The sequence below is a fragment of the Stylophora pistillata genome, chromosome 5 (genome assembly GCF_964205215.1).
Source record: "Stylophora pistillata chromosome 5, jaStyPist1.2, whole genome shotgun sequence".
In the NCBI taxonomy this organism is placed as follows: Eukaryota; Metazoa; Cnidaria; class Anthozoa; order Scleractinia; family Pocilloporidae; genus Stylophora; species Stylophora pistillata.
In genome coordinates, this window is record NC_142523.1 from 10,377,877 (window position 1) to 10,438,889 (window position 61,013).

The following is a 61,013-nucleotide window of genomic DNA, read 5'->3' on the forward strand; positions in this document are numbered from 1 at the left end:
TAACCTAGAACTCTGAGCTCCCCGTCCTGTTCTTGATACAATACAGCTCCAAGTCCCTCTTGTGAGGCGTCTGTGTGAAGTACAAATGGCTTCGTAAAGTCGGGAAATGCCATCACTGGAGGAGAAGTTAGTCGGTCGACCAGCATGTCAAGCCGCTTCTGATGTTCCTCTGTCCATGTTACCTTATGATTATTAGCCAATAGATCAGGGCCAGCCATTAGATCGTACAGGGGCTTAGCTATGCGTGAGAAATCCTGGATGTATTGCCTGTAGTAACTCAGGAACCCCAGCAGTTTACGCACATCACCCACTGTTGCTGGTTTTTGTTTCGCCAAGTTGTGTACGGCGGCCGTGTCCTCTGGGTCTAGAGAGTAGCCATCGCCGGAAACAACCCGCCCCAAATATCTAACTTGTCGTTGGAAGAGCTTGCACTTTGATGGCTTTAACTTTATCCCATGTTCCTGCAGTCGACGCAGGACTTGTTGGACATCCTGAACGTGTTGCTCAAAGGTCGTACTATACACCAAGACATCATCCAAGTAGGGGATACAGATGTTGTCACGTAAGCCATCTAGACATTCATTCATGCACCTTTGGAATGCCGCCGGTGCATTCATTAGCCCGAACGGTATTCTATTCCATTGATACAATCCCCAGGGGGTCACGAATGCAGTCAGGGGGCGGCTTTCTTCTGTCATAAAGCCTTGGTGGTAGGCCTTCCCTTGGTCCAGAACTGTAAACCATCTGTTGCCGCCTAGGCCATTTAAGATATCCTGTATACGGGGAATCGGCTGTCGTTCTGGATATGTTTTCTTGTTCAATTCTCGATAATCAATACAAAGTCGCAGACTTCCATCCTTTTTGCGAACACAGACCATGGGTGAGGAGTAAGCCGAACGGGACTTGCAGATCCAATTTCGATTAATCAAGTCTTCTAAGTACTCTTTCACTTCCCCATAGAGTGGCTTGGGGATGGAGATATAGTTCTTCTGTACTGGCTCATTGTCCTTTAACTGGATATCCAGCACCAAGTTCTCCACGCAGCCAACATCATCGTCGTTTCTTGCAAAGGCTCCAGCTTCTTGCCGTAGCATTTCGTGAACGATCAATTGTTCATTGTCTTCTAGCTGACTCAAGTCAACTGGTGGCTCCCATCCATCTTGTTCCTGACCAGGATGCGAGGTAGCTTCAGGGTAAGAATCCTCGTCTCCTCGAGAGTACGAGTCGGGAGTGTTTGGAATTGGTAGAACTGACTTTACCAGGTGTATCCGGCCCAATTCTGTTCTGCGCTTTAACAAGATGTTTCTGTCTGTATTGTTTTGGACCACAACGGCCACGTGACTAGAGGTTCCCGGGGTTATTTTAGTAAGTTCCTCGCCCAATTCCAGTCCGTCTGGGAGCTCGCTGTCTTCCTTGGGCTCAAATATTACTGGCATCCCCTCTGGAACTGGTCCGAGGTGAGTTTGACACTTAACTGTCGTTGCCTCTCCTTTTGGCAGCATAACATCTCTCTTTCCGACTTTAACAGCTGCAGTACCGGTATCCTGTGTTCTTGACTGGATCAAATTGATCAGGGTACCTATGCGAGTATGATGAATTGAAGGGAATGACTGCTGAATGATGTTACTTGCCGCTTGGTGGTTTCCACCATATTGAGCGAGGATTTCTTCTATAACATTGAAGCCAATGATTGGGTACTCTTGTTCCTTTTGTCCCACCAGTACTGGAACTGTCAGCTCATGAGCAGTTGTATCGTCCCCAGCCAACTTAAACCCGATCTCAATCCAACCGTCAAATGGAATGTTTGTCCCATTCATCGCTTCCAAATTCAGCTCTTCTCCTGCTCCCAACAACTCTTCAACATTTCTTAACACCTCCAGCGGTAAGTGAGTTTGTTGCCACTTCCTTGACACAACACAAACCTGGGAACCTGTATCCCATAATGCCTCCACTTCCTTTCCCTGCATTAGGCATTTTACCACGCACCTCCGTCCCACGATTTTTGTCAGTCCGAGCTGCTGCCTTGGCGTCAGGTGGCAGGGAAACGTCGTGTTCAAATCATGGCCATCATCTCCGGCTGCTTTCTGTTTCTCAAGTTCCTGTATAGCCATGCAAACTGGTTTATGCACAGCTCTGTATTTTACTTGACATTCTTTTGAATAATATCTATTGGTCTTACAGGCTCCGCCGCGGTTAAGTGGTACATGGTCTGTGCTTTGTTTTCCACACTGCACGTAACGGGACTGGTTTTCTTGCCTGGTCACACCCTGTCCCATGGACGTGACCTCTGGCCGTTTCCCTGGAATTCTGCTGGAGAGCGTCGGCTGAATTGGGCATTACACTCGCGTACATAATGGCCACTCGCCCCACACCTGAAGCAATGGTTGCACGGCCATCCATTCCCACTTTGTTGGCAGGTCCTACACAGTGGGGGTTGTCTCATAGGCTGTTGTGTGAGGGGGGTTTGAACCCGGAGTGGGGCCCGAACTCTCTCTTTGACTGCGGCCACCTCTGCCTTGAGCTCCCTTAGTTCTTTCATGAGACCTTCCTCCACCCCATTATTCTTTGTCTCCTGCTTGTCCCCTCCCTTTTGAACAGTATTTACCTTGGGGGTTAGCTGTGAACCGAATTTCTGTGATCGCTCCAGTTCGTCACTGAAACACACATTTAATTTCTCGAATAGTTCTTCATCGCTTATAAATTTCTTTTCCAAGTAGGGCTTCATTTCGATCTTGATATTCTCATTTTGCAGGCCAAGGGAAAAACTATGGACAAACATGCCATGTACTAAGGTAGGATCATATTTCAGGTCCGAGTCAGTTTCTTGAGATGCAAACAAGATCTTCTGTTTCAAATCGAGAAGGCGGATCAAGAATTCTTGAGGTTTTTCCTTTGGCTGTTGGACAGTTGAGCTCAACTGATGATATAGTTCGGTTGCTGTTCTCTCCTGATAATGAGAACGCATAATTCTCCTCAATTTGGCCAGTGTTAAATCTACCTTACCCTCCAAATAACTTCTTAGGCTTAACGCCGGATTTATCGCTTTTATCACAGCCTCTTTGATTTCATCCTCTGTATAGTCGTTCTTTAACCCATTCTCAATTTGATGTACTAGCGAGGAAAAACTCAAACGATCCTTCTGCGACGCGTCGCCAGTCTGGCCCGAAATCTTGAAGTCGCGTTTGAATTTTGAAATTGACACCGCGGGATTTTGCTCTATTTTGACGGTCGCCTTACTATTTTCAGAAGCTTTCGGCGGTTCCGTTTTCTGTTCCGGTACAAATTTTCCCTGCATACTTAGAGATGACGACAACACTTTGAGCTTCTCATTATCTAATTCTTCCGTTTCGAGGTATTTATTTAGAGCTCGGATAAAAACCAACCTTCCCTTGCTCTCAGGCGGTACAGTAATGTTCAGCCCACTACAAACTTCTTTAAGCCTTTCCTCGCTCAAGGAACACAACGCGGCCTGAATTTCGATCTGCAGACTCTCGGTGTCCATCATACTTCCAAGAAATAATCTTTCATACTCACCAATAGTGCAATCAGCCGTTCACAAAAGAAATGCGACACTTTACGTCAAGATCAGTCCGCCGTCGACAGCAATCGACCACAACCAACTCGCGCTCGACGAATCAATCAAGCGTGCCAATTACTTTGTCCTTCACAACCCAAGGCAGTTCTTCGTCGATGATAAGCCTCTTCGGTCCAGTCCTGGCAGGGTCGCCAATGTTACACACTCAAATCAACCAGATAATGAAACACAAGGTTATATTTATTCCCAAAACTTCGAGCACATGCGTTTTCTCAATTTTACCCGACACCCTTTTGGGTTCATGAACTCGACAAAACATGTCACGCACTCTACATTAGCCATTCACACTCGTGGGTGGGGAGAGGAACTGTGAGAGCACAATGTGTCGTGTCCTCGAACATAACAAAATTGCCTCTCTGTGGGCAACTTGTAAACAGGTACCCTTCTACTACAGTACATGAATTCTTCTCCCCTTATTTCCATAAGACTTCTTATAATACTTCATTATTCCAGCATATTTCAAGGATCTAAAACCAGAAAGCCCCCCCTTTAAAATGTTTCACCTCTCTTTCTAGTCCGCACTCCTTTCCTTGGGTCCAGTAGCCCTACTAACACCTTTCAAAGTACCCCTACCTCTCTGTTATGTACCCCTACCTCTGTAGTTCACTTGGTGATACAGGCTTTTTCCGTTTTCTTCGCCTTCGCACACTCCCATCGCTAGTTCCTTCTCCAAAGGAGCCCACTTCTTCAGAATCATTTTGGCAGACCTCACTAAAAACATAAACAAGTTCCGAATCGTACGCTGACAAACTCTGTCCTTCTTTCGTTTTAGCTCCTGCACCTCCAAAGACAACTACATCACCATCGCAAAGGACAGCAGAACTACGCTTTGTTTTGTTTACTAGCAGCCCGTTCAGTCCTTGACAATTAATCCTGAACCTTCCATCGTTGAAATGAATTTCAGCGTGAACACGACTAATCATTAAAGGACACATGGCACTGTCCATAACAACATCCGAGTTTTCACGACTGCGTCCGAGACGAGTGACAGTCGGTTTTAGCAAAATTTTTTTCGGTTGCAGAGATGGATCATAGGATTTCCCTTCGACTTTCTGCAAACATAGCATTTTTCTACTCTGATTTCAGCATGCAAAAGCCTCTAATAACAGTTCAAGATTCTTGCAGTGTTCTTGGAGAACTGCAAGGGGCGATTTTGATAAACAGACAACTACGACACGAATGTCGGAAATCAATCGGGCAAGATCGGACAAGCTCGGATAAAAATTCTCGCCGGTAAAATCAGGAACGAGAATGGGAAATGGGGAATGAGGAATGGAAATGAAAGTGATGTTTTGCCTTTACGCGGACCTCACTCGCACTCACATTCCTCGCCGGATCGAAACACGCGAGCCACGCCGATCAGCATACTAAGTTTTGAGCTGGTAATGAAATTTAGATGCTTCGGAATCCAGATAGATTCCGTCGCAGCCGTTTTTTTGGATGTCACGCAACGCTCACCCGAAAGTTCTTTTGGGGGAGCGTTGCGTGACATGAAAAAAAACGGCTGCGAGGGAGACTAGAATCCAGACTGATCAACGAGTGTATCCTTCAAGTAGGGCAATCCGTCCCCTGATTCTGTCTTTATTCAGAATTTGAAAGCTTGAAGTAAAAAGTGATAGATAATTATGGTAGAGAAGATTTGTACCAAAGGCAGGGTTGTTATGAGCTGGTATTCGAAACATTTTACCGTCAATTTTAAAAAGAAGGCGCTGGCTATTCTTTTTTTTTTTTTCGGTGTAAGTTTACTGTTTATTGAGTGTACATCATGTTTTTTCCTCTGTGGTACTTATATTTTAACTATAGTCCTCTACCTTTGCTGGTTTTGGCTAACATATGGTATCCTATCCTAATCCATCAGTTTTTGAAAGCTTAAAATGTGCTGATCAACCAATCCACTTTCATGCTAGCTCCCCCCTTTGCTTTTGAAATCACCATTTTCTACCTTAGTCTTGTTCAAGCCTTGAGCACTTGTCAGAAGTGCTGTTCATGTACTAACAAGATTACTTTGATTGTCACAATTGATTGTCACAATGATTGTCAGTGAAAACAAGAGAACGAGCTGAAGTGGATTCTCCGATTAAAAGAAAAATTCAAATTTGTTGATTATACACCTATTTGAATAATAACAGTTTACAATAAAGTTTATTGAAACTTAATAAGAAAGAAAGCTTAATAAGAAAATTACAAGTTACAAATGAATCTAATTAATTTAATTAATCTGATTATTATTGATCTAATAATTTGGATATATCAACAAAGTTGAAATGGTAAATTGGCCACCGTAACGATTACAAAAGCTGACGTTTCGAGCGCTAGCCCTTCGTCGGAGCGAAGGGCTCCGACGAAGGGCTAACGCTCGAAACGTCAGCTTTTGTAATCGTTACGGTGGCCAATTAATATTTACCATTTCAACTTTGTTGATATATCCAAATTATTTCGTTACTCCCACCCACGCAGCCCCAAACAGTTTCTTTCGAAACTATCAGCCTTTATTACTGATCTAATTTAAACTTTCATGTTCATGAAGATCGTTCACGACCGCAAATAGCAGGAGCTAGTCGAGGCGGGCGAAAATTGGAGGTACAGCAGTGGTGATAGAGTAGAAATAAAGCTTAAACATAAATTAATAACATTTCAAGAAAAAGACAGCCACTTAAAACTCGTATATACAACTGCATCATTAAACATAAGCAAATAGTAACACTACAATGTAGAATATAAATTATAAAGCCAGTTTATAATTAGTAATTTTTTTAAATAAAGGGGGTGATTCAACATAGTAATCGTATCCTCAGCCTCTAGGAACGAAAATAACATGTCCTTGAAGAGTTTTTTTAAAGCTCTCTTCGGGAGTTTACGAAGAGCATCACAAATGGAGTTCCAAAGTTTAGCTACGAAGCTAGCAAAAGAGCCCTGGCTTTGATTCAGTCTCGATGGATTAATATAAAAATTGCTGAAAGAAGAGAACCTTGTATCGTGATTATGCTTTCTAGTAGCTTTAATGAAAAGATTGCTAATGTTAGTAGGTACAGTTAGCCATGAGACGTCAAACATAATTGAGGAAACTGATTCAACGTATAACATATTTATGGGGAGGATTTTTGAGGAGATAAATAAAGGCAACGCATGTGCTCTGGGTTCAGAAAACTATATCAGCCGAAGAACACGTTTTTGTAGAACGAGGATTTTAATCACGCACGGTAAATGTGATTTAGCAGCTTGGCCCCAAACAGCCACGCCATAGGATAGGTAAGGGAGGATCAAAGAGCGATAAATAGTTAGAATTTCAAATTCCCCATGCACCCTAGACTTTCAAGTGGCGAAAGACCAGAGCCTTTATAGAGCTATGAAGTTAGAAGAAAGCGCAGATTACGTGGAAACTTGACGAGGCTTAACACTTTCTGTGAAACCAAATCAATAATCATACAGCATGTTCCATGGGTCAATGAAAATCCGCTCAATGACATGAATCAAGAGTGAGACTTGACAGAGGGGACGAGTTCAAAGGTGAGGTCTTCCTACTGAGGAGAAAGTTACAATTTATAGCATGACTGATTCATAACATACTTCATAACATCATTTATGATATGTTTGTGTCCCAAAGTGTCACTCCAGTATGTGACCCCTCTCCCCCACCCCCCTCCCAGCCCTCTCATGCCTATGGTGGAAAATTTTTTCTCACGAGTGAAAACGCGGAACATGTTGTTGGGTAGGTTGTTATCTACCCACGATGGTAGGTGTCCTTTCTTGATACATACAATGTAATGACAAAATTGAGAAGAAAAATTGTTAGATACTCCTTGACATAACACACTCTTAATGTTCCTCTTCAATGAAAATCTCTTGATCTACAACTCTCTAACAAAATAACAAAAAACAAAGATTGAAAACAAAATGCGACTACAATCAGGCTGGTGCTAAGTGCGATTCCCTCTGATAGGAGACTTGAAATCAGGCTGTTTTCTCCCTCACGTAAATGGCACCTGATAGAGAAAACAAAGTAAATGAGCATGCCAATATCAGAGTAAAGAACAATCACAATTATAGACAGGTCAGTGATAACTATACTAATAATAACTCATCCGTCGTCTTTTGGAAAAGTATATAGGTGGCCGTAACTTATTTAATGTCTTGAATGAATGGTTGCGTTCAATTACACACTACCTACTCTGACCTGCCCCCAATTCCTGTCTAAAACCAACCCGCAATAAAATTACCGTATCCGTCATGAAGTCTCTACAAATTTAACAACTTCAAAAAACAGTCGCTAGTTCGTGTCTTCCTCATTCCTTCCTCCGCACCGTGACAGATGTTTAAGTCAAGCGGTGAAAGCGATCACGTAAGGTTTAAATTTATTTGATTATATTTTATGAAAGAGTGCTGTTTATCATTTTTATTGAATGAAAAGTTTTAAATGGCAATGTAATACACCTTTGCGTTCGGTCAAAAGCTGTGTATGGATCTGCCGGATTATTGCTACTTAAAAATTTTGCGTGTTGCTGTTCTTCAATCGAGACGCTTTAAACCAGAAAGAATTCTTCAGATCGGTGTGTTAACATGAGCTTGAATACCTGTTAGGTTTTCCGAATCTATTTTCAAAATGTTTGATATAGATTTACAGCCATAAAAAATTATTCCGACAAAATCACACGGGAAAAAATAGTATTCTTAGGTGAAGCGCTACGACTGCTATCTGTGCCGATCGCTAGCTAGCATTGATTAAATTGACAGACTTACGTCGTTTGCTCGCCAAAGGAAGGAGCATCAAAGGTAGAACATATCAGGCTTAAGCTGTTGAAAATCAGACAAACCTCGTGCAAAATAGATTTGTTTATATCAGCAACACTTACAACTGAATTTAAATCTCAAACAACTTGCGCAAAATTTAATATTTTAAACTTTTGCGATGCGTAAATTATTGTAAATAAAGCTAAAGCTTAATAATTCCTTTGACTGTTGATTTTCAAGAATTGAATAACCTACTCTCGAACTTTCGATATATATGTGGAAATTTTATCCATGAGTGAGAAGAAGAAGGTTTTGGACGTCTATGAACGATGTCATTTCTTAAACTGACGAAGCGAGAATGAACAAGATGTCATTTCTTAAACTGACGAAGCGAGAATGAACAAGATTTCAGACGTCGTCGTCCTTGAGCAACTTCACTGCTTAAGTTTCATTTTCCTGCTAAAAACGACGTCGTCGTTCCAGACCCTCCGCGATTACTTGACGTCGTCGTCGTCCCTTTCGTCGTGATTGCTTAAGCTCTCTATTGACAGGTGGTGTACAACGCCATTGTAATGTAAAGGACATCTAAATTAACTTGTTGGCGGGAAAAAAAAAGATATCATTGTGCTATTATTCTGCTGTTAGCTGACTCTGATTAATGGACAATTTTTTTTAATAACTGCGCATTAACGATCGGAGCCCCCATTTTTAGGCCTCACGGAAAGGTACCCCACCCATGGAAACCGTAACCCCATGAAATTCTCAGACATGCGCAGATTACATTACCTTGTAGCACTGCGTGAGAAAAGGAACGCGGGCTCGTGCCGTGAGTTGTTTACGTCAAAGTTACAGATTTTTGTTAATTAATCTCCGGCCGACTCGCCGACGATGAGACCTAATAGCACGTAAAAGAGCACACGGCAGCCAGTTTTCTTGCAAAAGTCAGCCACCAGTCAAAAAGAAGCCGAGAAAATATGTGAATTATTCCGAAGAAATAGAAAAAAGCAGCATTGTAGTGCAAGTGTGCAGCTTTTAAAGTGAAGAAAAACTCGATCGACTCGAGAGAGAGTGTAAGGGTTTGAGGTCCGAAAACGCCAATCTAAAAAGAACAGTCAAAACCCTAAGAGGCAGTCTAGCCAAGTGTTTTTAAGGAGGGAATGGAAATGCAAACACTTGCAAATGTCTACGAATACTACTGCAGATTGTCTGAGCCACCAATTACGGTGACTGATTTTCATTCCCATTCTGAATTTTCGCCGGTTGCAACTTGCGCGATCGTAGTTGACACCACTTTTAAATGGTTTTAATCATAAACCGATAACACTCCCACCAAACAGAAGCCGAAAAAAAACCTCTTGAATGTTAAGATAAAGTAGTCGATATGGCCGCATGGTCAGTATAAAATGTACAGGCAACTTAATTTTTCGGTCAGCAAATCATAACGACACGTATCTTTAATTGTCATACAGTATCGAGAGTTTATTAACATACCTCATTGATAGGATTTCTAGTCGGATATTTTTACTTTGCATTCTTTGTTTCCATACTCTATCATGTGAAATCCGTGAGTTACATTTGACTAATTTCAATCGTTATCTCTTCATAATTTCAGTATTTGTAAAAGGAAGGAACATCCAATTGAAAAAGGACGTGTTGAGGCTCACTTACGTCTACTGAAAAAAAGAAAAACAAGTCAGCAACAAGTTAAGAGGGACAAGATCTGCTTCCTCAAAACTGAAAAAGAAATTGCAGGGGAACAATGAGTTTGTCAAAAAGGGATATTCTCTTGTGGAGACATTTGCACATGGTAACAATGGATACAACCAAAGAACTTTGATGTTTATGGCTTGTGTCAGATACATGCAACATGCATCTTTGTTATCTTATCAAAAGACACCTGTAGCATTACATCTGATTTTCAATATTTTGTTTGATTTTAGCCCCCCCACAAACTTTGTTGTCTCCCCAAGTACACTTTCTGACTGGAATGTTCTCTTAGGTGAAGCAGACAAACTAATTTTACACAAGTGCTTCTCAAACTCCAAGTATGATTTTCATCTCTGGAGCGATGACTCCCACAAAGGAGGAGAAGAGAGGCACATAGTGGGTGTTCACACCTGGTGCCCTAGAGAGAGCAAGCCCCGAGCTTATGTCCTAGCAAACAGCCTTACAGCAAGCGGGTCTGGAAAACACCAGTCTGATGTGGATTATCATGTTGTGAAAAATGAATATGACATCACCAATGTTTCAGGGTTGGTTGGGGACAATGCCTCTACCCAAATGGGAAAAGTAAATGGTCTCTTAACAAACAACACCAAAATTTTTGGAAAAGAAATGTTCTTTGTAGGATGCTACCCACATGTACTAAACATCATGCTGAGAAGAATGTGCCAGGCTGGGTTTGGAGCAAAGGGTGACATGAGTAAACCCCATGTTTTACAATTACTATATAAAATATCTTGGCTCCATCATGAGCATCCAAGCCAATACAAAGTTATGTATGTTTCTCTAGGTATTCTTAGTAAAGAGCCACCCCTTCCTCAGACATTCATTGACACAAGGTGGACATATTATCATGAGACTCTCCAGTGGTATCTTAAGTATGGAAAAGCTTATCTACAGCTTGCTGAGCGTCTCCTTCAAAGATTGCCAAAATCAGATAGCCACCACACTATTTGGCAAGATGTCATTAAGATGAGCTCAAGTCCTATCATTCAAGTTGAAATCAAGTTTTTGTTTGAATTCCTTGACAAGCTCATCATTCTATCTCTGAACGCATCCCAAGCTAGTGATGCAGAACTTGGTTTTTCCAGTGGTTACCTTGCACGGTTATGGCCAGCAACTATTTTGAAGCACCATGAAACTTTAAGAGAAATGTTGAAGTCTCCATCAGAACATTTTCCTGCAACATCACAACAGGTAAAGATGTCACTGAAAGACCCAGCAGCCATTGATCATTTTCACAAACAAGTGCAGAGGCCAATGTTACAAGAAGCACTTAAAGTAATCAAAGATCATGGAGCAGAGTGGTTAACTTTTCCTAAGTTGTTTGGAATGGGAGCTGATCAGAGATACCAAAGTCATTTCTGGCATTCGGTTTTAAAGCTTCTTGGAGTTCCAGTCAGATCTGAAAAACAAAAAGAAAAGTCAGAGAACATTCCCTTTCATGTTCATGGACAGAACATTCTCACATTGGTCTCTAAGGACAGAGTTGGATTAATTAAATGGGCCACTCTTTGGAAATTAAAGGAACCTCAATTGCTATGTGAGATCAAAGAAATGGCCTTATCACAACAGAGCTCACTCATAAGTAAAGAAGCCACTCCAAACCTGTTTGAGTTCTACGCCAAGCACATTTTCAGTCTTCCAGTTAACAGTGTTCTTGCAGAAAGACAGTTCAACCTTTCACAACTGTATCTTAATGATAACATGTCAGAGTTATCAAAACAGGCTTCAATCACATTTGTTGAGAACATTCTGCACAGTGGAAAAACCAACACCAGGACCACAGAGGCTGCACGTGAAGTTCATGAAGAAAGAATGAAAGAATATGCCCAAATGCTCACCACAGACCTTTTGCAAGAGGCAAGAAAGAACTTAAACAAGATTGGAGAAAACAGCACACATGGGCCACTTACAGCAAAGGATGTTTACCCTAAAGCTTGGATAGAAAAGAAAGTAAACAATGACTTACCGGATATGATTCAGTCACTAAAAGCTGATGGTCACAAACTTAAACTTCACTGGAAAGCTTCTGCCAAGGGAACATCTGCACTGGAGGGACAAAGGTCATTCAGCCCAACAGTAACTGAGGGAGTTACCAGTACACCTGATGGACAAGTTCCAAGACTCATGCAGCTAGCAGCGCTAAAGGTGTGGAACTATGGGGGGGAGCTACCAATTTATGATCTACCAAGAGAATGCCAGTTGTGTTTACAAAACATTCCAAATGTCCTCCAACCTCCAACTACTTGTCTTTCCAGGTCCCACATGACTGTACATATTACACCATTCCCTACACATGAAGAATAAAGTAGTCATAGGGGTGGCTCAATAATTTTTAAACATTTTAGATTTGTACATAAGAACTAATTTCACTGACCCACACTGCATGAAGTAAATGTATCTCAACATGAATGCATTTTTACTCACAGAGACACATCTAAAAATTAATAAATGTTTCAATGCAACATGTTAGAACTGACCTGATAAAAGCATGTTGTATATGCCACTTAAGTTAAGTGAACAGAGGTCAATATCAGTTTTAGTGTATGTAGCATGTTAGCTTTGCAATATTGTAACTGGTTTTGCAGGGTATAAGTAAAGTGCATGGAGCCAAAGCTGAGACATACATGTATTTAGTCATGTTGTATTGGATCTTGAATTAAATGAATTGAACATTACATTCAAAATGAACAGTAGGTAAATGAAGCTGTAATATATCTGATTTTAAATTGTTATGCATAACTGTAGCTTAGTAGAATATTAAACAAACATTGAAATGCTGTCACTTCACTACAGCAGTTTAAGACCATAATAAATGTAATATTTAATTACATGTAGATTATATCATTATAATGTTGCACATGTATAGTTAAACATATCATTAGCAGTAGGTAACTTTTAATGTGATAAGTACATGACTTGTGCATAGGTGTTCTTGTACATTAAGTGAATCATTTTGTACAGGAAGGGCAAAGCTAAGTAATGCAGCCAATGTTCTGTTACATACAGTTAGTGTACAATGCATAACAGTAATAAATTAGATTTAAACACTGGAAATGTTAAAAATGTGCCAAATTCTTTATCCTGTCTTTCCTTATTCCGTGTAAAAGATAAGTAGTACAAATCTGACCCGTAATGAATCCTCTCTCCCCTTTAAACGTTTTTCTTCCCCTATTAAATATCTACAACGATGCAATTTTTTTTCACATACAAGCAACTTGTCATAGCCTCTAAATCTGGAGCAACACAAATATGAATATGCAGTGTGGTCGAAAAAGATCAGTGTATTGGTCGATCCTGCACATTCAAAGCGCCCAAAAGAAATAAGCATTGATTTAACAATCGATATCAGTCAAACATCATCAATAGTACCAACGAGTACCCGAGAAGTGAGAGATAATTAAACTGCTCTTGGTTCCTGTTGACGAATAAACCGGAGTTCACTCTCGATCTCGGGTGGACGATATTGAATGTAAGCTAATCGACCCATTACCACGAACACCCCCAAGATAGGGTTAAGATAACCTAGTTTATAATCTTACCTCGAGCATCGTGCGCTTGCTTTACTCAGTCGATATATTTCATTCCTCCAATACACCTCGAGAACGCGTTAAAAAGATGAAAATACCTTTAATACGAACAATAGTGGACTCCAAACCTCAATTTGCCTTGAAACTACGATGCCAATTCTTGAACTTGTCCGTTTCGAAATTCCTAATAATAAACACCACGCGCAATGAATGACAAAACAGTACGAAAAAATAGCATTTCTACCACTAAGTCGATGAAAAGAAAAAAATAAAACGGTAGAATCCTTAACTCCGTTGCAGTCTTCGCGGTCTAAGTATTAAACTACCAGAGACTTTGTGTTTTGATAAGATATTCGACGGTAAAGTTTTAAAAGCGTAGAGGGGAGAAGTAAACACAACAAGGGCGTCATCTGCGCATGTCTGAAAATTCCTTGACTCACGTGCGTACGCTGTTCCGTGAGGCCTAATTTTTAATCGATAGTAACCCTAACTAGTTTCGCTTTGTAAACGCAGCCAGTTTAGAATAAAATAAAAAATTAAAAATTATCCGTAATCTTGAGCCACCAAGATATTACGTGCTAAGAAATCCTAACTAAATTGTCGAGCGAATAAAGGGATGTCGGGCTACTATTTTTCTGGTTAAGCCGACTGCGATTAATCGACAACTGTTTTTTATATGCGCACACTGCACTGACTATCAAAACCCCCTTTTTAAATGATTATTTAGTGCCTCTAACCAGTTTTGCTTTCAGTAATAACTTTGTGTCGATTCACGCCAGGTGCAGTTGCCTGTTCGAAGCCCTAATATGAATTTAGTATGAAGAAAAAAAGTTTTCAAATTTCAGAACGAAATGAATTTATTTCAAAAATCTAATCGCCATAACTTATTTACTGTCTTGAATGAATGGTTGCTTTCAATTACACACTACCTACTCTGACCTGCCCCCAATTCTTGTCTAAAACCAACCCGCAATAAAATTACCGTATCCGTCATGAAGTCTCTACAAATTTAACGACTTCAAAAAACAGTCGCTAGTTCGTGTCTTGTTCATTTCACAGGCGGTATTTTGACGTTTTATGCAGTAACTTTCAAAGACCAGAAAGCTGAAATGATTGGGCAGGAAATTAATTATTCTGAAACCATGGCGCGCGGCTGAGTGAAAAATATTCATATAATTTTAACTGGCAAGCTTACACGTAGATTTTTTTTTTCCACAGCATCTCAGCGGACCAGAATATCAAACTCTTTAATTGTAACTGGTAAATCACGCGCTTTTAACTAGTCCAGCCCTTTGGAATACTAGCAATACGGATCACAATCTTGTATTAAATTCTGTAACCTTTCGTGGTAAAGCGGAACGAAGAAAACTGGCTTTTGAAATATGAATAAGTTATTCATGGGCTTTTTCGGAGATTTAGGGTCTCGCTCGAGCCATTTGTTTGCATTCAGCGTCACCTACTTTGTGTCCATATTTTATCCCTCCCTACCCACCCTCGTTAACGAGCCTGTAAAGCTGAGGGGGTAGAGGAAATGTCCCTACCCCTCACAGGAAGGAAACTAATAGGGATCGTGAATAGTCTTCTCATTACGTCCTAAGGGTCATAATGGTTACCAAAACCACAAAATGCTTTTAATGGAAACTTTTCCCCACACCCTGAGTCATGATACGTGTCTGATAAAATGCTGAACGTGCAGTTTGGTAGATTATTAACAACCTAAGGTGACAGGTGTCCCTTCCTAGTAGATAAAATGTGCTACAGAAAAAAAAAACTTGGGTAAAAAAGTTTAAAAAATCATCTTGATAGAAATATCACACTTTTAATGTTCCTTATCTTCGTTGAAAATCTCTAATTTATACGCCCATCAACAAACGAATATAATTTCGACTACAATCACGCTGGTGCTAAGTGCGATTCCCTTTGAGAAAGAACTTGAAATCAGGCTGAAACCCTCCACGTAAATGGCACGTCATCTGATGGAGGAAAAAAGGGGAAATGAGTATACCAAAATAAAGAACAGTAACAATTATAGACAGTTCAGTCATTACTGTGCTAACAGTTAGTTATCCGTTATTAGTTATCCGTTATTAGTTATCCGTTATTAGTTATCCGTTATTAGTTATCCGTTATTAGTTATCCGTTATTAGTTATCCTTTATTAGTTATCCGTTATTAGTTATCCGTTATTAGTTATTTCTTTGTTACATCGTATATCGGTTCTCATTTATGAGGTCTCGACTATCATTATAATACCATTCCCCAAGGGAAGATTTCTAGTATGGCAGCCGAAAAGTCAATATTCACTATATAGCTTGACTCTATGATTGAACCTAAACAGTGAGAAAAACGATCAACAAACATTTATTCAGCACTTTCACCACGATAAACAAAAGTATCTGTTACTGGTCAAATACAGCTCGAGCCACGCCTCGTTTGATAACTTTTTACCATTTAATTCATTTTAAGACGTAGTTTGTAGTTCTCTCTTCAGGAACGAACATGTCATTTCTTTGTTACATCGTAAAGAGAATACAGGATTAGATCAAGATAACATCCTCTTCTTAGCTGACAAGTTTCTGTGATTATATAAACTGTTTGCTGATTAATGTATCCGTAGAGGATCTGGGGGAGGGGGTATGTGGGGGTCTGGAAATGAGAAATGTGGGTCCAGAGAGTTTAAGGCTTTGACTAAAATCAACATATTACTTCGTTAGTAAAATTTAATTTTGAGTAAATTGCTTTCCTCCTTGTTGTGATGAAGCACACTGCTATGTCACTGTTAGCTATCATTCACCCGGTTGATAAAATGAACTGAAAAGAAGTCCATACTCAGGCTTGTCCGTATTATCACTTCGTTGGTAAAACTACAGATTAAGTGAAAACGCTCTTTACCCTATTTCAGCCCTAAACACAGTTACTTTCCACTGGTACAACAAAGCCAGTCATAGCAGCTACTTTCCACTGGTACAACAAAGCCAGTCATAGCAGCTATTTCTAAATGAACAATCGCATCCGGAAGTCGCCGCTTTGCATTGGGGACAGCTGCTGACTGTAAAGTAAACACAGAAAACACTATGTGGAACAAATAGTTGAAATGGAGTTGAAACACTTCGCAAAGTGTTTATTTCTGTAATTGACTGACGAAGACTGACCAAACCACCGCCTGGCAACGTAATAACTGACTGACGACTGAATGACTGACTAACTGATTGACTGAAAGTCTGAATGACTGACCGACTGAATGACTGGCCGACTTACGGATGGACTGTCTGACTGACCGACTGACCTGATTGACTGACTTCTTGCCGAACTTCCCGGCTGTCTGACCGACTGACCGACCAACTGTCTGACTAAATAACTTACTATCTGACTGTCTGACTGACCAACTGACGGACTGTTTGACTGACTGAATGGTCGACTGACTGAATTTTAATCGACTGGCTGACTGATGACATTAAAATCGATTGACTGACTGACTCATTGATCAGCTGACTGACTGACAGACTGACTGACTAATTGACTGACCGACTGACTGACTGATTTGATGACAGAATCATCTACCGACCGACTGACTGACTGAAGGACTGACTGACTAATTGACAGACTGACCGTTTCATTGACTGGCCTAGTGACTGACTGGTTAATTGAATTTCTAATGGACTGAGAGACTGATGAACTGACTGACCGACTGACTGACTGTGACTGACTGACTGACTGACTGACCGACTGACTGACTGACTGACTGACCGACTGACTGACCAACTGACTGACCGACTGACTGACTGACTGACCGACTGACTGACTGACTGACCGATTGACTGACTGACTGACCGATTGACTGACTGACTGAGTGACTGACCGACTGACTGACTGACTGACTGATTGATTGACTTACTAATCGATTTCTTAATGAGGTGATTGATGATTGATTGATTGAGCCGTAAAATTCACAACAGCCACTCAGATCAAGCAGCAGAATAAAATTTTAAAACCATTCGAACAAATTTTCTGAGGCGGGAAAAGAAAGAGAACTATTCATGGTTGGTTCTAGTTTAGTTTTGCATCTAACTGGTAAATTTTTAATAAGGTTGCGCGAATTTTTTAGACAAATCACCAAGTTTATGAAAGTTATTGAAAACTAATGAAAACCTTAAGAATTCTTTCCAACTTACTGTTATCACGCTTCCAATTAGATTCGTTCAGTTGAATTTCATTTAACTCTGTACAAAATCACACAAAGGTGGGAGAGTAATGAATTAAGCATAATGATACATGTAATAGTGATAATGATAACAGTGACGATAATAATGACGATAATGATGACAATAGAAACAATTTTAAATCTCACTTCAGTGTTGTGCTTAGTCTTTGCTTGTTCCAGTTGGAAATCAAATATTGCTTGTTAAGAAGACAGTTACCTAGCTTTCACGCGTGCGAGCATAATATTAACGGAAAATGGCAACAGGTGAACCTCTAAGCGTCCACCTTCAGCCTTGTTACACCAAATTCAAAATATTTGTGTTAAAAAGTTAACGAGAATTTTTTCTTGCTAAATTCCTGGAGCGTTGAATGAATAATAATATGAAAACGGAAAAAATTCAGAGTTCATTCTTCTCCTTCGACGCCTTGCTTAAACTTACTTTGGAGGTTGTCCTAATTCACCTCCTGAAGGGCAAGGGTGGAGGATTTTGGGGAAGATCACAAGGGGAGTGTACAAGGTGGAGGGATATAGAAAAATTAACTGCCAGTCATCTGCCCAAGAGGGGATCACAAGAATAATACATATACATAGCCTTAAAGGGGAATCGGGTAAGCAACTAAAATCCTCCGACCCCTCTTAGGCGTTTAATGATGACCATCCATACGTATATCTCTTGGAACACAACTTCCCTTGAAAGGAGTTTTTCCCGCTACTCCGAGTTTTGCTCTACTTAAAATACTCAATTGACGAGAATAGACTCAATTCACATCAACGCACTGATTTACTTGAGATATCCCTTTCCGTTTGCTTCAGAAAGCTTCTTATTTCATCTTGAAAAACGAGAAGTCAAAAGTGGCATAGAAGGGTGATGATTTCCATCTCAAAAAATTTATGCAGGTCTGGTAACTGCGCAATATATGAAGAGATGAAGAGTGTAATACACGATTAGGAATTTTTTTGTGTGCCTAATCCTGTACAGAAAAAAAGGCGCACAGGTCCCTGCGATCTGGGGGCGCGCGCACGCGTGCGAAACGTCTCAACTAACAACAACAATAAAAAATGTAAGAGTCAAACTCTTTGATAATTGTTAGCATTATTTCCAAAACATTAAAAATCTCCTTCAAAATTTAAGCTAAGAGAACGGATTTTAGTAGTAATTCCTCCCCTACCCCCAACCAATTTTACCGCGCGCCAAAAAATTCTTAGCATATGTTAAGCAAAATATCGGTCCGAATAAAAACAGAGATGAGTGAAAATGCAAGATTAATTTGCTCTTTTCTGGGATTTTAAGATTATCCGAGAATATTTCTTAAAAACCCTCAGACCATGCCTAAATATTTAGGACTGCTTCACTTTTTTCAGACTATAAGTCTAACGACCACAAGGCGCCAACTCGGCCGACAATGCACGCTGGGTGACGAATTGATCTGAGATCTACCTATTTTCTACCTTGAAATCAGATATTCATACCTTCAGTTGCATGCAGAAATGGCACTCTGGCGGCCGAAGAAACGCTAACAAGAAGAACCAAGGCAAAGAAGAAGCCGTTCATCTTTTGTATAGAATAACTGTACCACTACAAGATCAAACGCGGGGTATTTTCTTACCAAAGTCGAGGTGAAGACTGAGCAGGCCTTTTTTGTTGGACTTTTAGAAATTTTTTGACAAAACGTTTGCATGAAAAGTAAAGTATTTGATTATGGTCGTGCTTATGTTCTAGTTTTGCAGATAACAACTAATCAACAATCATTTATTCTGTGCACAGCCAGCCATTTTTATTGATAAGTGCGTTTATTATCGATTTATAGTTGTGTTAGCAGTGTAAGAACAATACGCATCTTTAAAGGTATAGAAGTTGAATCAATTGGGCTTTTGTTCTGGTTTAGTAGACTGTAACCAATCCACTATTTTCTGTTATTTGTACAGTTCAGCGTGCAAAGTCCGCTATTTTTATTATCGATCAATTTGTCCAACCAGTTTTGTTGCTCATGTGTTCTTCTGCGTCTGTTTAATCCAGCTTTATAAGCCTTTTTGAAGATATGATACATTTTATTCACCTAGCTTTAGGTAGACTTAGCCCATTTAGAAAAAGGAAAAATTCTTCTGTAATTTTGATTCACCCAGATATTTCGCGCCCTACAACATGCTTGAGTGATCATTTACAAAGCCTTTGTAATGTAAAGGACATCTTAAATAGACAAGAAAGTTAATTGAAATTATTGGACAGGTGCTTTTGTTCTGGTTTAGCAGACTACAACTAATACACAACTACAGGAGCCACCACCCTGCCTCGATTTTTTAACATTATTAGATCTGTCTTTGTCTTGCTCCGGCTGTGTCCATGAATTATTTAGATCCTACCGTGTGACTGCAACTGCTCAGCCATGAAAGGTCTGTTACGAGCATTAAGATAGTATCGTTCCCAACACCTTTCATGTTACAGTTACAAGGAAGGACCTGGGTACAAGATCAACACTACCCAAACATACTCACGTACGATAGCTGCAGAACTGAAATGTCCTACCACTAAATCCCACTTGGTGGACCGAGTCCCCACTTTGGGATTTGAACTCTTTCTGATATAAATCTCTCTTTTGTTCCAATAATTTGGAATAGTTGGCAATCACGTGAGTGAAAGCGATCTATTATCTGATAATTGCTTAATGTTTTAAAAATAGAGGCATTGTAATGGACATCACGGGATGAACACGCCTCGCTGATTTGGATAACGTTAGGTTAATCTTCGCGTTTCTGCCGAAGATTGCGGAACTTGACAACTTTTCTTCTGTTTACTGAGAATTTGGAAGCTCGATTCGTCAGGGTCCTAAACTTCTAAAGCGGTAAGTTCCATTAATTTTTATAAGGTCTCAAAAAAAAAACCAAAGAACGCTAGGACGATTTTGGAAAAATACTTTCCATTGTTTAAAAGTGGTCCTTTATGTTTGTCTGTTCAAACTTCGAATATTAAAACTGACAAATTAATCCTTTCAAAAAATCTTATATCTCGTTCTTTGTCAATTTAAAGGGCAAAAGCTGATTTTTTCTCAAAAATAGACTGGAGTAAAGTAGAATTCGAGTTGTTTCGCTTTTAATCAAATATGCTAACTCTTCTCTCGTTGCAACTGACTGCGTTGCAAATATATAGAAGATTCCATTTTTCGATTCAGTCGAAAAACTATGTATTGCTTCCTCAACACGGTAGAACCCCACTATCGTTAACTCGAACAGGATCCGACTTCCCTTGGATTTGAAGTCGGTCAACGCAACAAATGTTACTTTTCCTTGGCTCAAATTTACCCTGATAACGTCGTTCGAAGTGTCAGATCATAGCTGATTGACACGTCCCATCCTGTAATCGCGATTTTTTTGAAAGTGGTAACGTGTATGTGAACGGGACACACCTTGATGAACTATCTAGTTTGAACGATCCTATTCAACAAACTTAATGTACGAAAATTGAGCACGATCGAATCGTATGTTCGAATTCATGATTCTTCATAAATTATCAAAAGGATGATTGAAATTTCAACACGAGTAAAGATAACTCGGACCTTCTCTAGCTTGAACCGTTTTTTCGTTTCTTTTGGGAGCTCGAATTACCACAGCTCTACTGCAGATTGGTAACTGGAACAGTAGGTAGACATATGTGTATGAAATCACGCGGTTATTTAATTTATTCATCATGACTATTGTAAGTTACATGCTATGCTGATTCGAGCAAAGAAATTGTAAACAAGATCTCACCAGTGCAAATTTATAACAAGAAATATCAAATTACCGCCTGATACATGATTATCAAATATGATAAATCGGATTAAAAAGTGATTCATGTAGTTTGAGGCCGACTATTATATCTGTTGGTTCTCAAAACATTGTTCACAGATTATCCATCGCTGATTATGGCCTTGATAGGGTCAGTGATGCAGAAATCGAAGAAAGGAACATTGAACCACTGTGTTATATGTGACGAGTGAAATTGCTCTTACAAACTTTTCTTCTCTTTAAGCGTTTTTAGAAAATTCAGTTGTCATCTTAGTAAATTATTCTATAACTTGACAATTTACAACATATGCTTTCTGATTTATATTTGCCTTTTTCAATTGTGGGTCTCACAGAGATTATAAGCTTAAAGTTGACCAAAGTTTTTTATCCAATATTGAAATACCAGGATATTCATTTTGCTCTCAGTTACCCAGTCTTTCAAATGCTGGAGGAGTTGGCTTATTTTAAGAAGGATCAATTATTCAAAACCAGACCTGATCTTACATTTTCAACTAATGATTTTGAGACACTTTGGGTAGAAATGCAAAATGGATCTCCATGTAACATGCTAATGTGGTGTGATTTACCGGCATCCACATGGTAACATGCAAGACTTTATGGTATTTCTTAACTCTACTATTGAAAAGATTAATAGGGAAAATAAATTCTGCATCATCTTAGGAGACTTCAATCTTGACCTGCTTAAACTAGATTCTCCCTCTGATACAGATAATTTCTTAAATACTTTGGCGTCCTTCAAATATCAATCACATATTTCACAACCAACTCGAATCATTGACCACTCCAAACTTTAATTGACAACATTTTCTTTAATTCTTGGAAACACCTCGCCTTAAGTGGGAATATTATTTATGATCTTACTAATCATTTACCTAGTTTCCTTATTATCCAAAAACTAACCTCTTTGCCTAATAAGGTTAAGACCTACAAAAGAGATTATTCTAATTTTGATAAATCTGCTATAATTCAAGATATCCATTCAGTTGATTGAGAAGGTGTGCTGCATGCCAGTGCTAATCCCGATCCTAATAATATATTTAATTCTTTCTACACCAGCATCTCTGATATAGTTGATGTTCATATCCCTCTTATACAACTCTCTATACGTGAATTGAGAATGAAATCTAAGCCATGGATAACCCCTGCTTTAGACGCTTTTAAGGGTCTCAATAAATATAAAAAACAAACTTTTTAAAAAATACATTTCAACTATTTATGTCTGCTTATTATCACACTAAATTCAAACTCTATACTGAGAAATAAAATTAATCACCTATGAAAAGTATCTAAAAAATATTATTATAATTACTATTTCTATACTAATATGACTGATTCTAAGAAAGTCTGGAAGGGGATAAGACAACTTATTAATCTTAAATCCAGATCTGGCTCTACTCCCACTAAATTACTTGTTGAAGATGTTGAAATTAATGCTTCAAAGTCTAATTGACATATGCTTTTAACAGCTTTTTTGCTAATATTGGACGTAGTCTGAAAAAGAAGATTCCTACTGTAAACAAATCGCCTCTTCAGTATCTTGCAGTTCCACCCAATGACAGTTTCTTTCTGTTTCCCACACCAACAGTTAAAATTGAAAGTGAAATTACTAGGCTAAATGTCTAAGTTTACAGGACCTTACAGCATACCAGTAGCCATTTTAAAAATTACCAAACAAGTTATATCTACACCTCTAGAAATTATATTTAATGTCTGCTTTTCCACTGGAATTGTCTCAGATCTATTTAAAATAGCTAAAGTTACCCCTGTTTTCAAAAAAGGTGAGCAAGCAAGTTTAAATAATTATCATCCCATTTCTACTCTCTCAATATTCAATAAACTGCTAGAAAAGCAAATGAACAAGAGATTATTAGATTTCTTGGACAAGAATAAATTAATTTATTGCGAGCAGTTTGGCTTCAGTGCAAATCACTCAACTGATCATGCTATTATATAAGTATCACTGACTTGTCATGCAATTGACTGCCAGGAATTTTCTTGTGGTATATTCTTGGATTTCAGTAAAGCTTTTGATACTGTAAATCATAATATCTTGATTGAAAAACTAGACTACTATATGGCATTCGTGAAGTAACCAAAGACTGGTTCATCTCTCATCTTGCCAACAGATATCAATATGTTTCCTTGGGGCAAACTAAGTCTGAACTGCAATATGTCTCTTGTGGTGTTCCTCAAGGTTCAGTTCTGCGCCCCTCATTATTTCTTATCGCTATCAATGATTTTAGTAACTGCTCTGAAATTCTAGATTTTCATGTATTTGCAGATGATGCCAATCTATTTTATAAACATAAAAATCTTAAGATCCTTGAATCAAAGTAAATAATGAACTAGTAAATATTCATGCTTAGTTAAGTGCTAAGAAACTTTCACTTAATATTGACAAGTCAAATTTTATCATCTTTCACCCTCCACAAACAAAGTTACCCTTTCATGTCAACCTCCGTCTTTAAATGGAATGAACTTAAACCAAGAGTCTTCAATAAAATATCTAGGTATTGTAATTGATTCTCATTTATCATGGAAAAGTCAACTAAGCTATATTGCTTTAAGATCAAGCGAAATATTGGGATTCTTTCTAAACTTCGTTATTATGTGAATTTAGACATTTTGATTAAACTATATTATGCTTTAATTAATACATCCCTCTTTAATCCATGGTTTAATCTCGTGGGGTAACACTAATATTCTTCGACTACCCAGCCTTTGTTTATCTTACAAAAGAGAGCAATGAGAGTGATAACTTTCTCTAATTTCCATGAGCATTAATTCTAGTCCAATATTTAAGTGCTTAAATATTGATAAACTGCCTGACCTTGTCTTCGTTAATACTGCAGCCTTTATGTATAAATTTTACAATAGACGCCTACCATTTGTGTTTGATACATTTTTCACTCAAGTAAACAAAAAACATAACTAAAAAACTAGAAGTGCCTCAAATTTATCCTACTGGCTATACTTAAAGTAAGAAAAAATTATGGAATATTTAATTTGAGGTTTAAGAGCCCCAAAGTATGGAGCTCGATAAGAAAAAATTTGAAAACCTTATCAATCTCAAACTTTAAGGAGTCAGTAAAATGCGATCTAGTTAAAGACTATTAGCTACTTAATATGTACTGATTAGCAATGAATTGTTTTCTGATTTACTGTAATCTAATCTCCTGTTAATTTCTGTAACCTTTTAAGTGCTTCTTTATTTTGTGGTTTATAATTATATAGCTGTTACTATTTGCCATAGACATTGTGCTCTTCTTATATATTAGTGTTTAGTATTCATAAATAACTCTAACTATTTTAGACTTCCTTCATATCTTATAAACTCCGTTTCTTTTTTCTTGTGTGTGTGTGTGCATTTGTGCTTCAATCTTCTTGCTGACCTGTATTTTAATTTTTATTTAATGCTGATGTTAACTAGCTGCCTGTCTCAGCTAGCCCCCGTCGTTATTCCAGGCTGCTAGTACTCCAATTTTATTTCTGATAATTTCTTTCAATTTTATAACTTTTTTGCTTAGAGTAAGTATGAATGTGAGTACAACCCTTGCGAAAAGATCTAGGAAATTCCTAGGAAATCCTAAGATTTTCCTAGGAATTTCCTAAGAATATTCCTAGGAAATTCCTAGGAATAAGGTGTGAAACTTCACAGTAAATTGGGACGAAGAATTCAAAGAATTCCTAAAAATTTCCTAGGAAATTCCTAGGAGTGAAAAAATTAAAATCCAAAAAAAATCCTAGGAAATTCCTAGGAATTTCTTAGGATACACATTTCACTTTTGTCTGACCAAGATTAGGTCCCTAAGGAAATTCCTAGGAAACTCCTAGGAATTTCTTAGGAAAATAGGAAAAATAGAATATAGACACTTTAACAACTGCCCCACAAAGTGGAGGTAGGGTGCCTGAGACATCCAGGAGCTTCCACTATTGGCAGCCAGCTCCTAGATGAAGACTGCTCCCATGGATGGCAAATCCAGGCGACCCAGCCATGAGCCCCCACACAGAAGGAGAAAAACAGGGAAAAATGCTAACGCTCAGAAAACCACTGACTAAAACACTAACAAAACTGAACAACGCCCCGTGGACCAAGAACAAAAGGAATATAGGTGCATGCCAGACCGCTGACTGCGCCGGGTAGTACTTGTGCTCCACGTTGTCAACTCCATTAAATTGCACTTAACTGCATAAAACATACAACACCATATGATAGGAATTGAATTGAATTTATTATATACAACTCAAATAAACATTATAATTAACAATACTTTTTGTTGTTACTATAGATTGTACATGTATATACAAAATTACTTGGAATGCAAAACAAACAGTAAAAGATCATTCAAAGGATTAATAAATTGACAACTTAGGATTCACACATATCAATTATCAGAAATCGTGCAAGGCTGATGCAATTTGAAAAGTTTGGATCAAAATATACATTTTTGGCAAAATCATTATTTTCCAGTGGAGCATGTTTTCATTCCGGCTGATAAAATGCGCGCACAAACATGTCAATGCTATTTTGGCATCTGAACTAATTAAGATTGTTATTCTTATGTGATATCATTTTAATTATTAATTAGTATAGTTTCAGAGCTGAGCAAAGAGTTTCCAGCAATCTGATTGCTCTAGCGGTTCCTTATTTAACAATTATTCGCGGAAGGCGAGGTGAATATCATCAAATAATCCCAGAGACGAAGTCGAGGGGATTATTCGACAATATTCACAGAACTTGAGGCGAATAATTGTTTTAGTATAATTTAAGAGCTGAACAACAGAGAAATTTCAAAAGTCATAACATTGTAGTAACATTTACATTTTATTTTAACATTTTATATAAACCGCGTGGGGCGGTTTATATAGCATCATATAAGGAACTGCTCGACAAATCAGATGGCTGGAACTCTTTGCTCAGCTCTGAAATCATACTAAGACGCTATATAAACCGCTCTGTGCGGTTTATATAAAATGTTAAAATAAAATGTTAATAAATGTTACTAAAATGTTATGACTTTTGAAAATTCTCTATTGTTCAGCTCTGAAATTATACTAAAACAATTATTCACCTCAGGCTCGGTGAATATTGTCGAATAATCCCCTCGACTTCGTCTTGGGGATTATTCGACGATATTCACCTCTCCCTCTGCGAATAATCGCTACATATAAACAGTGTCTTCTGATATAAAGTTGCAACGCTGGTGTCTCACATGCTTTCAATATCTTCTGAGACAGTTCCTATATAATTTGCGAAGGTTTTATATTGGATCTTTGTCGTATAAATAAACCAAAAGTGAAGTGAATTTTCACAAATGATCTAGGCATACAAAAAGACTATGGGCTATTAAAAGCTTTAAAGTGTACTCTAAAGCAGAAATGCTTTTTTCTAGGGGGATGGAAAAGGATTGGTCCGCTGTAACGTCGTCACCCCGCAAAATGGCACTTCGCTTTGTCACACGTGCAAAAGTTATGAAAAGCCTTTAACTCAAAATTACCTGGAACAAGCAAACTAAGTTCTTGCTTTGTAGCTTCACCTTTAGTACCTTTAAAATGACACAAATAAGAAGCATTTATTACCATTATATTCAGTATAAACTAATGAAACTTAGAAAAGCTACTTTTAAAGCTAAGATTAAAATTCTTACGTATTTATTCATGTTCTGCAATCAATCGATAGAAGTAGAAATGATACATATGACAACGATTAACCAAATAAAAGTGTAATACTTACTATGAACAGAAATAACTTTCGCCTTGAAAATCTGAGTGCCCTCTTTTACTTCGTATGGCGACAATTCCACGACATTATTCTATTCGTGTTGCGATTTCTTTTCCATAACGTATTATGTCTTTGTCTTTTAAGACGCTTATGCTATGACCTTCTTCGATCCATTCGACCAGAACCCACATAACGCTGCGAACGTTTTAAAACGTTTAGATCAGAGAAGAACACAGCAAGACTCAGCTGCAACGCACAAAACTTTCGAGTAAAGGACGTTGTAAAGCGGAATAGAACGTTGAAATGAGCGCCAAGCCTGGAAACTTCACCTTATTGGATTATACTTGGTCATGTGTCGGTCATGTGAAGATTTTGCTCATGAAAGACTGGGACTAGTGATCGTGTGATCCATTCAGCGCCATGGTCGCCATCTTATGAACGGTCATCGAAGTAGCGATAAATGACTTTTAAAGTTAGTGTTAACGCCTGCTAGTATGAACCATGGATGGGAATGAACATCAAATTTACAGATTAGTCAAACTTAACGGCTAAGAGAAGTATGAATGTACGGCTTGTAAACGTGTTCTCTCACGACAACAGACAATGGAAAATCACATGCGCTCTGTGCATCGTTACGTTGGATCGGGTAAGAAAATGTAATGTAATGCTTAAGCTTATATAGCGCATTTCACAATGTCTCAATGCACTTCAAGCTTCAATGATGCTTGTAAGTTTCAAAACCAGTACGAAAAAAACTATAGAATTGATAAGCAATTCTTTTATAAAAATGGCAATTAAGCTTAAGAAATTAGTTTCAAAATCCTCTCTTCCTCAACTGTTCCTTCTGAACCTACAACTATTCTTTTATTCCTCTAGCACTTTTTGAAGAGAAGCATCGCATTGATATTTCTTATTCTCAATGTTTTAGGTCTGACCTGAAAGCAAAGAGTGTCACTGAAATTTTGGAGAAGATTATGCTTCTAACTGGCAATTCCAGAAACCATGTTATAATAAGATTTCCAAACTTTAATGCTGTCTGTGGTTAGATATAAGAAAATATCACTTTTTAAGTCTCAATATGCCAGATTTGAAATTTCCCATCGCTTCAAATAAGACTTCCTTGTTATAATATTTAAGTAAAGATATGTTCTTAAGCTTTTTGTATAAAATATTCTAATCTGGCAAATAAATTGATACTTGATACTATCTATATTGAACTTAAGTTTACTTTAAATGGAAAGTATGTAGAATTCACCATATAATTGGAATAAATCAGGAGACAGTGCAAAATTATGTTGGCTGAATCTTACACATTGTGATAAACCATTTTTCAGGGATGCCTCAGGCTGATATAACTTTGTATTTCAGTGTGGTCAGAGTCGCTGTCCTTGCAGTATAGCACTGTTTTATTATCTGACTGGAGCACCAAACACATGGATTGAAAATCCCACTTGAATTGCATTTGATTTAGTTTTCTGCTTGTATTCTTTACTACAGTAAATTTTTATTTCAATGTATTGTGATATGCAATTGAAGGATAAAAAATTAATGTTTTATTGGAAATTGTATAAACTTCAAGAATATCTGCTTTAAAATTAATGAGTTGTAAATTATAATGCAAAATAAAAAAAAAATTGTGGTATATTGCAAGTAGTGACTTTTTGAAACATCTAAAATGGCACTTTTCTTTCAAAAGCTAAACTCACAAGTATAATTCTTAAAAATTAAGGTTTTATTTTAAAAAATAATTTTTCCTAGTAAATTCCTAAGAATTTCCCAAGGATCAAGAATCTATTTTTTTATGTAAATTCTACCTGTAATCATTCCTAGGAATTTCCTAGGAAATTCTTAGGAACCTAGTAATGTTTGTTCACACCTCTAGAGAGCTTAAATGTTTTTAGGAAAATTCCACTGACTCCTAAGAAATTCCTAGGAAATTCCTAGGAATCCTAGAAAGCTAGGAAACCATTTTGCAAGGGAAATAAAGATTATCCGTGAACTTGTGCAAATGACGTTTAGTTCAAATCTTTTTTTTTCTTTTTCGATTCAAACTCGAACATTTTAGTGATGACAAAGAAACCTGAAATGTTACAGCTTACTCTCGTAAACTGGCAAACCCATTTCATGAGAAGCTAATCTGGATTTGTTTGAAACAAGAATTAGTGGGATTTTTAACTTTTTTTGTCTCGCTCCAGCTCCTTTTTTGTACTTAGCATCACACGCGCTGTGTCCCTATTTCTTCCCTATCCACCTACGCTCGTACATTACTACAAATTTCTCTTTTGTGTTTCAATAAATTTGTATAGCTGGTAATCATGTGAGTTAAAGCGATCTATTGTATGAACCATCTTCTAATTACTTGACGTTGTGGAAATAGAAGCATTGTAGAGGACATCACGAGATGAACACGTCTCGCTGCTTTCGAAATATTTGGTTCTCTTTCGCGTTTCCGCCGATGATTTCAGAGCTGAACCACTTTTCTTCTGTTCATTACAAATTAGGAGCTTGCCTCATAAGCTTTTGAAACTTCTTGGCCTCGGTATATTTTATGAATTCTCATAAAGTGTTAAGAAATTCATCGAAGGGAACGTTTGAACAATTTTGACAACTTACCAATAATAATGGGGTAGTCCTCCTGCTCGTCTGTTCGATCCGAACTGCAAATGATAAAGCCAACAGATTTGTTGCTTTCTTAAAACTCTTAAGCATATTGTTCTTTACCAGCTGACCATACTGACTTTTTCAATTCATCCATCGTATATGTTGATCATCTGGTTGGATTTTGTAGTTTTTCTTTTGATGGAGAGGTTAGTCAATTGTTTCTATGTTTAACAGCTAGAGTAGAGGGTGTTTTGATTGGTCCTAAGCTGATGTTTGCACGCACGAAGGGACTCGACTAGTACTTACTACCGGTGCAATCTGTTATTTGTTACAATTGACGTTACGCTACTTAATCACGAGATAAAAGTGCTCTGCTCCCTAAAAAGAATCGTGGTTTGTTAAGTGACGGTTTAAAAACTGAGTAGCCCGGAAGGTTTTCTATGCTTTAAAAGAATGAAGTCTTCATGTGAGACTTGTGGTAATGAAACACTCTTTCCTTAAGTTCAGGGACACGAATGACGCGTGAGAAAACTTCAACGTTTGAGTTAAAGTTTTAAGAATTGTCTGAAGGAATTTGTGTGTTGATAGTCGCAAGCCTTAACAGCCGACTGCGCCTCTCTTTGAAAACGAAAGCGCAACGCGGAAGAACCACGTATCAAGAAATGGTCTATTGTTCCGGCTCAATTACATTAAGTAGTAAACAATAGTCCTTTTGTTCTTTGTAGCGTTGAGGGACTTTGGCCGAAGCAACGCGAAAAAGTTCGTGACTAATCGGAAAAAAAATTTTTGGCATCACAATTTAGCTATTTTGGAAGAGTAGGTAGCGCATGTTTGCACACGACAGGTAAATTGTCACTGGAGTACCCCAAGGGAAAATTAAACGCTGATTTAGCCGCTTCGGAATGATATCGCCAACACACATGATATGGCCAACACATCTACAAATTTTATGGTTTCATGATCCCTAAGTTAATTAATTTTGCTGATTTATTTGCTGCGTTCTCTGTGTCTTTCCTTCATAAGTAATCTTAAATATTCTTAAATTATCACGTCCTTAAATACCAACCCAAGCAAGAATGTTCCCTATTTCTGCATACTAGCTATTTTTAGAAGAAGGTTGGTCTTCGAAATCACTTCCACCTAGAAAATATTTTCTTGGCCTCTCAACTGTTGCGTTAATTGTTACTTGTAGATAACTTTTAAAATGTTGCCTAATTTGTCAGTCGTGCCACAATATCACTCCATGAGCTTGCTTTGTGTCTTCGTCGTTTTCCTTCAATACACGGCGCTAAGAATGGGCCGATACGGATTTTCCGAATCGATACGATACCGAGTAAGAAATTGACGTTTTCCTCCGATATCAATACTGTGACATCATTGAGTCAAATGGTCATTCAGGTGGTTTGATTGGTAAAAATATGGAGCTATCTTGCACTGTTAAAGTTATGCAGCGTTCAGTGCTTTATACAAGTGTCAATGAGACAGTTAAAAGTTTAAAACTGGATGAACGACTCGATACTCAATGCTTAATGCCCGACCCCTTGCAATTCCCGACCGCTGGCAATTCGCTACAATCTGTTACTCGTGTGCAATGTTTACAACTCATAACATTTTTAAAGTAAGAAATCGTGACTCGAAATTTAAAACCCTGGGTCATTTCTTTCTAGGAATTTCTTTTCAAGCGTTCAACCTCGCTGGCTTTTTATTTCAGCTGTGTTATATGCTGATCACCTGGTTGGATTTCGCGGTTTCACTTCTAGTGGATATTTAAGGTAAAAAATTTTTCTGTTTCTGTGCTTGTCAATTAGAGTGAAGGGCTTTTTAACCATTTAACTCCCATGAGTGACAAAGACAGAATTCTTCCCTACAATATCAATACGCTATCAGGCAGACACCTTACGGTCATTTAGGGGACTATTAGTTGATTCTATGACAAATTCTCCCTGCTAATGAGATCTTCGGAATGAAAGGATTAACTGACGTCTACACGGTTAAGAACAGCTTCTTCAATAGTTCTTATGCTGTACTGAAAATTCGCCCCAGGCCTCTTTTTCACTAAAATTTTCACGACTCTCGAACGAGTGATTTGGACTCTGATGGAAAGGCTTTTGTGCTGAAGCAAAAGCAATTCTTTTAAGGATTTAGAAAGCAGTTTTCCTGGTATCGTTGAGAGAACTGCTTCGGGACACTACTTAATATCGGCGCCAGTATAAACAGGCCTACATTGTACACTTAATGTATTGTCCCGAAGGAAACAGGTAGCTTTGTTTCCCCGAGGGTCCTGATGTTTCCCTCGACTTCATTTTGGGAAACATCAAGACTCCACGGAAAACAAAACTAACTAGTTTTCCAAGAGACGATATATTAAGTGCTTTGCTACATATTTAGACTTTCCCTTATAAAATCATATGACAAAAACATGCTGTTGTATTCGGCGCGCGAGCAACAACTGTGCATTTGTGTCTCGGTCGGGAAACATTTGTGTTTGGTCAGAGGCACTTTGACCAAGAATCAACCAATCACAGTGCTCGTTTTGTTGAGTGAAAGTCTAGGTATCTATTTGGCGTCTAAACATGACCTTAATATGTGACGTTATCTTTTTGTGAGAGAAAGGTTTCTCGCCAGTATCGGTTATTATTTACTGATTTTCAAAACAATTTCGCAAATTAGATATTAATGATAACGGTGTCGCTATAATCACTGATGCGGAAACGGAAGAAACGAACGATGAACCATTGTGTTTTATGTGACGACTTCAATTTCTCTTAAAAGCTTTTTCTTACCTTAGAATATTTTAAACTTTTGTTTGAATTGTTTCCAAGTTTGAATTTGAACATTCTAGGAAATGTGAATCGTATTGGATTGACGTCAATTGAAGAATGCTGATGCATTAAATGAATCAGTCGTAATGAGTTTCCAGTAATTACTAAGCTAATACTGCGTCTAAATGAACGCTGGGATTGGCCGAGCCAGCATCAGGTCGCTAAGGGGCATGTTGTTTCGCGCGGCCTCGACCTTTGTTGTTGTTGTACGAGATGCAGAGCCAGAAGGGCTTCTTAAATTCTCTTTAAAATTGTGTGTTTGCAAAGCGTTCTTCTTTTCACGATGGGTCGGAGGAAACCTTTGATCTGTGTGGGATTGTGAAAATGACCATATCGTATTACATTCCAATTTACTTTATCCCCCAATAAAGCCCTGGCGGTGAATTTTCTACAGTCCCCCTTCCCTCCCCTTCCCCCTGTTACACTCCGTCGGAGGTGATAGAGTATAAAGGGTGAGTACAAACTTACCAGTTAACAAATGCATACTACCATTTTCAGTTGAGTGAGAAGCGACGAAAGTTTGGCAAGCAAGTTTTGAGGTTAAAATCTTGTCTTTATTTTTGTTGTTTTTGAAATGTCGTTTCACTTTTTTTTGTTGTTTTTGAAATGTCGTTTGACTTCTTTTGCCGACCTTCCAAGAGAGTCTCAATGGGGCGGGGGAGGGGGGCTTCACGTTAACGGCTGACGGTTAAAAATAAACCATTTTGAGGGTTGACGGTTAATTTTTTGGAATGTCGTTTACAAAACGAACTAAACGCGCATAATTGGCCGTAATTTTTCATAATGAAGTGTTTGAAAAGAACTGTTAATTTGTAATATAAATGAGTAACGTTTTACGACACAGGAAGTCAGTTCTGTCGCTGACCAGGAGTTAAAAGACTTACATAAATGTATTTTTGTAATATATCAAAACTTTTATCTATAATCAACATAAATTTAGTTCAATTAAGGCAATCATTTAGTTCTTAATAAAGGATGTCTAAGACATTTAACGGCTAACATTGGCTTGCTTATTTGACGGTTGACGATAAAAATATTGAATTTTTGACGGTTGACGGTTAATATTTTGGCCATTTGACGGTTGACAGTTAACCCCACTGAGACTCTCTTCCAAGTTTGACAGTTGGCGATGTACAGCTCTTGAGATTTGGTTACCAAACGAAGAGATTTGCCCCACACAACTTTACTGTCAAATCCCCGTCCCCAAACTTTGTCCGTGTCTCACTCAACTTATAATCGTAGTAAATGTTTCGACAAGTTTAAAAGTTCTTAGTCCTTCAGTAGAAAAGATAAACAAACTGTTACAATTAACTGACTTAACTAATGGAGAGATTGCTTTTGAAAGGGTCTGATTGAATATGGCCGCTCCGATGGAATATACTGCAGAGCAATTGAATTACTACAGGATCTGTTACATTGTCACTGATGTACTAGCTGAAGGCCTTCGAATAATCTTCAAACAAGAATGGGACAATCGCTACAAGGCAACTCTGGGAGAATGGAAGGATCAGCCGAAAAATGGAATGGACTTTGAGAGCCATGAATCACCTGGAAACAGAAAAAGAAACGACCGTTTCTTGAAAACTATGGTCAATGGTGACAGAGCGGAATGGGATTGTACCATGCTGTTTTATGCCATTCTTTATTCCGATTCCATCTGCAGTCTCCTTCCAGCTATTCGGTCTAATGTGGATGTTCTCAGAAATTTTCGCAATGAAGAATTTGCGCATATGCCACGAGGCCACCTTTCCAGCAAAGATTTTCAAATTGCGATTTCAACGGTAACTACTGCATTTCTGTCGCTCGGTCTTCCCACTCTACAAATCCTTGAGGTCCAAACTCAGACAAGTTTCCCAACGGAAGAGTTGAGAAAAGTTCTGAAGAAAGTTAACGACCTTCAACAGGAGCTTCAAAATAAAGAGACAAAAATTCAAGAACAAAAAAAGGAACTTGTTGAAAAAGAAACAAGACTTGAAGAAAAAGACAAGGAACTTGAAAAAGCAGAGAATCAGCGGCAGACGCTTGAAGAACAGCTGCAAACCAAAGTCCCCCCATTTTGCATTCTCCCCCCTGAACCTGCACATGACGTCTCCCCTCGCGAATCTGATGTTGGTAAAATCATACAATATCTCAAAGCACTCAAAAGCTCCAACAATCACAGCTTAACCACCTTGTACTTATCAGGAAACCCTGGAAGTGGAAAATCTCAGCTGGCTCGACTAGTAGCCAAGCAATTTTTCGACGAAAGCAAAGAAACTCCCTCTGGGATTTCATTTGTTATGACGCTTAATGCAGAAAATTCAGAGACACTTTTGGAATCGTATGTCTCTTTCGCTCGAAACTGTAAATGTCCGGATTACTCAGTTACAGACACTTATAATTCCAAAGATCTGAACACAGAAAAGAAAATTGCAAGTCTCAAGACCCTGATAAGCGCAAAAATTGGGCTTTACACTTCGTGGTTACTGGTAGTTGACAATGTCACTAATCTGTCCCAGGTATATACTTGTTTGACAGATTTAGCAAACCAGCAATGGATGAGGGGCCAGTTATTGATAACAACGCAAGACACCGCGTCTATTCCTTTGACAAGTTCTTCTATTCAGCAAATATCAGTAAGTGAAGGGATGCTTCCTGACGATGCCAGCTCTTTGTTAAGGCTCCTTTCTGGTGTCACTGATGATAAGATGGAAAAAGAAATTGCACGGTATCTGGACTACCTGCCACTTGCTTTGGCCGGCGCCGCCGTCTATGTAAGACAAGTTCGGGAAGGTAAAATAGCTCCAAACTTCGGCTGGACCGACTTTCTAAAAAAACTTGAAAAAGGACAGCGACGCACAACTGAGAACATTCTAGCCGAGACAAACCCAAGTTACCCAAAATCAATGACCACAGCAATAACACTCGCCTTGGAAAAGGAAATTAGTTCCGACAGAGTTATAAAGCACTTGTTCACTTTTCTCTCTGTTTGTGCGCCACAACCAATATTAAAAGATATTGTTGTCGAGTACATTATGGAAATGGAAAAGGAATATGAAGATAAAGATGCAATTGGCGTAAAGATAAAGCGATGCCCATTGTTATTGTTTGACGAAGAGGAGAGTTGTGTGTACATTCGAGTGCATGGAGTCGTCCATTACGTTGCTAATTCAGTAACAAAGAAATGTACAAAGGATGAGAAAATCAAATCCATACTGGGAGCTGCTTTATCCCTCTCCAGATTTGAGGATCAAGATTCTCTAGTCATTGGCACGAAAATTGTCCCTCATTTGGCAAAATTGATTACAGACGCCAACCCCTTCTTTTCTAAAGAAGGAATATCGCAAGTCGCTCAAATTGGTGGATCGACTTTGCAGGACTATTCTAACGTGTTTAAAACTCTCGGAAATATGTGCTGCCACCACTCTCAATATCCAGCTGCAAGAAGCTACTTTACAGCAGTCCTAGCAATCGCCGAGTTAAGAAACCCAAGTAATGAATTACAAAAAACAGATATTTATAATGACCTGGGCATTGTCCACAGGGAGCTGGGTGACCTAAAGCAGGCAAAAGACTGTCACGAGCGAGCGCTGGATGTTTGCCTGAAAAAGCTCGGACCTGAGCACGTTGATATCCCAACGTCTTATAATAACCTGGGCCTTGTCCACGAGCAGCTGGGTGACCTAAAGCAGGCAAAAGACTGTCACGAGCGAGCGCTGCATGTTTGGCTGAAAAAGCTCGGACCTGAGCACGTTGATATCGCAACGTCTTATAATAACCTGGGCCTTGTCCACGAGCAGCTGGGTGACCTAAAGCAGGCAAAAGACTGTCACGAGCGAGCGCTGCATGTTTGGCTGAAAAAGCTCGGACCTGAGCACGTTGATATCGCAACGTCTTATAATAACCTGGGCCTTGTCCACGAGCAGCTGGGTGACCTAAAGCAGGCAAAAGACTGTCACGAGCGAGCGCTGGATGTTCGCCTGAAAAAGCTCGGACCTGAGCATGTTGATGTCGCAACGTCTTATAATAACCTGGCCACTGTCCACAAGCAGCTGGGTGACCTAAAGCAGGCAAAAGACTTTCACGAGCGAGCCCTGGATGTTTGGCTGCAAAAGCTCGGACCTGAGCATGTTGATGTCGCAACGTCTTATAATAACCTGGCCACTGTCCACGAGCAGCTGGGTGACCTAAAGCAGGCAAAAGACTTTCACGAGCGAGCCCTGGATGTTTGGCTGAAAAAGCTCGGACCTGAGCATGTTCATGTCGCAGCATCTTACAATAACCTGGGCCTTGTCCACAAGCAGCTGGGTGACCTAAAGCAGGCAAAAGACTGTCACGAGCGAGCGCTGGATGTTTGCCTGAAAAAGCTCGGACCTGAGCATGTTCATGTCGCAGCATCTTACAATAACCTGGGCCTTGTCCACAAGCAGCTGGGTGACCTAAAGCAGGCAAAAGACTGTCACGAGCGAGCGCTGGATGTTCGCCTGAAAAAGCTCGGACCTGAGCATGTTCATGTCGCAACGTCTTATAATAACCTGGCCACTGTCCACAAGCAGCTGGGTGACCTAAAGCAGGCAAAAGACTTTCACGAGCGAGCCCTGGATGTTTGGTTGAAAAAGCTCGGACCTGAGCATGTTGATGTCGCAACGTCTTATAATAACCTGGCCACTGTCCACGAGCAGCTGGGTGACCTAAAGCAGGCAAAAGACTTTCACGAGCGAGCCCTGGATGTTCGGCTGAAAAAGCTCGGACCTGAGCATGTTCATGTCGCAGCATCTTACAATAACCTGGGCCTTGTCCACAAGCAGCTGGGTGACCTAAAGCAGGCAAAAGACTGTCACGAGCGAGCGCTGGATGTTTGCCTGAAAAAGCTCGGACCTGAGCATGTTCATGTCGCAGCGTCTTATAATAACCTGGGCCTTGTCCACGAGCAGCTGGGTGACCTAAAGCAGGCAAAAGACTGTCTCGAGCGAGCGCTGCATGTTTGGCTGAAAAAGCTCGGACCTGAGCACGTTGCTATCGCAACGTGTTATAATAACCTGGGCCTTGTCCACGAGCAGCTGGGTGACCTAAAGCAGGCAAAAGACTTTCACGAGCGAGCCCTGGATGTTCGGTTGAAAAAGCTTGGACCTGAGCATGTTGATGTCGCAACGTCTTATAATAACCTGGCCACTGTCCAAAGGAACTGGGTGACCTAAAGCAGGCAAAAGACTTTCACGAGCGAGCCCTGGATGTTTGGCTGAAAAAGCTCGGACCTGAGCATGTTGATGTCGCAACGTCTTATAATAACCTGGCCACTGTCCACGAGCAGCTGGGTAACCTAAAGCAGGCAAAAGACTTCCACGAGCGAGCCCTGGATGTTTGGCTGAAAAAGCTCGGACCTGAGCATGTTGATGTCGCAACATCTTACAATAACCTGGGCCTTGTCCACAGGCAGCTGGGTGACCTAAAGCAGGCAAAAGACTTTCACGAGCGAGCGCTGGATGTTTGCCTGAAAAAGCTGGGACCTGAGCATGTTCATGTCGCAACGTCTTATAATAACCTGGGCCTTGTCCACAAGCGGCTGGGTGACCTAAAGCAGGCAAAAGACTGTCTCGAGCGAGCGCTGCATGTTTGGCTGAAAAAGCTCGGACCTGAGCACGTTGATATCGCAACGTCTTATAATAACCTGGGCCTTGTCCACGAGCAGCTGGGTGACCTAAAGCAGGCAAAAGACTTTCACGAGCGAGCCCTGGATGTTTGGTTGAAAAAGCTCGGACCTGAGCATGTTGATGTCGCAACGTCTCATAATAACCTGACCACTGTCCACGAGCAGCTGGGTGACCTAAGGCAGGCAAAAGACTTTCACGAACGAGCCCTGGATGTTCGGCTGAAAAAGCTCGGACCTGAGCATGTTGATGTCGCAACGTCTTACAATAACCTGGGCCTTGTCCACGAGCAGCTGGGTGACCTAAAGCAGGCAAAAGACTTTCACGAACGAGCCCTGGATGTTCGGCTGAAAAAGCTCTGACCTGAGCATGTTGATTTCGCAACGTCTTATAATAAGCTGGGCCTTGTCCACAGGCAGCTGGGTGACCTAAGGCAGGCAAAGGACTTTCACAAGCGAGACCTGGATGTTATGCTGAAAAGCTCGGACCTGAGCATGTTGATGTCGCAACGTCTTATAATAACCTGGGCCTTGTCCACGAGAAGCTGGGTGACCTAAAGCAGGAAAAAGACTTTCACAAGCGAGACCTGGATGTTGTGCTGAAAAAGCTCGGACCGGAGCATGTTGATGTCGCAACGTCTTATAATAACCTGGGCCTTGTCCACGAGAAGCTGGGTGACCTAAAGCAGGCAAAAGACTTTCACAAGCGAGCCCTGGATGTTTGGCTAAAAAAGCTTGGACCTGAGCATGTTCATGTCGCAACGTTTTATAATAACCAGGGCCTTGTCCACAGACAGCTGGGTGACCTAAAGCAGGCAAAAGACTTTCACGAACGAGCCCTGGATGTTGGGCTGAAAAAGCTCGGACCTGAGCATGTTGATGTCGCAACGTCTTATAATAACCTGGGCCTTGTCCACAAGCAGCTGGGTGACCTAAAGAACGCAAAAGACGTTCACAAGCGAGACCTGGATGTTGTGCTGAAAAAGCTCGGACCTGAGCATGTTGATGTCGCAACGTCTTATAATAACCTGGGCCTTGTCCACGAGCAGCTTGGTGACCTAAAGCAGGGAAAAGACTTTCACAAGCGAGCCCTGGATGTTTGGCTAAAAAAGCTCGGACCTGAGCATGTTCATGTTGCAACGTCTTTTAATAACCTGGCCACTGTCCACGAGCAGCTGGGTGACCTAAAGCAGGCAAAAGACTTTCACGAACGAGCCCTAGATGTTCGGCTGAGAAAGCTCGGACCTGAGCATGTTGATGTCGCAACGTCTTATAATAACCTGGGCCTTGTCCACGAGCAGCTGGGTGACCTAAAGCAAACAAATGACTTTCACGAACGAGCCCTGGATGTTGGGCTGAAAAAGCTCGGACCTAACCATGTTGATGTCGCAACGTCTTATAATAACCTGGGCCTTGTCCACAAGCAGCTGGGTGACCTAAAGCAGGCAAAAGACTTTCACCAGCGAGACCCGGATGTTATGCTGAAAAAGCTCGGACTTGACCATGTTGATGTCGCAACGTCTTACAATCACCTGGCCACTGTCCACCAGCAGCTGGGTGACCTAAAGCAGGCAAAAGACTTTCACGAGCGAGCCCTGGATGTTCGGCTGAAGAAGCTCAGACCTGAGCATGTTCATGTCGCAACGTCCTACAATTACCTGGGCCTTGTCCACAGCCAGCTGGGTGACCTAAACCAGGCAAAAGATTGTCTCGAGCGAGCGCTGGATGTTTGGCTGAAAAAGCTCGGACCTGAGCATGTTGATGTCGCAACGTCTTATAATAACCTGGGCCTTGTTCACGAGCAGCTGGGTGACCTAAAGCAGGCAGAAGACTTTCACGAACGAGCACTGGATGTTCGGCTGAAAAAGCTCGGACCTGAGCATGTTGATGTCGCAACATCTTACAATAACCTGGGCAATGTCCACAGGCAGCTGGGTGACCTAAAGCGGGCAAAAGACAGTGTCGAGCGAGGCCTGCATGTTCGCCTCAAAATGCTCGGACCTGAGCATGTTGATGTCGCAACGTCTTATAATAACTTGGTTCTTGTCCACGAGCAGCTGGGTGACCTAAAGCCGGCAAAAGACTTTCACGAGCGAGCCCTGGATGTTTGGTTGGAAAAGCTCGGACCTGAGCATGTTGATGTCGCAACGTCTTATGATAAACTGGGCCTTGTCCACGGGCAGCTGGGTGACCTGAAGCAGGCAAAAGACTGTCACGAGCGAGCCTTGGATGTTCGGCTGAAAACGCTCGGACATGAGCATGTTCATGTCGCAACGTCTTACAATAACCTGGGCATTGTCAATAGGAAGGTGGGTGACCTAAATCCGGCAAAAGAGTTTTACGAGCGAGGCAAAAGACTCTCTCGAGCGAGCCCTTGATGTTCGGCTAAAAAAGCTCGGACCTGAGCATGTTGATGTCGCAACGTCTTATAATAACCTGGGCCTTGTCCACGGGCAGCTGGGTGACCTAAAGCAGGCAAAAGACTGTCACGAGCGAGCCTTGGATGTTCGGCTGTAAAAGCTCGGACCTCGGCATGTTCATGTCGCAACGTCTTACAATAACCTGTGCATTGTCCACAGGAAGCTGGGTGACCTACATAAGGCAAAAGACTGTCACGAGCGAGGCCTGGATGTTCGCCTGAAAACGCTCGGACCTGAGCATGTTGATGTCGCAACGTCTTATAATAACCTGGGCCTTGTCCACAAGCAGCTGGGTGACCTAAAGCAGGCAAAAGACTTTCACCAGCGAGCCCTGGATGTTGTGCTGAAAAAGCTCAGACCTGAGTATGCTGATGTCGCAACGTCTTATACTAACCTGGGCCTTGTCCACCAGCAGCTGGGTGACCTAAAGCAGGCAGAAGACTGTCACGAGCGAGCGCTGGATGTTCGGCTGAAAAAGCTCGGACCTGAGCATGTTGATGTCGCAAAGTCTTATAATAACCTGGATAACCTGGGCCTTGTCCACGAGGGGCTGGGTGACCTAAAGCAGGCAAAAGACTCTCACCAGCGAGCCCTGGATGTTCGGCTAAAAAAGCTCGGACCTGAGCATGCTGATGTCGCAACGTCTTATAATATGGCTGAAAAAGCTCGGACCTGAGCATGTTCATGTTGCATCGTCTTACAATAACCTGGGCATTGTCCGCGAGCGGTTAGGTGACCTAAAGCGGGCAAAAGATTTTCACGAGCGAGCGCTGGCTGTTCGGCTGAAAAGGCTCGGACCTGAGCATGTTGATGTCGCAACGTCTTATAATAACCTGGGCCTTGTCCACGAGCAGCTGGGTGACCTAAAGCAGGCAAAAGACTGTCTCAAGCGAGTGCTGGATGTTTGGCTGAAAAAGCTCGGACCTGAGCATGTTCATGTCGCAAAGTCTTACAATAACCTGGGCACTGTCCACAAGCAGCTGGGTGACCCAAAGTAGGCCAAAGACTGTCACGAGCGAGAGCTGGATATTTGCCTTAAGATATTCGGTCCGGAACATGTCAAGGTAGCAGATACTTACATAAACCTGGGCGATGTGCACAATTATCTCGGTCTCAGCCAAGAAGCAAAAGGGTGTTATGATTTTGCGTTGGCGACTTATGTCAAGAACTTTGGCCCTGAAGATGAGAAAGTGAGATTTGTTCAGAATGCACTTGCTTAGCTACATACAGCAGAACTGAATATTGGTAACACATAAAGTTCAATAATCATAAATTCGTAATTATTTAAAGCGTTAGGCTCGTGACTCGTAGATCAGCGAAGATTAAATCGGAATTGAGAGTTCAAACAAAGATATCAAGACTTCAGTTTACAGCATACTTATACAGATTAAGTCCAGCAACACCTAATTGTGGTGCATTGTAATGTAGAAAATTTAAGAGACAGACAATTTCCTTGTACGCCAGACTTCTAGCGATCAACATTACAAGTTAAAGAGCCAGTCAGAGGGCAGTCAGTTGCGTTTGACACGTGCTGCAACCGATCTATAAAAGGCAGAGCTAAAAACCCCATTCAAATCTCAAGAACTTTTGCAGGCTCACTCTTGAAGCCATAGCAACGTTAGACTAAAAATGGCAGAATATTTAAAAAATTGAAACGCCTTGTGGTTTCTCCTCCTAGATCACGACACTAGTAGAGAATTTACGCTTCAAACTTTCACCTCAGATCTCTCTCAAAACGGGCACAAAATATCTTTTGCACACCATAGTTCCATCCTTGCTGATATTAACCGGTCTATCATCGAAGTTCGATCGTCAAAATGCATTTGGAGTAAGTTCGGCTACGTTGATCTCGACACGTCAGCTGGACGGTCCTCAGCGATAGTTTTATCATGTTTTACTTTAAAAAAAGTGGTTTTGAAGTATCAAGGATTAATCCTTTCAATTGTTTTAAAAATTGCGCCATATCAATTATTATTAAAAATTGGATCGTTCGATAATGCAATTTAAGACTTTATGGGCTTAGTCATTATGATATAGGAGCCAATATACCATAATCTACAAATATGATAAGTGTACGCGTTGGCTTAAAATTAAAAGGGAGCTAAAAAGAAGAGAAGAGAGGATTTCTCTAATATCGTGGGGGTGTTTTTGATAAAACAATTATTCCACTCGCGCTTGTTGGATATGAGATGACTATGGCTAACTCGGCGCTACGCGCCTCGTTGGCTATCTATCATCTCATATCCAACAAGCGCGAGTGGAATAATTGTTAAATACATACGGTTGCTATGGATTTATGGGCGTCTATGTGACATGCGCAGATGTTATTCAACTTTGTCTATGTAATATAGAATTAGACCCTGTCACTGGCTGTCAGGATTTTAAAATATCGTCTATGACTTTATTGCAATGAACGTTGGACTTTTCTCGGAGTATGGTTCCTCTAGAACCTATTAAGTTTAATTTCTAGTTTTGACATCGAAGTAATCCTTTAAAATTTGAAAATTGTTTATAGTTTAAATCATCACAACCATAGTAACTTTTGGCGTGCTGTACGTATTGTAATCTTTAACTAAGTAGGCTAATTATTAAAGGAGTTAAGTAATGGCACTTCTGCAATCGATGGTGTTGCGTTTTGGTAGTTGAAAAGATTGGTTGTTAGAAAAATAGATAAAACCTATAATTCCGTTTGGCAAAAACCGCGCGAATGCACAGAATCCGCATGGCTCTAATCATACTCTATTTTTCAGTCATTTTCGCGGTGTGAACACGAGCTTGTTGATACACAAAATAAAGCAGGAGTGTAAGCCAGTTTACGTAAGGAGCACAGAATTGGAATGTGTGAAATCCTAGCTACGCCACTACTTGCCAACCTAAAAAGCCCTTGTTTCCATAAGCATAAAAAAGGCTCTTTATTATATTCGATGCCCAATCAACCGAGATAATGGTTTGAGAATTTGTGTAATGCTCTACAAAGCAAATCTGCTTTTGTTTGAGGGGAACAGAGCCTGGCACTATGGGAGGTCGGTAAGACCTCGAAAAACGATTGTCGCGTGTGGTTCGCAGCATCCTCCCGCGCGCATGTCTCGTGTTTGCCTCCGCTGGCCTGAAAATGCCACGTCTCCTTCGCAGCCGTTCTTTAGCTAATAGCTCCGTAACGAACAGTATTCCTTTCCCTTTGTTTGAGGGTATAGACCCTTACAGATTGCGCTAGTACAAGTGGCACATTATTATTATTTCCTCGGTTCGTCTTTGTCTTTAATGTTGGTTAGTAACTGACGTAGTGTGGTGATGGTTTGTGGGCGACGCGAATATTGAAGGGTAATAAGATGCGTGAGATGTTTTCAGACATGCCTTTTATGTACGGTATGGCTGCTGTAGTCGTAGGGGTTGCGGTGTCGTTTGTTTCGGTAGTAGTAGTGGGTCGGTGAGTGTTTCGTCGGATGAAGTCGTTGTAGTTTTTCTTCGTAAAAACACGGTGAAGGTATTTGTTTTCGTCGGATAAGCTGTCTGTCGAGTAGCATACTAGTTGTGCGCGTCGTGTTAGAGTTCTGATAGTTGTGGCTTTGTGTGATGTAGGGTTGTAGGATGACTCGTCTTGTAATCTGTCGGTGTGTGTCGGTTTCCTGTAAACTGTCGTCCGTAATGAGTTGTCGTTGTGGCTTACCAGGCAGTCTAGAAAAGGAAGTTTGCCATTTTCTTCGACTTCTTTGGTAAACTGTATGTCAGTGTTTTGTTCGTTAAGGTGGTGGTGGAATGCGTCAATTTCGTTGGGTCGAACGGCGGTGAATGTGTCGTCAAGGTATCGTAACCAAAGCCACAACTATCAGAACTCTAACACGACGCGCGCAACTAGTATGCAACTCGACAGACAGCTTATGCGACGAGAACAAATACCTTCACCGTGTTTTTACGAAGAACAACTACAACAACGACTTCATCCGACGAAACACTCACCGACCCTCTACTACTACCGAAACAAACGACACCGCAACCCCTACAACTACAGCAACCATACCGTACATGAAAGGCATGTCTGAAAACATCTCGCGCATCTTACTACCCTTCAATATCCGCGTCGCCCACAAATCCATCACCACACTACGTCATTTACTAACCAACGTTAACCGAACAGAACGACCGAACAGAACGACCTAACTTTACCGACGGATCGAAACAGACCAATCACGACAGTCTTACGCCACTTGAGTCTTACAGCCAATAACATCACGGCAAAACTGACCCCATCATTTTACACGAACTGAAATAAGAGCACTCTACTAACAACAACTATTCACTTGACTCTGATGATGACTTTCGCACAGGTTGTCGAAACGTCAGTCACTACCATCGACAACAGTCCTTTTCAGGACTACACTCACCCGGACGATCAGACTACACCTTCACTTAAGTTCCTTTGTTTACTGGAAAGTCTGAAATTAAGTGGAGTGCTGGTGTTATAATCACGTTAAAACCGTGTCTTGTGAAATTCACATCATGTTCAACAAGATATTATGCCAGTCTACACTAAGTTTGAGTTAGATTCTGGACGCTTTTCTCAGGTGAACATTGCACTTATCGCATTTCTGGTTTCTTGCTTTTGGAAAAAGGTCTTCAGATTTCTACTCTCTTACTCAAAGGTTTTTCAAGAAGTTATTTTTGTCTTTACTCTCATTGTTTCCCTCCTTTTTTGAATCCTGTCATTTTGTGTTCTTCCGCATAACATATGAGTAACTCTTCCTGGACACAACTACAGTTCACTGCAGGAAAAAGTATCATTACCAAAAATCACACCTACCCTTGTCGAAATGTCATTTAGATGACAAACAGTGAGGTAACGGAATGATTGATTTGCATTGCAAATATGTTTTCACTCGATGAAGTAATAATTGTCTTTGTTCTGTCAGGAACTTTGAACATAGAGCTCCGAGCTCCGATTACCTATTTGGCTTAAAATTGCGACTTTTTGGTACGATAAATAGTTTCATAACATGTGTCAGGTAATTCTAAAGCCGGACAGCCGGCGACCGGAGAGCAACCACATACCAACTGAGTAGGACGTGAAGTAACAGAAGGTCATGTCTTGCAAGAGCTCAAGTAAGTTATCTAGTTTCATTCTCCTACACTCAATAATTATGTTACCAAAAATTTTGAGCCCTTTACTGGAGCCTCGGCTAAACATTAAAAGATATAATGCATCGATGGGCCTGTCTCTCCTACGATTCATTTCTTCTAATTTATCGGTGAAACAGAGAGTGTGCGGAAACTTGTCACGGGTATAATTTATGTGAACACTGAATGAAATTGAAAGCTGCAATATTCCATAAGTCTAATTCACTACGTTTTGCATGCACAAGTTTTTGTCCGAAAGGAAATTCAATACTAATTAGGGCAATTTGAAAATAATCGTAATCTAGCAACACCTAATCACCACAAAGATTCCATAACTAAACCCTTTCATGCAGCAGCTTTGTCGGGAGAAATATCGATCTCCAGCACATGAAAACGTTATTCCTCAGCGAATGATATCAGCAAACCTTTAAAACTTCGGTTTCTAAGGGACCACTCATTAGTTATCTAACATTATTTACTCTAATAATCGCGCCTTGCCATCTTCTCGCACTTTGAGCCTAGGTTTAATTTTCTCGTCTTTTCCCTTGTACGGCAGCTGCGCATTGGCAAAGGAACTGCTTTAGCTTTTTAATAGAGCATCAAAAACTTCGATATAGAATTTAAAAGAAGAATACTGGAAATTGACCGCCAATTAGTGGGGTATCGTTAGAATAATAAAAAGCCTTAAGGTGGGGAGGAGGGGAGAGAAATTGTTTCAATGTGACACAACCAAAATACTCCGAACTCCCCTCCCTTTTGATAAATAATGACCGATCCCTGAACAAGGATTATGATCTGATTTACTTTAACAATCGCAATCTGCTGTCTTCTCACACTTTGAACCCATGTTCGGAAAGAGTTCCATATAATCCCGGCATTAATTATGCATTCCATTTCATAAAGACTAAATATAAAGGTTTCTTTGCAACACTCTATGCATAATTAATGTATGGGGTTCTATGGAACTCTTGCCCCCATGTTCAATTTCCTCCTCTTTTTCGTTGTACGGCGGGCCTGCTTTGGCAAGGGAACTGTTTTAGCTTTTTAACACTGAGTCAGAAACTTTCATTTAGAATTCAAAGGACTGATGAATAAACACGGCTGTCTGCATTTTTCATATCATTTTGGACCATACCAGTTTTCTTAACTCCTAGCAAGTTGTTAAACCATGCTGTTTTAGATCTCTTATTCAGGAACCAGAGTCATTAGTTATAGACTGAAGGGGGAGGGGGTGGAGGATTATGGGCGATCATTTGGTCTGTAGGGAGAACATAGAGGGAACTAGTCGTCGCCGACTGAGTATAAAGGGAGAGAACTATAGAAAAATGACTTCAAGCCAATTATTTGTCAATGATGAAGGGGTGGGACGGGGGGGGGGTCATAAGAATGTTACAAAGCATTACCGGGGATCAGGTAAATGTAATTATGACAGTCAAGATTCTCTGACCCCCTCCTCCCCCTCAGGCGATAAATAATGGCCGGTCCCTGATTTCATTCCTCTGAAACCTGCTCTGAGATTTTTGTGAAACTTTACTTTTTGTTTGTTTATCTTATACAAGCGAAAATTTTAAAGTAAAAAGGGGGAAAGTTTTTGAAATAAAAGAAAGGGGTGAAATTTTTAAATAAAAAAGGGAGGGGGGTCCCGGGGCTCCTTTAGGAACTGTAGTACGCATATAATTCCTATAACATCATAAAAAATTAAATTTACGAGTACTGGCTAAATTTGCGTTTCCGAAAATTGTTCCTTTTCCTTCGCCGAGAATTGGAGTTTAAATTTATTTCAGGGGAAGAATGACATTGCTCAATTCCGTGAAAGAGAAAAAAGGCAATAGTTTACCGTGCTGAAAAAACCGCAATTGTTGATGTGCGTGTGCTATTTATGTGTCGAATCAGTTATGCGCTGGAAGGATATTCCATGCAATACTTTGGCATGTCTTTCAAACAGTTTTTCTCGAGGAAAGAAATACTCCCACAGAGGTACAAGGTAGATGAACGAAACGAAAAAAACAGTTGATTTTGTACCGTTATCCTCCGTTTTTGACCAAACCCTCACTGTTCTATAGCTATCCTGACTCATCTATAGGAAATTACTACTTCTCGAAGACGAAATGGATTTGAGTCGTACCCAAAGAACATTGGAATAATTTTCGAAGGTTTTTTAGTCCGAATGGAAGATATGGTGATAGAAACCCGTATATTTCTCCACTTCCCTCCGATCCCCCATAATCCCCCCATACCCCCTTTCTCCCTTCCCCTCCTGATCCCTCCTCCCCGAACTAATCTGCATCGTTCTTTCTTTCAACGTTACATTTACACTGTTGTAATTTTCTTCATGTGTATCACCCACGAGACGATCAGGAAAGAAGAGAGGCATGGTACGTTATTGATCATGAACAAGTTTATAAAATCAAGTTCATTGAGAAAGATGCTCTTAATTCAGGTTAGTTTATGATTTTATAGCGTGTTTTGCAGGTTTCTGTGCAGCTTAAACATCTTGCGGGAATTATCTTGTGGATTCGCCTTTTTGCTTTTCGATTTGTTCTTTAAGTTTTGTTTGCTGGTTTTTATTTTCGTGATTATTTTGTTTGTTTGTTTCTGTTATACTTTAAATGAGTTTTTTTTCTTCATAGAAAAAATCTGCAGTGGAGTATAACTGAAATTTTCGTTAAGTAGTTATTAAATCGATTTTCTGCTAATCAGTCAAACATAAACGAGAAACGACAAAACGCCACATGAGTAAAATTTCAAATTTACCAAATTATGCAGAGAGGAGCAACTCAATCAAGGTCAATCAATGAGGGATATTTAGAATTTAGAATGTGTCAAATTCGAGTAATGAGATAGTTCGAAGCGAACTCGGCGGTGGTAACCATTTCTGAGGTCGATGTTTTGACCGCAATCAGAAAGTTGAACCCCCGCAAGGCTGCGGGTCCCGATGGGATACCTAGTTGGGTGTTTAGGGAATATGCTGACTTTATAGCTCAGCCAGTGACTTCCATCCTTAATTGGAGCATTGCTGAGCAACAACTTCTCCCATCTTGGAAGCTGGCGGACGTGGTACCCATTCCTAAACAGAAACCTGTCGAAGTCATAAAAAAGAACTTACGACCCATTTCCCTCACACCAATAATTTCCAAATTAGTCGAAGACTTCGTGGGATCTGCGTTCATCGGTCCGGCTGTGTTGAAAATTATCGATCCCGACCGGTTTGGACCCTTACCGAAATCCTCCACGGCCCTAGCCATGACGTCCATGCTCCATCACTGGACGCGCGCAACTGATGGCACGGGATCTGCAGTCAGGGTGGTCCTGTTTTACTACCGCAAAGCTTTTGACTACATTGACCATCAACTGCTCACTCATAAAATTTACAGTCTTGATATCCCTCGGGTTGTAGCACGTTGGGTTGTCGACTTCTTGGTGCATCGCTACCAACGCATAAAATTATCTGCTGATTGTTTCTCTGAGTGGGGCCCCGTACCAGCTGGTGTACCTCAGGGGACAAAATTGGGGCCATGGCTCTTCTTGCTAATGATAAACGATCTAAGAATTCCCCAGGTTCAAACTCGGAAGTACGTTGATGACACGACGGTGGCAGAGATCGTCCCGCGTAACGCTTTAGGTGACGCCCAAACCGCTGTTGAAGTGGTGGAGGATTGGTCCAAAGCACAGAAGATGCAGCTTAACGCTGACAAATGCAAAGGTATGGTCATCGACTACAAAAGGCAGAAACACCATTTCATTCCCCTCTTGGTAGATGGCAAAGAATTAGAGACGGTAGAGTCGGCTAGGATCCTAGGCGTGACTATTTCGTGTAACCTTAAGTGGAACAACCACATCAATGATGTTATAAAAAGAGCAAACAAACGATTATACTTTTTAGTCCTCCTGAAGAGAGCCAGCCTTCCAGCGGATGACATAATTAATTTTTATTGTACAACTATACGTCCTGTTCTGGAATACTGCACACAAATATTCCATCATGCGTTACCTGCGTATCTTAGTGATGACATTGAAAGGGTCCAAAGACGCGCATTATCCATCATTTCACCAGTACTGTTATACCATGGCTCTTTAGAAAGGCACGGTTTAGCTTCGCTCTATGACAGACGCATTAAATTGTGTATGGTTCTGTTTTTGTCTGTCTCAAATCCATCTCACAAATTATATAATTTGCTGCCAGATAGACATCTTTCAGCTTACAATACTAGACACCGGCGCGTTTTTAACATGCCGCGCTTTCGCATTGATCGTTTTAAATCTTCAATTATCCCGGCTATGTGCGCGTGTGCTAACCTAGATTTTTAGCTTTTCCACTGCTGTATATTAGTTATAGTTGTTATATTAGTAATTTTATTTAAGTCTTAGCATTTTTGTAATTGGTTGTCTCATATAGTCTTATATAATCAAAGATTGTGAAAAGCACGCAATTCAGCCTATGGCTGCAATGTATTTTATTTGGTAATAAACTATCTATCTAATAAACTATCTCATGACACTTGATTGACATGCGTAGTTTCTAGTTTGATTGAAGGACCGGTCATGATTTATCATCTAGATAGGTGGGTCGGCGGATTTTGGTTGTGTCACAATTTACCGGTTTCCTCTCCCCCCCCCCCCCCCCACGACCCTGTTGTATTCAAACGATCCTCCCTAATGGGCAGTAAATTCTCCATACTCCCAGTTTATACTTGCGATGACTGTTTGCCATTGCAACCAGAAGAGGGGTCCTTCCACTCCCCCTTTTCTATCTATTCAGTCCAGTAACTTAAAAACAGCTGTTTTAAAATAACTTTTTTTTTATATACAAGTTAGCTTTTCGATTGGGTTAAGCAAATTTTGTAGACCCTGTTATGCGTTTGAGCATACACTTATAACTCTTTTGTGAGAGAAACATTTAATACATATCTCTGGCATTTTGAGGAAATATGGACCAAAAATGAAGAAATCAGTTGAGTTTAAACTGTGTGCTGTTTACAGGAGTTTTTCTTCATTATGCTCATCGTGGTACAGAGATAACTATTATCAAAGGAAACGTTGAGAAACCTTGCAGTAAGGAGGAAACTGCGGCTACTATTTCACTAAAAGAACCTTTGAAAAGATCTAATAGTTTTTATATCCCAATTCCGCAGTGGGGAAGCTTTTTTTTAGGGAGATGTGCTTTTGATTGAAAATTAACACTTAATACGATATAAAACGCAAAAAATATATATTTCAGTGAAAATGTGCTTGGCAGGATAAATTCAGCAAAGACTTTCACACTTACTTAAAAGTAACCTTCAAACGCCATCTTAGCATATCACACAGAACACTTTTTAACACTTTTTAAGCATGCATTCTACGGCTACTTTTGCTGTTCTTTTTCGTATTTTATTAGCCGAGTCCGTCAAAACCCCTTTATCAAATTTTCCAAATGTTTTTTCTTTGTTGAGAGAGCTCGTCACCATGAGATTTTTTTAAAGCCTTGTGTAATCTGAAAAGCTTCATACATTAGTCATTAGTAGGGTGTGACCTCTCTCTAGATTGCCATGGCAGCCATGTCTTTCCCGAAAGGTTTGGTATCTACCTATACAAACAACCACCATTATGCTTCGCTGTGCTGCTCAGAAACGCAAAATTGGCCTTAATTTTAGTCATATCGAGAGCAAATGCAGGGTTATGCAATCACAATTTTTTCAATGGTTTTGGCAAATAATCAATTATAGTTCTAAGGGAACATGGATCACTTTAAGCTTGACTGCGGAAATTCAAGAGGACCAAATTACTTTGAAATTAGTTTTTCCAAATTATTGACAAATGAAAGAATGATGTAAACACGGGTTATGATCAGGAACCGGTCGTTATTTATTGCCGGGGGGGGGGTTTAGAGGATTTTAGTTGTATCACGAAAAATTTATCTGATCCTCCCATCAGGCTCTGCAGTATTTTTATGACCCCTCCCCCCCTCATTGGAACTTAGTTGGCAGCTAGTTTTTGATAGTCCTCCCTTTGTTCTATGTTGGCGACGAGTTTTGGTAGTGTCACGAAAAAATCTCAAGGGTCTGTAATATTTTTATGTTCCCCTCCCTCTCATCAGCAATTGATTGGCAGGTAAATCATTTATAGTCCCCCCTCCCTTAATACTCCCCGCTCCCTTTAGACTCCCCCCTCCATTCCCCCAGAAAACCCTGTGATCCCCCAAACCCTTTCCCTTAGGGAATAGAATGATAATGATTCGCACCTTACATCGTGAAGGTCATGAAGCATATATATTGGTTAGGATTTAAAACAGCAAATTTGAGCTTCCAACTCCGTACTGTCACGATGTAGACAGGGAACCCAGTGCTGCTAAGTCCTTAACCTGAAAACTATGTGACTCCCCCCCCCCCCTCCCCCAAACCATTCACCCATTCCACCAGGCAAAATAAATAACCTTACATCGTGAAGACCATGAAGGATATATTTAGCTTAGGATTTTTAAAAAAGTGGAAATTTGAGCTTCCAACCCTGTATTGTCACGATGTAGTAAGGGAACTCAAAATGTTTATAGAACATCATGATGCACTGATTTTGTTAAAAGTAATTGAAATAAGCAGGAAAAAAATTTGACCATGTCTCTCCACGACAAATTCTGCTAATGAATAAGGTTGCAAGCTTTTTACAGCTATTTCTGACGAGCTGATGAATGTTCTATTATATGACCAACATGGGCTGGTGTAGTGGTCCTTCAAAGATATTAAAATAAATAAAATTGACCACTTTCAAAAATGGCTGCCGGATTAATATTCTTTTGTTTAAATTTCAATTAGCCTTTCTTGCCTCGCTTGAGATAATGTATTCTTTTGAATTTTATACTGGAGAACGAGGCCAGAAAAGCTAATTTAAATTTAAACAAAAGAATATTAATCCAGCAGCCATTTAAGAAAGTGGTCTATGAGCTGTGCGTTGAAAAATTTTAAACCAGATTGAAAATTCTAAACCAGTTTAAAATTTTTAAACCAGTTTAAAAAAAATTAAACCAAAGGTAAAATTTGAACCACAACATATACCTTTTATTGTTTGCATTTATACAAGTCATAGCTTGAGTTTGCTCATTCTTGTGTTCAGCAGTATTATAAAGTTTCCCCCGATTTCAGATTTTCATTTGACATGGTCGATAATAAATTTACCCTTGAACTCCAAGTAGTGATTAACATGTAACTTCTCCATACAATATCCCTGACATTATTCAGTAAACAAGTAATGAGAATACTCAAACTTATCAGGTGGAAGTTTTTACCTTGATCTAACACCAAATTCTCGTAACTAATTTACAAGAAAATGTGTAGCAGCTGGAGGGGAGAATTGAAAGTGATCAGATTTTGGGAGTTAGAAGGTTAACACAGTGAAAAGTATAAACGAGTAGAAAATATCTTTTGTAGAACAGGAGGCAATTACCATGATAAGGTTTTCCTCGATGACATTGCCATTGAATTATTTCTTTTTTCTTTTAGGTTTGAAAGATGATGCTACAAGATTCAAGGAATTTATTGATCAAAATAAAGTTTATGAGATGTCTCGCTTACACATCGGTGTCCTCTTTAAAGAAAGAGCATCAAGAAGAGCGATGTCTGCCCAGTGTTGGGTTAATAATGATTAGAAATCTTGCACTTTTAAAAGTCTTTTGGTGGGAAAATTGTCGTTTGGAAAGAAGTTTGCACTAATGAATTGTGCGTAGTGTTCATCAAAAAGTATACTATAGAAAGTCTTTTGGCGGGAAAAATATTTACAACATGAAAAAGATTTCCTCCCATGAAAAGTCACATATATCTTTTGTTTTAGCGCTAAATGCCTTCAAGTCTACAGAAATTTCCTTCCTCTCGGCAACCCTCCAAACATAAAAACAGAGTAACAGAGAGCCTATGTTTCGACTTGTTACCAGGCCCTTTCAAAAGCACAGTTTTTTCGTTATTTTTACAACCATTCAAAAACAATTAAAAAAATAAAGAGACAGTATAATAAAATCAGGTTCCTTTGCAGTAAATGGCTTGAACCCGGGGGTAACATGTGAAGGTGTAGTCTGATCGTCCGGGTGAGTGTAGTCCTGAGGAGGACTGTTGTCGGTGGCAGTGACTGACGTTTCGACAACCTGTGCGGAAGTCATCATCAGAGTCAAGTAAAGGATTGTTGTCAGTAGAATGTTCTTATTCCAGTTCGTGTGAAATGATCGGTTGGTTTTGCCGTGATGTTATTGGCTGTAAGACTCAAGTGACGTAAGTCGGTCGTGATTGGTCTGCTTCGATCTGTCGGTAAAGTTAGGTCGTTCTTTTTCGGTCGTTTGTGATGTTTATATCGTGAATGAGTCGTTTGTATGGAGCGGGTAAGTGTTGACATCTGTTTAGGGGAGTCTGTTCTAAGTTAGTAAACCAGCTCTCCAGAGTCAGTCGTTGAAAATAGTCAGTGCTGTAGGTTAGGCATTGCGCAGAGTCCCAGTCAATGTTGTGGTTGGTAAGTCGATGGTGTTCAGCAATGTGATTGCTGACATTACCTTTCCTCGTCGCCCGTCTGTGTTCAGTCAGTCTTGTTGTGAGGTTTCTGCCAGTCTCACTGATGTAGGAGGCTTGGCAGTCGGAACAATTGATCTTATAAGTCGTTCCCTGTCTGTTCCTCGGTTCGTCTTTGTCTTTAACGTTGGTTAGTAACTGACGTAGTGTGGTGATGGGTTTCTGGGCGACGTGGATATTGTAGGGTAGTAAGATGCGCGAGATGTTTTCAGACATGCCCTTTATGTACGGTATGGTTCTCGTAGGGGTTGCGGTGTCGTTTGTTTCGGTAGTCGTAGTGGGTCGGTGAGTGTATCGTCGGATGAAGTCGTTGTTGTAGTAGTTCTTCGTAAAAACACGGTGAAGGTATTTGTTCTCGTCGGATAAGCTGTCTGTCGAGTCGCATACTAGTTGTGCGCGTCGTGTTAGAGTTCTGAGAGTTGTGGCTTTGTGTGATGTAGGGTTGTAGGATGACTCGTCTAGTAATCTGTCGGTGTGTGTCGGTTTCCTGTAAACTGTCGTCCGTAATGAGTTGTCGTTGTGGCTTACCAGGAAGTCTAGAGAAGGAAGTTTGCCATTTTCTTCGACTTCTCTGGTAAACTGTATGTCAGTGTTTTGTTCGTTAGGGCGGTGGTGGAATGCGTCAATTTCGTCGTGTCGAACGGCGGTGAATGTGTCGTCAACGTATCGTAACCAAAGCCTCAACTATCAGAACTCTAACACGACGCGCACAGACTAAAGACCAACCAGGCACTTTTAAATGCGCTCGTGCACGATGCCAAACGAGTCCTTTCATTCACAACACTGAGAAAATATCGGGACCCAAACGATCCATTTAGATTACCGATCACTTCACGTGCTCCTCTGCCAATGTAATCTATTGCAGAATTTGCACTTCTTGCAAAAAGATTTACATCGGCGAAACAGGCAGACGACTAGGTGACCGATTCCGAGAACACCTTCGCGACGTGGAGAGGAATGACAAGGGCACATCGAAACCAGTCGCTAGACATTTTGACTTACCTAACCATTCTAAGCAATGCATGGCAATCTGCGGTCTTTCCTTACACTTAGGTAGCACGGAAAGCCGGAAAACTCTTGAACAAAAGCTCATCTTTCAAACCGGCAGTCTAAACCCCACAGATATCAACGAACGCTTTTCATTCCACTAATTTATTCGTGTTTTTCTCGTTGCCATGTTCCCACCAATCACGTAGCTCCTTTTTCTGCCTTTAAAAGCACACACAACCCACAATTCCCCTCTTCGCTCTGACGAAGGGCTAATGCTCGAAACGTCAGCTTTTTTAAGCGTAACGGTGGCCAATTTACCATTTCAACTTTGTTGATATATCCAAATTATTTCGTTACCCCCACCGCCCACCGACGCAGCCCCAAACAGTTTCTTTGGAAACTATCAGCCTTTATTCTTAAAGTTGTGTGTTTCGAGACCTTTTTTCTCTCCATGATGGCCGAGGAGATCTTTGATCTGTGTGACAATGTGAAAATGACCACGGTATTTTATAAAAGTACAATTTACCTCATTCCCTATAACGCTCTATAATATTACTATGATCTCTCCTGTTTCCTTAGCGATTAACTAGCAGTCAGTGTTCTGTAGTCCCCCTTCTATACTCTTTCGGAGATGATTGATCCCCCTCTACACCTCCCAAAAAACATGTGATCCCAAAAAACCTTCACCTCTCCCTTTCTCAGGCGATGAGTGAGACTGCTCCCTAAGACTACTCAAAAAATAAATGTCTTCACGGTAAATTCAAATTCTGATGTTTCACAAAGTATAAGTATGTAAATGATATTTCCAACTTAGTCTAAATCATCTGTAGATCTCGCGTTTGTTTAGATCAATGTGAGTATCTGAGCAACTGCTAAGCTACTCCTCCCTTAAACCAACGTTAACCGTAACTCGTTGTCATTTGACTGTTGTTGTGTTAAGGGAGGGGTGGGTGTGCAATTGCTCAGATACTGAAATTGATCCGTTACTTTGGTCCAGGCTCCTCCGGGAATATGAGCCATTAACAATCTCCCTTCTCCACCACGCACAGTCCTGGTTTAGCATATCAAGTGTGGTCCATGCCACTAGATGTGACCACAGTGCTTCCTCTCAGTCTGAACATCTCGCTGTGAGATGTTTTTGGGCGTCTTCTTGTCCTCGCAAGGGTTGTGGAAAAACTCCGTGAGATCGAACCCTTTTCAAAAGTAAATATATGTTATCCCTTTTTCTCTACCTCCATGATGAGCACAAACTTACCAGTTAACAAATACGTACTACAATTTTCAGTCGAGTGAGAAGCGATGAAAGCTTGGCGACCAAGTTTTGAGATTAAAGTAGAAAAACCATGCAGCTCCGTTTCCATTGGCGAAGTGTCGCTTGCCTTCCTTTGAAGGCCTTCCAAATTTGACGGTTGACGACGCAGAAGTCTTGATATCTAGTTACCAAACGAAGAAAACTGCCAGTGACTACTCAACTGTCAAATCCCCGTCTCCAAACTTTCTCCGTGTCTTACTCAACTTATAATCGTAGTAAAAACTGTTACAACTAACCGACTTGACTAACGGAGACACTGTTTTTGTAAAGGGCCTGATTGAAAATGGCTTCTCCAATAGAATATACTGAAGAGCAATTAAATTACTACAGGATCTGTTACATTGTCACCGATGTGCTAACTGAAGGCCTTCGAACAATCTTCAATGGAAAGATGAACCGAAAAATGGAATGGACTTTGCGAGCCATGAATCCCCACGAAACAGAAGTAGAAACGCCCGTCTCCTGAAAACTATGACCAATGGTGACAGAGCGGAATGGGATTGTACTATGCTGTTTTATGCCATTCTTTATTCCGATTGCATCAGCGATCTCAGTCCAACTGTAGAATCAAATGTGAATGACCTCAGGATATTTCGCATTGAAGTATTTGCACATAAGCAACGAAGCTACCTTTCCAGCAAAGATTTTCAAAATGCGATTGTAAAGGTGAATACTGCATTTGACGCACTCGGTCTTCCGACTCTACCAATCCGTGCAATTCAAACTCAGACAAGTTTCCCGACGAAAGAGTTAAGAAAAGTTCTAATAAAAGTACAGACCCTTGAAGGCCAGTTGCTAAACGAGGTCTTCCCATTTTGTATTCTCCCTCCTAAACCTACACATGACGTCTTCCCTCGCAGATCGGAGGTTGATAAAATCACACAACACCTCATAGAACTCAAAGATGCCAACAAAGACAGCTTAAGCACTTTGTATTTATCCGGAAACCCTGGAAGTGGAAAATCTCAGCTAGCCCATCTAGCAGCCAAGCGATTTTTCGAAGAGAGCAAAGAAGCTCCGTCTGCGATTTCATTTGTCATGACAATTAATGCCGAAAGTTCAGAAACACTTTTGGAATCGTATGCCTCCTTCGCTCGACATTGTAAATGTCCGGATTCCTCAGTTAAAGACACTCGTAATTGCAAAGATTTGAGAACAGACGAGAAAATTGCAAATATCAAAGCACTAATCAGCGCAAAGATTAGGCTTTGCACATCGTGGTTATTGGTTGTTGATAATGTCACTAATTTTTCTCGTGTACGCACTTATTTGCCAGATCCAGGAAACCAAGAATGGATGGGTGGGCAGTTGCTAATAACAACACAAGACACCGAGTTTATTCCTTTAACAAGCTCCTCCATTCAGCACATCTCAGTAAGCAAAGGGATGCTTCCTGATCATGCCAGATCCTGCTGAGGCTCCTTTCTGGTGTCACCGATGACAAGATGGAAGAAAAAGTTGGGCATTCATTGGACCACCAGCCGCTTGCTTTGGCCAGCGCCGCTATCTTTGTAAGACAAGTTCGGGAAGGTGAAATAGCTTCAAATTTCGGTTGGACCGACTTTCTAGAGAAACTAGAAAAAGGACAGCTACACACAACCCAGGACATTCTAGCCAATACAAACCCAAGCTACCCAAAAACAATGACCATAGTAATAACAGCCGCCTTAGAAAAGGCAATGAGTTCCGAAAGAGCTTTCAATCACTTGTTCACTTTTCTCTCTCTTTGTGCGCAACAACCATCACTAAAAGATGTTGTCGTTGATTACGTTATGGAAATGGAAAAGAAATTAGAAGATAAAGACACGATTGGTGTAAAAATAAGTCGATGCCCGCTTTTGCTGTTTGACGAGGAGGAGAGCGGTATCTACATTCGAGTGCATAATGTCGTCCATTACGCTTTAAGCAGTTCAATAACTAAGAAATCTGCAAAAGATGAGCAAATCAGATCCATACTAGGGGTTGTTTCATCCTTCTCCAGATTTGAGGATCAAGACTCTCTAGTCATTGGCAAGAAAATTGTTCCTCATTTGGCAAAAGTGATTACAGACGCCGAACATTTGTTTTCTAAAGAAGGAATATTTCAAGTCGCTGAAATTGGTGCATTGACTTTGCAGGACTATTCTAACGTCTTTACAACCCTCGGAAGAATGTGCCGCAAGCATTCTCAATATCCAGCTGCAAGAAGCTACTTTACTGCAGTCCTAGCCATTATCAAGTGAAGAGACCCAAGTAATGAATTACGAAAAACAGATATCTATAGTCAACTGGGCCTTTTCTACGAGCAGCTGGGTGACCTAAAGCAGGCAAAAGACTGCCATAAGCGAGCGCTGGATGTTCGGCTGAAAAAGCTCGGACCTGACCACCTTGATGTTGCAACGTTTTACAACTACCTGGGTCTTGTCCACTGGCGGCTGGGTGACGTAAAGGAGGCAAAAGGCTTTCACCAGCAAGCGATGGATATTCGGCTGAAAAAGCTCGGACCTGAGCATGTTGATGTCGCAATGTCTTACAATAGCCTGGGCCTTGTCTACGAACAGCTGGGTGACCTAAACCAGGCAAAAGACTGTCACGAGAGAGCGCTAGATATTTGGAAAAAAAATGCTCGGATCTGAGCATATTGTGTCGCAATGGCTCTCTATAACCTGGGCACTGTGCACAGGATACTGGGTGACCTAAAGCAAGCAAAACACTTTCAAGAACGAGCACTGCATGTTCAGATAAAAAAGCTCGGACCTAACCATGTTTACGTTGCAACGTCTTGCAACAGCCTGGGTGTTATCCACCTACAGCTGGGTGACCTAAAGCTGGCAAAATACTTTCACGACCGAGCACTGGATGTTCAGATGAAAACGCTCGGACTTGAGCATGTGCATGTCGCAACGTCTTACGATAACCTGGGTGTTGTCCTTTCGCAGCTGGGTGACCTAAACCAGGCAAAAGACTGCCACGAGAGAGCGCTGGGTGTTAAGCTGGAAAAGCTCGGACCTGAGCATGTTGATGTCGCAACGTCTTACAATCACCTGGGCGATGTCCACCGGAAGCTGAGTGACCTAAAGCAGGCAAAAGACTGCCACGAGCGAGCACTGGATGTTAGCCTAAAAAAGCTCGGACCTGAGCATCTTCAGGTCGCAGCGTCTTACGATAACCTGGGTGTTGTCCACCAGAAGGTGGGTGACCTAAAGCAGGCAAAAGACTGCGACGAGCGAGCACTGGGCGTTTGGCTGAAGAAGCTCGGACCTGAGCATGTTTCTGTCGCAACGTCTTACCATAACGTGGGCCTTGTCCACTCGCAGCTGGTTGACCTAAAGCTGGCAAAATACTGCCAGGAGCGAGCACTTGGTGTTTGGCTGAAGAAGCTCGGACCAGAGCATAATAATGTCGCAACGTCTTACGATAACCTGGGCGTTGTCCACAAAAGCTGGGTGACCTAAAGCAGGCAAAAGACTGCCACGAGAGAGCGCTGGGTGTTAAGTTGGAAAAGCTCGGACCTGAGCATGTTGATGTCGCAATGTCTTACAATCACGTGGGTGATGTCCACCGGAAGCTGGGTGACCTAAAGCAGGCAAAAGACTGCCACGATCGAGCACTGGATGTTAGCCTGAAAAAGCTCGGACCTGACCATCTTCAGGTCGCAGCGTCTTACGATAACCTGGGTGTTGTCCACCGGAAGCTGGGTGACCTAAAGCAGGCAAAAGACTGCCACGAGCGAGCGCTGGAAGTTAGGCTGAAAAAGCTCGGACTTGAGCATGTTGATGTCGCAACGTCCTACCATGAACTGAGTGTTGTCTACGAACAGCTGGGTGACTCAAAGCAGGCAGAAGACTGCTATGAGAAAGTGCTGGCTTTTCACTCAAAAACGCCTGGTCTGAAACACCTCAAGGTAGCACATACAAGTAATTGTATTATCATCATTTTTATTGTTATTGTTATCATCGTTGCTAAGTGAAGCGTATATCCCCTTAGCTTTTCTTAGATTTTTATCAGACATTTTAATGCACTTTTTGATTTTTAAGTATTTCAACACAATTTTTGTAAATTTTTAGTGATTATGGTGAAGGTAACACATACGCACAAAAACCTGGGCGCTGTGCACAATAATGGCGGTGTCATGCAAGAAGCAAAGGAGTATTATGATCATACATCGGCGATTTATATCAAGAACTTTGGCCCTGAGGATGACCAAGTGAGGCTCGTTCAGGATGCACTTGCTCGGCTACAGCAAGAAAGAGAGAGAAAACATAATTCTTGACCTCTTCGTAAAAAGAAAAAATGTGCGTAATTTTTGACGTGCCTGGACAACATTCTGAAAGTTTAAACTTTAG

General features: G+C 40.5%; 1 long non-coding RNA gene and 3 pseudogenes across 1 annotated transcript; all 4 read left to right on the forward strand.

Annotated features, from left to right (window-relative positions):
• Nucleotides 1-9,091: 9,091 nt before the first annotated feature.
• On the forward strand, nucleotides 9,092-12,973 carry LOC148730205 (uncharacterized; annotated as a pseudogene).
• A 14,733-nt stretch (nucleotides 12,974-27,706) lies between these two features.
• On the forward strand, nucleotides 27,707-28,491 carry LOC148730206 (uncharacterized). The gene is made up of 2 exons (XR_016001888.1): nucleotides 27,707-27,929; nucleotides 28,212-28,491. It is a non-coding gene; the product is annotated as an uncharacterized LOC148730206 (long non-coding RNA).
• Nucleotides 28,492-34,064: 5,573 nt separating this feature from the next.
• On the forward strand, nucleotides 34,065-40,714 carry LOC148730207 (uncharacterized; annotated as a pseudogene).
• On the forward strand, nucleotides 40,712-41,428 carry LOC148730208 (uncharacterized; annotated as a pseudogene).
• Nucleotides 41,429-61,013: the final 19,585 nt, after the last annotated feature.